This window comes from Palaemon carinicauda, unplaced genomic scaffold (genome assembly GCF_036898095.1).
Source record: "Palaemon carinicauda isolate YSFRI2023 unplaced genomic scaffold, ASM3689809v2 scaffold437, whole genome shotgun sequence".
Taxonomy (NCBI): Eukaryota; Metazoa; Arthropoda; class Malacostraca; order Decapoda; family Palaemonidae; genus Palaemon; species Palaemon carinicauda.
The window spans coordinates 66,152-138,240 of NW_027171692.1; the positions used below are offsets into that span (position 1 = coordinate 66,152).

The window sequence follows — 72,089 nt, forward strand, 5'->3', positions numbered from 1 at the left end:
TTTGTTCTCGACTCGAAACGAGCTAAGAGAGATCATTCTTCCTCGTCTTCTTCCTGTAATGGTAAGAAGAGTAAGCTCTTTCCTGCGTCAAAAGATATCCCCCATCCTGGTCCTTCATGTCTTGAGCCTTCTGAAATTCCATTTAAGGAGGACGATGGCCATAATTATAATTTGATTATTGATTATTTTTATATTTATGCACTGACCAACTTTAAATTTTGAGACATGTTGTACAGCAGTGCGTAGAATATAGAAATCCCCTTTTGATGACATTTGTGGACTATAAGCCTTTGATAATGTGCACCGGCCAATCTTGTAGAGATTCCTGTGTTATTATGGAATATCTCTTAAATATGTAAATTTGATTCTGTTCATGAGCCTAGCAAGTGCAAAGTTACTGTTAATGGAGTCTTATCAAATCAATTTCCTGTAACCAGCCGAGTACTCTAAGGGAATTTGTTGGTATCTATGTTTTTTATTCTCCATATGGATTTTGTAATGCGTAGAACAGTCGGAGATGGTGGAGAAGGATTGGACTGGATCGGTGATAGGATTTTAGACCTAGAGTATGCTGATAATGCTGTCCTTGTTAGCAGAACACCACAGGATTTGCAATGCTTGCTTACTTGAATGCATGAAATATTACATGAAGTTGGGCTGAAGATGAAAAACAGAGATGATGTGAAGGGAATATGCAATGGAAGAAGAAAGGATTGATGAGGTAGAATCATCTAATTATTTATGAACTATGATCTCCAATACAGGATCTTTAGAATTAGAGTTTAGTGAAAGATTGGAAAGAGCAAATAGGACAATGGCTAGGTTAAGTAAAATTTGGAAATCAAATTGCCTGAAATTACATATAAAAGTCAAACTATATATCAGTTTAGCGAGATTGGTGTTGCTGTATGGAGTCAGGGTATGACAACGAAACAATCTCCAATAGATTTTGTAGGTTTGAGAACAAAGCCCTCAGTGGGATATTGGGAATTAAATGGCAGGACAAGATTAGAAATGAAACTATAAGAGACTACTAGAGTGCCATGTGTGGATGGGATCATGATGAGTTGTAGATGGAAATGGTTTGAGCATGCTCTTTGCATTCCCCAAGAGAGATTAGCTTACCAAATGTTGAAGTGGGCTCCACAAGGGACTAGAAGAGTTGGAAGACCCAGGCCTACCTGGCTGAGGACTATGAAATGCGAAGTAGGAGATGATGAATAGAGAAGTATTGAATTAAAAGCTCAAGCTAGAGACGACTGGCAAAATCTAACTTAGGCCCTTTGCGTCAATAGGCGTTGGAGGAGATGATGATGATGAATATTGATCACGCAATTAGTGATCCTGAGTCGATACTTATGACAGATACCATATCTATGGCCTCTGCGCTTCCTGAGCCGGATCCAGTTCCAGTATCCTTGGCCATTGATTATTCAAAAATGCATAGATCTCCCTCGCCTCCCACTAATGTATTGAGTGGTGAGCCCTAAATGACTAATATTATCCGGGGATGACTTTGATTTTGAAGGTATATCCCATCATGGCTTTGAAAGTCCCTCTTGTTCCTGTACATAGAACCTTAGTCGATACTGCTATTTCCAACCTTTCCTGTAAGGAGGCATCCCTCGGGCTTGCCCCGAACCCTGCGGAGTCATTGGCCTGACCACTGAAATTACCAAACAATTCTTCTTTGGTCAAGGGGTTAACTACTACACAGTAATTGTTCAGTGGCTACTTTCCACTTGGTAAGGGTAGAAGAAACTCTTTAGGTATGGTAAGCAGCTCTTCTAGGAGGACTCTCCAAAATCAAACCATTGTTCTCTAGTCTTGAGTAGTCCATAGCCTCTGTACCATGGTCTTCCACCGTTTTGGGGTAGAGTTCTCTTGCTTGAGGGTACATTTGGGCACTTGCTTCTATCTTATTTCTCTTACTCTAGTTTTTTTAAAGTTTTTATAATTTATATATGAAAGATTTTTTTTATGTTACTGTTCTTAAAATATTTTATTTTAATTGTTCAGTACTTCTCTTTAGTTTAATTATTTCCTTGTTTCTTTCCCCTGCTGGACTATTTTTCCCTGTTAAAGCCCTTGGCCTTATAAGTATCTTCCTTTTTCAACTAGGGTTATATCTTAGCTAGTAATAAGATACTTTTTCTTTTGATTTTTATTGTGTTAGTGTATTCATTGTGTATTAGTGTTTGCTTATATTAACTACTGTACAGTACTGTATACAGAATACTGTACTTTACAGTAGTTATGTAGATGTAGGCTACCTATACGGTGAGTTTTAGTGCAAGTTAACCTGCTGAAAATAGAGATCACGAGTGTCACCTTGAGTAGTTAAGCTGTAGTGTAATGAGAGTAAAGTAAATATACTATAGTAATATACACTACAGTATTATTAGATAGCAAAAACAGTATTTTGTTGTTACAGTATTTACGTGTTGTGTAGTCTTACCATGCAAGTACACTTGTGTACAGTTAGTGAAATGTATGCATATAGTAATACAATAGTTATATTGTAATGGAATTCACGTAAAAATAATATAAGGCAGTACAGTGGGTTACTCGGTGTTAGTTGACTATGCATAGGCAATGGGCAGCGACTTGATTGGTTGAGTTGACCGACCCCAAAGCAGCATTCATTCGCAGATTATTGTTTGTTGTACTTGTCTGTTACCTAACCCCAGAGAATAAGGATGGCCGACTGTATGCATCCTTCAGATTTACCGAAAGCATAAAGTCTCCCTCTCCAATGGAAGACAATCAGACTGCATTGCTTCCACCCTGAACTTCATTTGATGCACAAACTTGTTCAAAGGAGAGAGGACAATGACCGGTCTCAAGTACCCCATCGCCACCACCAGGAAAAGGTAACTGTAGAATCCCGGAGATCAGTCTTGAACTACTTAGTGTGTTCTTGTCCAATATCGCATCCACCTCAGCCTGCAATGCCAGGGCTTCGCTGATTTTAAGTAATCGGACAGGAACTCGATCATAACAAGAGATAAGGTGGGGCCAGTGGTCCAGAAAGAGAAACTTCACTCGCTAACCAAGACTTGGACCCGTGTCTGCCACATTGCCCAGTGGTGAGACAAACAACTCCTATTCTTGGCAGCGGGAAAGGGGGAATGCTGGTCGTGGCATTTCCTTTTCCCTCCTGTCTTCAGACTAGTGCTAGGCCCTTGCTCTATCCCGAACAAGTGTTTCTGGGCGAACCCGAGGTTTTGGCTGCTGTTCCCTTTGAAGAACTGAGCAAGAGCCCTTGAAGGGAACCGCCTGGCTGATCAGGAAGTCCTGCAAAGCTGTCCTCCAAGATTCCATGCTGCCTGTACATGACTCTCCGGAAGCTGACACATGACTTGACGAGTTCCTTAACGCTAAAGCAACCTCGTAGCTAACCTATTTTGAGAAGCAAGAAACAAGTGTCTCTCCTCCTCAAAACCCAGTTAGCCAATAGGTTTGCTTTTGTATTTCTCCAAAGACTCCGGGTTTGAAAACATTGGCTCTGCAAAGTACGTCACTGCTCCTGACCACATTGCAAATCAGGACGCGGCATGAAGAGAGGCCAAGGCTCAATGTCCACCGCCTCAAAGACTGAGAAGGAAGTGTCTTCTGCCTCGAGTCTCTCCATCAGAGTGCAAACTGATGGGTCCACCTGTAGAGCCTCCATTGCCGAGAGAGCTGAAGAGGCAAGATCTAGTTCAACTTGCCTGAATGATACACATACTCAGATCACCCACTTGGTCCAGGGCTAAATCTACAAGATCCAAACATGACAACTCTGGTTGCTTCAATCCTTGAGGGGCACCAAAATGCCAATCAATTATTAAAGTCTTCTATAAAGGTGGAGCCACAGCTGCCTCTCCCAAACCATTGCAATTATGAATGATCTTAAGGACTTCACAAAGAAACTTCCTGACTCGGGTAGTCACCCTTCGATAGATTTTGACTGCAGTCCAGATCCCAGAGATATCTGCCCCTAGGTGAGGGTGAGGCAACATGCTCTGGAGACTGCTAACCCCACTACGAGTATAACCAGTCCATCCTCAGGACATAACCGCACTCTTAATCAGGGAGAAAGGAAGGCGCGGAAAAGCCTACAGTCACAGAAAGATACCTCCTGGTTAGTGACCCTGTGGCACTCAGTGAGTCACATTGTGCCTCTGGTGCCATGGGCTTTGGCAGAGGGTTGGAAGAAAGCATTTTAGTATGGCGTCGAATGGTACTACTATATCTTGTCTTCCACAAACAACTTGGCGAAAGACCGAGACAGCAGGCTTCCAATGTCTAGGAAGGAAGGGAGATGAAGGTTGCTAAATCTCTTCCATCAACCTTAGAACAGACTACGAAAACCCCGTCTGTCCCAAATGGATAGGCAGGGTAACTGGAGCTGCAAGGCCGGCTGTGGCTACCGGGATGACCAGGATAGCAAGGTGAACCATGTGGGACCAGAATGCAAGGTCCCAGCCCCAGGGGACTGTCACTCTGGACCATCCACCCCTACTGAAAGAGAAATGGTGTTGCAGTAAGCCCTTTCTCTGTGTATACGGCTGGTCTTTCGGGACTCCTTCAGCCAAGATGTCTGAGGATGAAGAGGAGGATAAGGAGAAAGAAAAACATGCACGCTTCTTCCTCTTAGACCACGAGAGTTGCTCTAGCAGGAGCCACAACACTGGGGCACACTGTCAAAGGAGAATGGGAAGGAAACTTGCAAGGAACCACAACCCATTAACAATTGGGGGCCAAAGACAACCACTGACACGGAAGGCAGAGAGAGAACCCTAGACAAGGATTCGGGCGACGGGTACAGTAAACACACCTCCCGAGGAGACAGCAATGGTGGCAGCCTTCACTGGTGTCTTCTTGGGCGTTGCTAAGTTTGATTCCGATGAACGCCTGACTTTCTTCTTCCCCCTAAAAGGCATTCACCTGCCACTGTGCTGGAGGCCACGATCAACCCTCAACACAAGGGGATGCCTACATTCAGACATGCACCAAGACAAAGCATAAAGGGAATGCAGATCTACATCCGTCTTCACCGGGAAGTGGTCGCCGCGTTCACCCTTCCCCAGGTAAACACGAATTTCCCTTTTCCATTCCATTACAGCAAAACAGTAAGAAAAAGAATCCAGTTAGAAGAGTGCTGTAAGTACATCTGTACAGAATGGCGGTAGAAGCAAAACTGAATAGAGAACTGGCTGAGAGCGGGCCCGCTTTTCCCCACACCCATTCCAACCGGATAACTGCTCGTTATCCAATGTAAGGACAGATTCCAGCTCGCACGAAAGTAATCTCTCTAATTAAAGAGATTCTATTTGTGTTCGATCTACATGAATCCAGACATTGATGATTTTATCTTTGATTCTCTTCTCACCATTATGGCTAAGATACAAGATAATGATAGGAAGTCCTTCTTTGTTTTTGTTAGTGATTTAACCCTGGATAGGTACGATGGGTCGTTTGCGACCCCGAGCGTCAAAAAAAAACAGGTTTTTCTCACGTGACTCACCCCCGTGACTGAATTTGTGGGTGATCGACCTGCAGGAGGTGTCTCCCCTACACGCTCTAGTAGTGTCCAGATGTGCATTGCTGTAGCTGTACTCCTTCCCCGATTTCTGAGACGCGTCGGGGTCGTTCGCGACCGAGTTTACCCTTCTAAGGTAGTTTGCATAATTATCAAAGTTATTACGTATTATGAAATTGTCTTAGAATGGTGCAACTTGTATAGGTTATCAGTTGTGGAAAGTCTTGGTGGATTGTTTGGCTACCATGTGCATGATTTTTTTTTTAGTTAAAATGTCGTTCATCACCACGAGGACCATTTTACCGCGAGTGCCCCTTTTTCATTTTTTTTCATTTTTTTGCCAAGTCATTTTTCCGTAAGATATTGCCAAATAGTGTCGTAAAACTTTTGCTTGTTTAGTGTTGGAAAGTGTGTCTAGATGATCTGGCTACCCATGCATGACTTTGTTTTTGTCAGATACGACGTAGTTTTTGGTATATTGGGTATTTAACTGCGGTTACCAATTTCTGTTTTTTTTCAATATTTGTAAAAATTACTACGTAGTAAGGAATTGCCGTATATTATTCATTTTTTTTTCATGTTTGTGTTAGAAATTGTGCCTTGATGGTTGGGCTAACACGTGCATGTCTTTTTTTTTATCTGAGATGCCGTATATTAGAATGTCGGGCATTTTACCGCGAGTGTCCCTTTTTCATTTTTTTTCATTTTTTTGCCAAGTCATTTTTCCGTAAGATATTGCGAAATAGTATCGTAAAACTTTTGCTTTTTTAGTGTTGGAAAGTGTGTCTAGATGATCTGGCTACCCATGCGTGATTTTGTTTTTGTCAGATACGACGTAGTTATTGGTATATTGGGTATTTAACTGCGGTTGCCAATTTCTGTTTTTTTTCAATATTTGTAAAAATTTACTACGTAGTAAGGAATTGCCGTATATTATTGATTTTTTTTTCATGTTTGTGTTAGAAAGTGTGCCTTGATGGTTGGGCTAACACGTGCATGTCTTTTTTTTATCTGAGATGCCGTATATTAGAATGTTGGGCATTTTTCCGCGAGTGCCCCTTTTTATTTGTTTTGCATTTTTTTGCTTAGTCATGTTACCGTAAGGAATTGGCAAGTAGTGTCGCAAAACTTATATTTTTATAGTGTTGGAAAGTGTTTCTAGATGATCTGGCTACCCATGCCTATTTTTTTTTTAGCCAGATATGGCGTATATATAAGTATGTGTTCGATTTTCCTGTGATTGCCATTTTTTCGTTTTTTCCCATTTCTTTCAAAATTACTACGTACTAAGGAACTATCACAGAGTAATATTTCATTTATATGTTTATTTGTCGGAAAATGTGCCTTGATGGTTTGCCTAGCACGTGGCTGAAATTTTTTTTCTTCTGAAATGCCGTATATTAGAATGGCCATTTTTCCACGATTGCCCCTTTTTATTTGTTTGGCATTTTTTTGCTTAGTCATGTTACCATAAGGAATTGGCAAGTAGTGTCGCAAAACTTATACTTTTATAGTGTTGGAAAGTGTTTCTAGATGATCTGGCTACCCATGCCTATCTTCTTTTTTTAGCCAGATATGGCGTATATATAGGTATGTGTTCGATTTTCCTGTGATTGCCATTTTTTCGTTTTTTCCCATTTCTTTCAAAATTACTACGTACTAAGGAACTATCACAGAGTAATTATTCATTTGGATGATTATTTGTCGGAAAATCTGCCTTGATGGTTTGCCTAGCACGTGGCTGAATTTTTTTTTTCTGAAATGCCGTATATTAGAATGTTAGCCATTTTTCCGCGAGTGCCCCTTTTTATTTGTTTTGCATTTTTTTGCTTAGTCATGTTACCATAAGGAATTGGCAAGTAGTGTCGCAAAACTTATACTTTTATAGTGTTGGAAAGTGTTTCTAGATGATCTGGCTACCCATGCCTATCTTTTTTTTAGCCAGATATGGCGTATATATAGGTATGTGTTCGATTTTCCGGTGATTGCCATTTTTTCGTTTTTTCCCAATTCTTTCAAAATTACTACGTACTAAGGAACTATCACAGAGTAATGATTCCTCTAGATGTTTATTTGTCGGAAAATTTTGTTTACTTTTTTTTTGATTGAATATCATCAAATTTTTTTAGCTAAAATATTATATTGTTTTACATTTTTTTTTTTTTTCGATTTTATTTCCCTTCAAAAAAATTTTTTTGGGTCAGAATTTTAATTTCATAGTCGTAAAATAATCGACAATTATCCAGCAACCCACCATACAATTTTTATGCATATCCAATAATAATTAGATTAGTAAATAACACCTTGAAATTGACATACCCTTCCTACATTTCAAGTGGCAGATTAGGGAGTCTGAGTCAGTGTGGTTGGCGGCCATTTTGTGGACATATCCGAAGCGTAAGCTGCCCTATCTATATATATTCTTGTTCCCTATAGAATTTGTGATATTTTGGTATATTTTTACCTGCATAAATATCATATATATTAAATATATGTATTTTTTTACGAAATTTCTAAGTACTCAAAAAATTACCTTTAGATATGGCCCCTGATATAAATGTAATTTACAAAATAATGAAGATTTTTTTACATATTTCTATTTTAGGATAACATATGTTTATTCCCTAAAAAAATTAGCCACTTCCTATTTCATTTGGGTACCCAAAAAAATTCATGAAATTTGGACAAATTTTTTTGGCCAAAAAAAGTTACCCTTTTTTTCTCATTTCAGATCTTCACCTCCATGGGTCTGACTTCATCCAAAATACATCAAGATGTGTCCTAAACATTCAAGAATCAATTCCTAAAAGGATTTGTGTATATATGTATAAACTGTTTTTTTATGAATTTTTATGTCAGGTCTTTTTTTTTTCTACTTAATTTTTTAAAATATTTATAATAAATAGTTTTTCTGCAGATGAGTAGTATTTATCTTTACAGTTGTTTTAAGCATTCATTGAAGTTTTTTTTGGCAAAAGAAAAAAGGAGGTTACTGCAAAAACTGATTTTTCAAGAATTTTTTTTGGCGTCGGGGTCGTTCGCGTCCGAGTATACCCTTAAAGGGGTGTCCGAGGAGCGTACCTATCCAGGGTTAAATGTTCACCATAGGGAGTGGTTAAATTCTTTCTCCTACTGTATGCCATGTCTTAAGAGCTTTAAACTTGTCTCTGAATAAAGCTGTGTGCAAATCATAAGTGAAGCTACTCATGGGTCTGGTAACTGCTTGGACCTCATATTCACAGAATCCCCTAGCACTATTACAAGTAAAACCGCGTCCACGCTGTCAAACTCTGTCTGCAGACACAAAGACCTTCTATGTAAATGGGGAGTGTAAGTGGACAAAATCACGAAGTGTCAGTGTTGGCTGGTAAAGAGGACACAGACAATGCCCCTGTTCCGACTTAGAATATGAAACGACGACATGGCCAGACACAATATCATTGCTCAATATGGTTCTATAGTTAAGGAGGCATTTTTATTTTATCTGATTTATTACAGTACATCATGTCCAACTCACACGTAATGGTCTCGGGATGACATTACTGAATTTGGTTGAATTATTGCACGAACATTGTTTGTGGAAAGTAAGAAGTGTTTATTATAGGGATAGACACCAGAGATAACTGATAAGATTACCTGTAAAAGCTTCAAAATTTTGGTATGTGACAAATGAAAATGTCAAAAAAATCTGGAAATGGAACAGATGGTATATACAGTATATGCCAAAGTTATGTTGTTTTAATTCTCTATCTGTTAAAAATGATTACGATACCACAGGACAGTCTGTGTTGAATATGCCAAGCAGCAATATCCAATCTTCTGATCATTCTCCAATGGTGTACAGAAATCCCTTGATTGTGATCAGGAAGTTTGAATGATTGGCCTTGATTTTAGTCAGGAAGTTTGTAAGATTGGCCTTGATTTTAGTCAGGAAGTTTGTATGATTGGCCTTGATTTTAGTCAGGAAGTTTATAAGATTGGCCTTGATTTTAGTCAGGAAGTTTGTAAGATTGGCCTTGATTTTAGTCAGGAAGTTTGTATGATTGGCCTTGATTTTAGTCAGGAAGGTTGTATGATTGGCCTTGATTTTAGTCAGGAAGTTTGTATGATTGGCCTTGATTCTAGTCAGAAAGTTTGTATGATTGGCCTTGATTTTAGTCAGGAAGATTGTATGATTGGCCTTGATTTTAGTCAGGAAGTTCGTATGATTGCCTTAATTTTAGTTGGGTAGTTCGTATAATTGGCCTTGATTTTAGTACTGCCTTTGACCTTGTTAATCATGAGGCCCTTTGATTCCTACATTAAACTGCAAATGTTTCTCTGCTCTTCTTCTGAAAGCTAAGTTGTATTAAACCTAGGTATTCTAGTCATCTTTTTCTTGGGTGCTTTCAGTTTTAATTTCAGTGTGGCAATGAGGAGCTGGTGATCACTACCAATATCTGTACCTCTATAGCTTCTTACATTTCTCAAAGTCGTCGTACTCTGTTTAGTAATTGCCACGTGGCAAAGTCCATATATACTTGTGGATGTTCTCGTGTTGAAAAAGAGTACCTCTAATGACAAGATTGTTTGCTGAACAGAAACTTATGAAATGTGCTCCATTTTCATCTGCAACTTCGCCAAGACCCTTGACACCCATCACATTCTCTATCCCTTGATTATTTCTTCCAACTTTAGCATTGAAGTCTCCAATCATAATTTTCATTTCTCTTGAGGATCTCATCTATTACCCTCTGCAGTTCTTCATCATTTGACGGGGCATAGCAAACTACAACACTCATATTGCACTGCTTTGAATTGAACTTTGCTATTAATAATCTACTCTTTACAGCTCTCCATTCAGATAATGCCTTTTCTGCTCTTGGTGTCATCATCATTCCTACCCCTTCTCTTCCAACTCCATCTGATGTTCCTGAGTAGATATATATATTGCCTTGGTCTAAAATTTCCTTACCAATCCCCTTATGTGTTTCACATAGAGCCAAGATATCCAAACTATATTTCATAAATTAACTCTCCACTTGCTGTAAGTTCCCAATCTGATTCATGGTTCCAACATACCAACAACCTATTTACAATTTTTCTTTAGTATTTATAAACCGGGAGATTCTTAGCACCCCGCTATGTCCAGGACTGGGGGCCGTTCTGTCATCTTCTCTTTCCATGACTGACTAAATCCATGGAGGATTCATTGGCTAGATACTTTAAGGAAAAATCTATTTTTGGGGGAGACAGCCATGTCGTCTCTATGGATGTTACTTTTCATCCCCTCCCAATTCTCAGTGTGAAGCATCACATCATGCGATGGCTGCTGCCGGAATGGTGAACCAGTGAACATGTTTTCAGTCCACTGGGATCAGATTTGTAACGGCTCTCTCTCCCACATATCCAATCCTATCCCATGTCCTTCAAGACAAAGTTAACTCTATTTGGGGAAGGATAGCCGTGGTTTGTTTTAAACATGTCCCTGTTTCATACACAATATCTCTCGGGATATTCGCTCCAGGGGAGAGAACCCTGTGATACCTCTACATCCAAAATTCTCTGGTATATCACTCGCAGAAATATCCCAAGTAGAAAGCTGCCTTTGAGGAACTTCCATCAGGATGACATGGCTCTCTCACCCAAAAATAGATTTCTCCTATGTCAAAATTCGTTTCTTGGGCTCGAGCCATGTCGTCTTGATGAAAGTTCCTCATTGGCAGCTTCTACTTGGGATATTTCTGCGAGTGATATATCAGAGAAATTTTACCTTGGAGGTATCAACGAAGTTCTAACCTCTTGAGCGAGTATCCTGAGAGATATAGTGTATATAACAAGCCATGGTTATCCTTCCCCAAACAGAGTTAACCTTGTCTCGAAGGAAAGATGAGGGTAGGATATGTAGGCAAGAGAGACATTACAACTCCCGATCTCAATGTGCTACAACTAACACATTTCCTGTTGAAATATTCGTGGAGTTTTTGCCTGTTTTTTTTTTTTAGTGTTTTAAGTGATTTTTTATCATGGATGCTTCGGCTTCTTCATCGATTAAGTTCAGTACCCCTTTTTTTTTTGTTGGAGAATTTTGAACCTCCATCAATTATTTTTGTTTTGCATGCTTTTATTGTTCTGAGGCCGGAATGTGGTTGGCGCCATTGTATCATATTTCCAAATCGCTCGGAAACACTTAGTTATTTAGTCATATTATTGTAGTTGTGGTATGTTGATGGTATCCCCCCATCCTTCCTTGGTGTTTCTTGTGTGTTTTTTATCCGTATTGATTTAGGCTAGCCAACCTTTGCTGGCTGCCATGCCTGGTAAATTTTCACTATGCACCTTACCCTTCTTTCACCTAGCCTTACTGGTTGGGTGAGGATGTCTATCCTCCCATGCTGTCGATTCATCACGGCGGGGAGCTGCGGTCTTGAAGGTCCCTCTGGGATTTGGATAGTGTTCTCAGTTGTCCTAGGGTGACTGTTTTCGCTTTCCACTTAGCCTATGTGTTTTGCGAGGTGGCACAGGTCTTGGGATCCTGTTCCCAGTATCTACTTATGTTTACCCCTTGAAACATCTTACCCCTTGTTCTGATGCTGACTAGTAGACCTCCTTGTGTTGTCTTAACCATTATTAGGCTTCTCTTAGTCTTTGGTAGCCTTTGCCTGGTTGTGAGGACTTTTCCTCTGTGCCCTATCATGGCAGACCCTTTGGAACACTATTGCTGTACTAATGTTGCTGTTGGGCCTTCCTGTCATGCCACCTCACCCTTTTCAGTCTCTCTCATCACCACCCTCTTCTTCCTCTTTCCTTGTGCCTGTCATTGTGCCTTCTTGTAGGCTATCTCTACTGGCCTAGGTAGGCGAGATTTTCTCCTCCCCTGGTTAAAATCTCTCTGCCACCTTAGAGACCACCCTTGGGTGTTTCTCTGCCCCTTCCCCTTCCTAGTTAGGCCATAACCTGACTGTATTGGGACCTATGTTCCTCTTGTCATCTCACCCTTACTTTTGGGCTTTCCCTCAAAAGGTAGGCTAGGCTTGCCTACACACTTCTTCCTATGGCCTAACCCTATCCAAGCACATAGTTGGTATTCCTTTGGGGTCCTCTGCTGCCTTGGCAGTGCTTGTTCTGTCTACAGCCTCACTTCCTGTGCTATATCCCTCTTGCTAGGGAGTCTTCACTCCCTTGCCAGGGTAGCCTATCTAGACAGAGGTGGTGCCTTTTGTCTCTGCTTCCTGTCTTGTCAGATTGAGTTTTTTTAACACTGGCTGTGTTGGCTATGGGTCATCTCCTCTGCCACCTTAGACTAGTCATCTGCTCTTTCCCATCCCACGTCTGAGGATCATTTTCCTCTAGAGTTAGTAGATTGGATCCTGCCTGGTTGTCAGGACATCCTTTGAATTTATAGTTCTTAGCGTCCTGGCCGTCTTGTAAGCCTCTCATTATCTTAGAGGCTGCACCCCCACTTTTCATAAGTTAATGATAATGAACAGGTCTTGGCAGGTTCACTTATTCGCTGTCTTTCATTCCTGTATTTCACCTGAGAGAGAACCCTTCCCTATGGGATTGTTCACTTTGCCCTGTTGACTTTACAATGCGTCTGCCGCCTTGTGTCAACATACCTAGGGTATTGACAGGTCAGTCTTTTACTGGCTACTAGAAATATTCGCTGCCTCGGGGGCAGTTGATGCTGGTCTAGGCAGTACGATGAGTGAACTTGCCTTCTTAAGCTGTTCTGATAGACCTACTTTGGAGGTTCTGGTGTTCCTTTGAGGTGATCCTCTCCTCCACATTCCTACCACACCTTTAGTATCTTTTGCTTCATAAATTGCTACAGATTTCTGAGCTGTTTGGGATGTGTTCTTATTATGTTGAAGCTTAAGCTATTCCTTAGGGGTAGGTTTATTTAGGTTATAACGTGTTCTGTTTAACTTATTTTAGGAAGATATAATTTTTAATGATATGCACACAATGAATGTCTTATCTTTACAAGTCGCTGATGACATGGAGTTTTCAACGGTCACCTTTACCAGGTGGGTCAAGTTACCCTGTGGCCACAAGACCTGCCGGAAACATGCCGATTGTCATGTTTCCTAGGGATCCGTTGCAATCTGGGAACGTACCAACTGCCATGTTTGCACGGATCTCCTTCAAACCGGCTTCTATGACACAGACGTCTCCTTAGACGTTCGAGATTGACGTCGGAAGACGCTCTGACACTGGGAAAGAGGCTTCCAGAAGAGCTCTCAACAAGGTGCCCTTTATTATAGCTTTAAAACCGGGAAGTGTCGCCCTACTAGCTAAATAATATACGAATGTAACTGGCGACAGCAGCTGTAAAATGGCTGCCTCCGTTCTCGGCAACGCTCACCAAAAAAAAAAAAACTCTTAAATTATTGGAATTTAACTGTAAAAAAGGAGACTAAAATTACACCCAGGAAAGAATTAATACTCAACTTTCCAGATGACGAAGATGCTGGAGATTGCATGATGAAATTCCAAAAATAGTAAAAAACACCGGGCTAACGGGGAGCACAACATGCTTAGCAGGCTACTAGAAAAGGAATGCGTCGCGGTAGTAGTAGGGAAGGAGGTCCACCGGGTACCTAGAACGGCACCCCCTTCTTTTGCCAGTCTTCCCCCTTACATCAAAGAGTTTAAATCTATTCGGGGTAAAGATTGCCATGTGTTGTATCTAGAATACGTCCCCTGATATTATGCGATATCCTTTATTGGATACTCGCGCCAGGAGTTAGAATCCTGGAGACCTTCGGTTTAATTCTCTGGGAGTATCACTAGCAAATATCCCTTAGAAGGCTACCTAAAGGAACCCTTCCATCAGGACGACATGGCCCGAGCCCAAAAATCTCGTATAGAGCTCCAGTAGCGAATCCACAGCAGTGTAGCAAAATGGTTAAGAAACACACGCTCACTTCGATTACAATGGACTTCTGTTTATCATTCTTTATCACACTACATGAACAGGTTCTGGCCTCCACAACTATTTACCTATGTAAATAGACCCTAACCAGACATATCTCTTATGCTCTCGATATAGAACTCGACAGTGAACTGTTCAATACGATCCCGAAAGTTTGTGCTAAATTGAATTCAAATGCTCCCCCAAAAACCTCATTCTTGCACTTAGTCTCCTCAATAGATAACTATTCTGCTTCTTTGAGGGATCTTACTCAAACATCTATCTTTTTACTAGCTATGGCTTCTGGTGCTAGAGTCAGCCAGATTCAAGTACTAACTTTTCTAGGTATAATATAAAAAAAATTCTGGAGAATAAAAACTAAATACAGTAACAAACTTTATTTCATAGACATTAATTATTTCAAACCACAAACATTGCTTTTTACCTTTTATGATTTCATTTTCTTAATTTTGCTGGGAATCCTTCTAATTTTCCATCTACTCTGCTTAATTCTTTTCTTTTCTCCCAAGATTCTTCGCTTCTTCATGTTTAGGTCTAATTCATACTCGCTCTTTACTTTTTTTATGGTATCAGCATGTTTCACTTTAATTGGCCGATCTCCCATTTTTGTTCTGTTCATCTTCAGTGCCTTCTGAAATAGTAAGAAAAGGGCTAAGTAATGTTACGTAAGGCATTAATCAAACGGGTATTAGACGCCACAATCTTATAATGTTTACCTCAATGTTACATTGCAATAAAATTTTAAGTTTCATTTCTAACATAGACTGGACAGCAATGATGCAGATCACTATAGTTCAACATATCTAAACAGATAGTTTTCCCCTTGGAGAAAAACCCTGTTGTCAGTAATCCCTAACCCTTTAAATCATTTCTTCTTAAGTCTTTTCCTGGTGATGCAATACAGTATTTGGGAGGGTACTCCATTAAACTGACTGTATAAATCCTAATATGTAAACTCATTCCCCTTCTCCGTAACTAATAACAGTTATTCTTTTTGGTGCCTAGGTTTTTAGCTAGATTGAATGGTAGCATAAGAGATGAACACTTTGAACTACATGATTTAATAGCTTGGCCCACCTGCAAATCGCCTGTAAAAGATAACACACAAAGTGGTAGCATCTTCCGAAACGATTGTCATGTTCATAAATGCGATTTTTCATTTTATTTACAAATGTGAATGCTTACGTTAAATATTAAGATTTAAATTACCCATTTATTAATTCATGCCTTATACAGTAATGTATTTAAAACTGGATACTGGTAGATGTGGTAACAGGTTTCTTACCCAAAGACAAAATATCTGTTTAGATCTGTTATACTAAACCAACAGGAAAATTTTGTTAATCATCCGGTTTAGAGATTATGAAATGTGAAAATTCTCTGTGAATTTCATGAACCTTTCTGTACAAAAAAAATAAAGTACAATAAATTCTTTAGAAGTATATCCGACAAAATGCCATAAATAGCAAAACTTCTAGGATGGAAATAAGCATAATCCTTCATGGTATCCCAATTGAGCCTCTGTTTCTCCCGATGGTTGAACAGTAAAGCGCACTATTTTGGTGGCATAATTTTTACAACGCTCTTCAATAACATCATTAGGAAATTTTTATTAGGCCACAGAATGTAGTATGAATAATTTCATCTCCAAGCTCCAAAAGAAAAGCTTCAAAAACTGAAATGCAAAGTTTCAAAAAGATTAAAATTTGTCATTTATCAATGTTTCCTCAAAGTAATTTGTAATTTTCCTAAAAATACAAATCTTGACCTCTTCACAATGGATATATATTTCGTTGAAAGCTGAAACTACCGACAAAACTTTTAGCGCAGTATAACCGCCTACCGCTTTCTCACACACACACATTCCAGTAATATGAAGTCGCTTTTGATTGTAGGCACGACTAACCGTGGAACAGGTAACGGCTGATCACGTATGAGAAGAGCTCAAGGTTTGTATAGTTAGGAAAAATACCAATTTTTTTTTTTTTGCAAATTGTCATTTGTTCCAACACCTATTACATAACCTTTTGCTGGTATAATGGCCCGGCAGTTGACTTTCACATGAGGTTAGAAGAGGTACCCTGACGCCTCGCTAACTCTCGATAATGTGCGAAAGCTGGCGGGCTGGGCAATCCATGTGATTGCGTGAGAACTAAGCATTGTGATTTAACTAGGTAAGAATTCTTGGAGTGGTAAACTCCACTAACTTCACCTAGACATTGGCCAACTTCCCTCACAAAGAAGGCGGGAACATATCAAATATATTTTATATACTGTTAGACCTCGGTTATCGCAGTTTCCTGCTTCGCGGTTTCGGTTTCTTGCTCAAAAGGACAATGCAATACCTATCAAAAAATGTCTTTTATTCGCGATAAAATTTCACTCCGCAGAGATTTCAAATAGCCCGCGCTCCTCTACACTGGGTATGCTTCGCACTCCTCCCGCTTTCTTCGCCCAGCACAACGGAGCTCCCGCATCTTAGTCTGCCTCGCTCTTCTCTCAGCCACCTCGCGTGTAGTACGAAGGGCTGAAGTACACTGCCATTGGGAGAGACTTCGGTGCTAACGAGAGTACAGTGAGGTACATTAATAAAAACGAAGCCAATATATGAGCTGCAGTAGCTTCTAGTGTGTCTCAAAGTTCCAAGACTGCCTTAGGGGCGAGAGAAAAGGGCACCCTAAAAATGGAAAATGCCCTTTTCATAGGGATCCAAGACCAACACCATAAGGGAGTAGCTGTTGACTCGCTTGCCATCCGGGAGAAAGCCAAGTCTCTTTACTGCCATTTCTCGAAGGATGACTCCCCCAGCCATCAACCAGCCAAGATACCATAATCCTACAGACGCCTTTCCAAGCCAGCAGGGGCTGGGTTGAGAAGTTCAAAAGGCATTTGTCTGAAAAATGTGAAAATGACCAGGGGAATCAGCCTATGCGGAGACCACGTGGCAGCGGAAAGGTTCCCGGGTGAGCTAAGAAGCTCATTGATAAGGGATACGCTACAGAGCAGTTCTGGAATATGGATGAAACTGGTAAGTTTATGGACATTTTATATTTAAAATCAACTTTATGTAGTAAATTTTTTAAAATTTTGTTTCATATAGTGTCTTAGCGTTGACAAGTGTTTGCAGTAGGTGTAATTTACGATCCTGTATATACTGTATTTTTGCTAAGTTAGATTTATTTTTCGGTGACCTTCATTTATTGTACAAAACTGTACTGTACAGCATTTGGCTTATTGTTTAAATCTGTATTTTGAGTGTGCGTGGTTGTTCAAATCTTGTTTTAATTTCTTTAATGTAGACATGTGATCATTTACCCAAGCGACTACCATAACGTACTGTGGATGCATTCAGTACTGTTTTACATATGATCTGATTTGGCTAGTTTGCTTGCTTGCCTGCTTGTAAGATTGCTTGCTTCCCTGCTTGTAAGATTGCCCAGCCTTATGCTGGACATGGGATTGGATTTTTTTTTTTTTTTTTTTTTTTTGTGTGATTTCAATTGATAAACGGTTCAGTATTGTACCGTGTTTAATTTATCATTAAAATCATTGACTTGAGTGTGCATGAATTTTCAAATCTCATTTAAATTCCCCAACGTACAGACACGTGTCTGGCATTGGTGCGTTCAATAAGGTCATACAATCTACCATAATTTGTTCATTTTGAATGATTTTTTTGGTGCTTTCAGTTACCAAACAGTACAGTTTTTTATTTATTATTAAAATCCTTGCATTTTGAATGTGCGTGAATGTTGTAATCTTGTTTAATTTCCTTAACATAGACATGTGCCTACCGTAGGTACGTTCATTAAGGTTTTACGTACGATCAAATTTTGCCATTTTGATTTTTTTTTTTTTGGGTGCTTTAAATTACTGAACAGAACAGTTTTTGATTTATTAAAATCTTTGCATTTTGAATGAGTGTGAATGTTGAAATCTCGTTTAACTGCCTTGATGTAGACATACGTGGCTGCCATACATGCGTTCAGTACGGTGTTATGTATAATTGGCCATTTCAAATAATTTTTTTTTGCACAGTACATTGTACTGTACAGTATTTGATTTATTATTACTGTACAGTACAGTACAGTAGTCTTCGCATTTTGAGTGTGCGTGAATGTTCAAATCTTGTTTAAATAATTTCCCTAATGTAGAATAACAGGCTTGTTTTGGAAGAAGATGCCTCAAAGGACATTGATAGCCAAGGAAGAATGCCGTGCACCTGGGTTTACGGCAACAAAGGTCAGGTAGGATAATGATGTTATTTTTTCTCTTTTTTTTTTTTTTTCTTCTACTGCCCTACATTGTTTATACTGTTACATAAATTTAAATGATTTGTGAGAAATCAATTTTTACAAGTATTTGTACTTTAAGTTTAAGTTCTTAATCACTATAGTGTATTGTACTTGGTTTAATGAACTGTAATTCTAATGTGGCCCTTTCTGTCTTCCCCAGGTGTACGTTGATGATATGCACTAACGCCACCGGTCACCTTATCCAGCCTGGCTTCATTTACAAGTCAGCAAGGCCCTTTGCACTTCAACGTATCAACCTATATTTGCTGCCTGTGCATTGGGCGCACAATAAGAAGGCATGGACGATCCAGGAACTCTTCCAAAACTGGTTCCAATTCTGCTTCTTGCTGGAGGTCAAGAACTACCTTGAGAAGAAGGCCCTGGAGTTCAAGGTTCTCCTCACCCTCGAACACTCCCGGACATCCATCCAGCATTGGTGTAACGGAGCCTAATGATCAGGTGGTGTTCTTTCCTCTGAACACCACTTACCTGATCCAGCCTATGGACCAGGGGATAATAAAGAACTTCAAGGCCTACTACAGCCAGCGTGTGATGGCTTGACTCCAAAATGCCACAGACAATGACGACCTCAATGTGATGGAGTACTGGAGGAAATTCACGATAGCAGACCGTCTGTTTGTTGTCCAGGGTGCGTTCAGGACTTCGGAGGCTTCACTCCTAACGAAGCCTTCAACCAGATGCTGAAGAAGATCGTCACTTAGGCAAAGTTCCATGATGTATCCGAAGACAACATTTTCGAGTAGTTGGAAGGCCATGACCAGGAGTTGTCTGCGGAGGACCTTGTGGATCTAGTCCTGTCAGCGAGTGAGAAAGAGGAAGCACCCAGTGATGTCGGTAAGGAGGAAGAAGGCATCACCCCCCGAAGTTGGCGGAGATGTCAAGGATACTCAACGACTTGAAACAGAGGGCGTACAGCATGGACCATTCCTTGGTGCAGTCTCAAATTCATGCGTGTGATGGATGAGGGTTTCGCCGGCTAAAAGAGAATGCTGGACAACCTGAGAAGGTTGGTGAAGCAGCTACCCATCACAATGTTTTTCCCCCGTCAACCAAAACCGCCTCCGCCAACCCACGAGTCGACCATCGACACCACCTCCAATGGCGGCATCTCCTGCCCCTAACACCCCTCCTCTGGCAACCCCACCTCCAGAGTCAACCAGTGACAGTGATGACGTAGATGACCTAGTTCCCTTTGAATGGCAAAATATTTCTTTAATCATTTCATTTGACATTTCATCCATACTGCACTGTATAAGATATTTAATTTTTATTTTCATTTACAGTACAATAAATTTCATATACTGTAAGAAATATTTTCATTTAAATACGTACTATACTGTGACAGTACATTTCCTTTAGGTATTAATTAACTTGGAAATTAAGGTTAATGTACAGTATTACATTTGAATTTTATTCTTAATTACTTTGTACTATACACAAATCAATTTTAAATCTATCCTTACAGCAGTGATGACTCTTCCACGTAGATGTGTCATGCGCAGTTGATCCCTTAACCGTTCACATCATTCATTAATTGCACGGCATTTGGATCCCCCTCACCCACTGGTGTTTTGGCCGAATATTTTTCGGTAAGTACATGTACCATGCTGTACTGTGTGTACTGGTAAAGTACTGTAATGTATGTAGTTACTGTGTACATGCACTGCTCTTTACATACGGTAATTATATTGCTTTCCAAAAGTATGGTACAGTAGGTGGGGTACGGAACTCTATGTTGTACCGTAACACAATTAATAATGAATACTATTTATTTTTTTCACAGCTACTGTAAGTACTGAATGTAAATTCTGTCAAGTAAGCTGTTTACTAAGACGATGCAAGTTGCTTCAATATTCCTGTGCAGAACTTTGTGGTGAGAATACGCTACAGTTACAGTAGTCCTTGTATTAAATTTACTCTACCGTATACTATCATGAAGTATTTTTTTTTTCTTAAATTTCACTTTAATTATATGTTCTATTTTACTTTATATTTTTTCACAATGTAAATATTGCAAATATACTTAGAGAGTATGTATTGACTATTTTTTTTCCACAGATTTACTACAGAAAATTTCCATCGAATGCATACCTAGATGTGTACGTACTGCCCAGCCAATGGAATTACCAACAGTAACCCAACGGAGGTACCAACAGTAACAGTATGTATACTGCGCAAGAAACTCTTTACAGCACAGTATACAAGAACTTCGTAACTGTGGTTAGTGGCACTCGACACTTCTACAACTACAGTGCTGTATTATACTTATCGTACAGTACTGTACAGAATGAAAGTAAATGTAAGTTTTAAAATAGTAAAAAAGGATTTTTATTAACTTACATTACTTACAGTATGAATTCATGCATTGTACTATAAATGTTACCTGTAGCCTACGTGTGTGCTTAGTTGTCATTTGTACACGAGTGTAAATGTACTGTACACTGTACATATGAATATGAACTGTTGTAGAAACCAAATAAAAACAATATTAGGATGTATTTACTGTGTTAGTCATCAGCTTGGGCACCTGCTTGTGGCAAGGGGCAGTGACTCTTTAGTTTGGGAGCTAGCCCACCCAAGTATAACATTTATTTGCTATTTTTCGCTTATCACGACCGTGTATGTAATGTAACCCATGGGATAACCGAGGTCCAACTGTATTAGGTTACTCAAGGGATATGTTTTACACCTGCAGATGGAGGAGGACAGCTTGCAGAGTTCCATAGATGCTGTATCCCAAGAGATGGGAAGATAAAGAACAAGGAAGCCAGTCACTTGATTATTCTTCCCAGAATAATTCTTGGGTAATGTCTGCCTTTGACCGATTGTCTTAAACCACATGTACAGCCACTACAGGATCTATAGAGAAAGTATCCAGATTCTTGTGGATTACATCATGCAGGTGATGGGCTGTGAAGGTCGTCTGACGCTTCCAAACGCCCGCTTAAAGTAATTGCATCACAGAGTACAGTAGATTTTTACAGCTCGGTATGTATTACTGGTCCTAACATTATGAGCTCTGGGTCAACGACCTTGAGGAGTCTAGTCAAAATTCGAGGCCTAATTGATGACCTAATGACCTATCGAATCCAGGAAGATAAAGTATTCTTGGCGACTCTCCTCTTCACCCTGCCTGCACTCACAAACAACTTGATGTGTGAGCAAGCTAAAACTCCTTAGAACCCTCACAGGACACAATAACAATTAGCCTGGATCACAGGTTTCAGTACGGAGACAGTTAATCCGAAAAGGATTGAGGTTTCAGTACGGAGACAGTTAATCCGAAAAGGATTGATTCAGGGACAAAGTTAAGTGTTGCCTGTCCGTATCCCCCTTAAATGAGCAACATTGTACGTAAAACCATGCAACTTGCCAATTCCCTTCGAAGAAGCTATTGCGAGGAGGAAAAGGGTCTTGAGCATCAAGTCGCAGTTGATGACTGACTCAACGGCAGGGTTCGTAGTAAGCGAAATACATTTCAAGGAGGTGGTCTGACCTTCGGCTGAGAGCAGGTATACTTAAAAAACCATGTGAGGAGGAAATGTTGACTCTTCTTAACCTCTTAATGTAAAGGCGGAGCGTAAGGCTGAGCAGTAACCTTACACTGGCGACACTGAGTAGTGTCTTTCCTCCCAAAGGTATAACAAGAAGCCCACTATCACTGGGATAGTGGCACAGAGAGGAGCAATACTCGTTCCACAACACCAACCACAAGAGTTTGACCACTTCACCTGATAGATGGCAGATGACTCCCAGAGGTACCCCGACATCCTTTTCGCCACTGCCTGCAAATAGAGATGCTGGATAACCTCCAGGCTTGAAGATGTAGCCAAGCCACTGCCTTGTGGTATATCTGGAAGTGGAGGAAGCAGCCTTGGCTCCTATGTGATAGAAGGCCTAAAAAAGCAATCTGCGTGATGCCACATCGGAGCTATGAGGGTCATCAGCAGATCTTATCCCTTACTTTCTTTAGAAGCCTTAATAGGCAGAAGGGGGGGGGGGGCAGATACATAAACATTTACATTGTCCCACTGATGTTGGATGGCATCTTGCCAAAATGCCTAGGGATCTTGTACTGGCAGAAGCTTCCGGTTGAGGGATGTTGCAAACAGGTATAATGTCTGCGAACCTACAAAGTCAAGACTTCGTTGGCTATCTGATGACTCAAGACCACTCGAAGCCAACAATTCCAGTCTTCCTGGTCGGTTTGTCCCCCAGGACATTTTTCTTGCCCAGGATGAAACGGCCTCATACGGCAACTTATTTATCTTTCATCCATATTAGAATTTCTACAACTAGATGGTATAGTTGCTGTGAAAAGGTATCTCCTTGCTTGTTTATGTATGCCACTACCATGGTGTTCTTGCTCATCAGCGCCACAGTGTCCTGAAAGGAGGAGCTGTTGGAATTGTTTAAGATCCAGAAAGGCTGCTCCCATTTCCAGGTTTATGGGGAACTGCTCCTCAGACTCTGACCACAGTCTGGAGGCAGTGTGTTGCAACAGATGAGGGTTATGCCCTTTTTTTGATGCATCTGTGAAGAGCATCAAATCAAGGGGAGGAGAGAGGTGTACTTCCTTGAGGAGATTGGTGTCCAGCACCCAACTAAGGTCTCTCTTTTGCTCTGGCACCACTGGAACCTGAAGGTTAGGAAGGTTGCTGTGCGGACACTAGGTCTTCAGCTGCCCCTGAAGAGAATGGACGTGAAGTTGGCTGTGGGGAACCAGATGCTACAGGGAAGGCAAGTGCCCCATCAGAAAATGGAGTGGTACCTGTTTTAGCCCCTCTATTCTGCTTTCTGACAGAAAAACTTTGCCCAGTTGGGTGTCTACAGTATTTGCATTTAGAGATATACCAGTTTCTGAGATGGTTGCAGAGAGGACTTCTCGTGATTTACGACTATCCCAGATCAAAGCAACACTGTCTCGATGTAGGAGAGGGACCTCCACTGAGACTGCTAGAATCAGTCTGTCGTCTAGGTAAAGTAATAGCTGGATGTTGTTCTTCGTGAGCCCAGGCTAATCAAGGGAAAAGATCCTTGTGAACACCTGGGGGCGGAGGGGGCTGTGGACTGGTCAAAGCACAGCACTTTAAACTGGTATATTTTCTTGGTCAGCTGTTACTTATGAGAACCTCAGACCCCCACCGAAGGGAAAAGAGACTCCCCTAAGGAAGAGAGCTTTGTCACTTCGCTAAGGAAAATGACAAAGTCCTCTGGCCCTAAGTGTTGTCTGGGGGTCAAATGACCACCACTCTTACTCGATCATCCTCAAGAGACTAACGGAGCAGTAAATAGAGAGGGAAAGAGACGCTGGAGTAAGAATTCGGGACTTCTTTATCGTTGAAGATCCCTAAGGCGAAGAATCCCTTTTGAACTTTTGTCGCTTACCGAACCGCACCCAGTGAGAGGATGGTCACTCCCAATATTCGTTACAAGGAGACTCCCGTGAGCAAGAATGGCCTCTGCAAGCAGGACAAAGGGCATGAGGATCAATCTCCACGGCCGACATGAAGGTGCCCCAAAGGGTAACCTTCCACTCTATGATAAATCTGCATCATAGGGATCCTCACAAATTATACACACACCTGAAAAATTAAGAGAATTAAAGAAACAGCCAGTTTGTATTCCATAATATGATATTTTAATTATAAAATAAATTTTTGAATATACTTACCCGGTGAATATATAATAGCTGCTGCTCCAGCGGCTCGACAGAAAACACACACAAAAACTCGCGAGCGATCGCTATGAAGGTTGCGGGTGTGCCCACCAGCGCCAACTATCGGCCAGATACCGAATATACATGTAAACAGACCAAATTTTTCTCATCCCGCTGGGTCTCTATCGGGGAGGAAGGGGGGGCCTTTAATTTATATATTCACCGGGTAAGTATATTCAAAAATTTATTTTATAATTAAAATATCATTTTTAAATATTTAACTTAGCCGGTGAATATATAATAGCTGATTCACACCCATGGTGGTGGGTAGAGACCAGAGTTAATTAAGTTTACAGCGTATATGCTTAGAGTTTTTGACAGTTATATCATAACAAAACCCAAATATATAAAGGTACCTGGTAAGGAAGTTGACTTAGACGATTACTCTGCCTTATTAGTCTGTCTTCCTCACGAAGCCCAGCGATCCTCTTAGGATGCTGAAAGACTCCCAGGAGCTGAAGTATTAAGGGCTGCAACCCATACAACAGGACCTCATCAAAACCCTAATCTGGGCGCTCTCAAGAAATGACTTTGACCACCCGCCAAATCAACCAGGATGCGAAAGGCTTCTTAGCCTTCCGTACAACCCAAAAAACAATATTAAAAAACATTTCAAGAGGCAGATTAAAAAGGATATTGGAATTAGGGTAATGTAGTGGTAGAACCCTCACCCACTACTGCACTCGCTGCAACGAATGGACCCAGTGTGTAGCAGTCCTCGTAAAGAGTCTGGACATCTTTTAAGTAAAATGACGCGAACACTGACTTGCTTCTCCAAAAAGTCGCGTCCATAATACTTTGCAGAGATTTATTTTGCTTGAAGGCCACGGAGGTTGCTATAGCTCTAACTTCGTGCATCTTAACCTTAAGCAAACATCGGTCTTTCTCATTCAAGTGAGAATGAGCTTCTCGTATTAAAAAATCTGATAAAATATGACAAAGCATTCTTTGACATAGGCAATGATGGTTTCTTAACTGAGCACCATAATGCCTCAGATTTACCTCGTAATGACTTAGTACGAGCTAAATAGAACTTAAGAGCTCTAACAGGACATAATACTCTTTCCAGTTCGTTGCCTACGATCTCTGATAAGCAAGGAATATCAAAAGATTTAGGCCAAGGACGAGAAGGCAGTTCATTTTTGGCCAGGAAACCAAGTTGAAGTGAACAAGTGGCTTTTTCTGTAGAAAAAACCAATGTTCTTACTGAAGGCATGAAGTTCACTGACCCTTTTAGCCGAAGCCAAGCACACTAGGAAAAGTGTCTTGAGGGTGAGATCCTTCAGGGAGGCTGAATGTAATGGCTCAAACCTGTCTGACATGAGGAACCTTATGACCACGTCTAAGTTCCATCCAGGAGTTGCCAAACGACGTTCCTTAGAGGTCTCGAAAGACTTAAGGAGATCTTGGAGATCTTTATTGTTGGAAAGATCTAAGCCTCTATGTCGAAAGACCGAAGCCAACATGCTCCTGTAGCCCTTAATCGTGGGAGCTGAAAGGGAGCGAACCTTTCTCAGATGTAAAAGAAAATCTGCGATTTGGGCTACAGAGGTACTGGACGAGGACACAGATGCTGACTTGCACCAGTCTCGAAAGACTTCCCACTTCGACTGGTATACTCTAATGGTAGAAGCTCTCCTCGCTCTTGCAATCGCACTGGCTGCCTCCTTCGAAAAGCCTCGAGCTCTTGAGAGTCTTTCGATAGTCTGAAGGAAGTCAGACGAAGAGCGGGGAGGCTTTGATGGACATTCTTTACGTGGGGCTGACGTAACAGATCTACCCTTAGAGGAAGACTTCTTGGAAAGTCTACCAGCCATTGAAGTACCTCGGTGAACCACTCTCTCGCGGGCCAGAGGGTAGCAACCAACGTCAACCTTGTCCCTTCGTGAGAGGCGAACTTCTGCAGTACCTTGTTGACTATCTTGAATGGTGGGAATGCATATAAGTCCAGAAGAGACCAATCCAGTAGAAACGCATCTATGTGGATTGCTTCTGTATCTAGGACTGGAGAGCAATAGATTGGTAACCTTTTGGTCAACGAGGAGGCAAAGAGGTCTATGGTGGGTTGACCCCAAGTAGCCCAAAGACTCTTGCCCACGTCCTTGTGGAGGGTCCATTCCGTGGGTATCACCTGACCCCTCCGACTGAGACAGTCTGCCAAGACGTTCAAGTCCCCCTGGATGAATCTCGTCAACAGGGAGATGCCTCGATTTCTCGACCATAAGAGAAGGTCCCTTGCGATCTCGAGCAGCGTGAAGGAGTGTGTGCCTCCTTGCTTGGAGATGTACGCCAAAGTAGTGGTGTTGTCTGAGTTGACCTCTACCACTTAGTTTCGAAGAAGCTTTCGAATATCATCAAGGCCAAGTGGACTGCTAATAGCTCCTTGCCGTTGATGTGCATGCTCTTCTGACTTGAGGTCCACAGACCCGAGCATTCCCGACCGTCCAGGGTCGCACCCCAACCCAAATCCGACGCGTCTGAGAACAACACGTGGTTTGGGTTCTTGACTGCTAGGGATAGTCCCTCTCTGACTGATATTGCTGTCCCACCATTTCAGGCATGCCTTTACTGGTTCGGAGGCTGGGAATGATACCGTCTCTAACGTCTTGTCCTAGTTCCAGTGAGAGGCTAGATGGAACCGGAGAGGCAGAAGGTGTAGTCTCCCTAGTGAGACAAACTGCTCCAGGGATGAGAGAGTCCCTACGAGACTGTTCCAACTCCTGACTGAACAAACGTTTTCTTTTCAGCATTAGTTGGACTTCGAGCAGGGCTTGTTCTATTCGGTGGCAGACGGAAAAGCCCGAAAAAAAAAAAACTGGACTGCGAATCTCCATCCCCAAATATAGAATAATCTGGGATGGGATCAGTTGGGGCTTTTAGGTTGACCAAAAGTCCCAACTCCCTAGCCAGACTCAACGTCCAATGTAGATCCTGCAGACAGCGAAGACTGGACGATGCTCTGAGAAGCCAGTCGTCCAAGTACAGGGAGGCTCGGATCCCCGATAGATGGAGGGATTTTGCCACATTCCTCATGAGCCTCGTAAACACGAGAGGAGCAGGACTGAGGCCAAAGCACAGGGCTCGAAACTGGTACCCCACATTCCTGTAAACAAACCTCAGAAACGGTTGGGAATCCGGGTGTATAGGAATGTGGAAGTATGCCTCCTGAAGGTCGAGAGAGACCATCCAGTCGCCTTCCATTAATGCTGTCAAGACAGCCTGGTAGACTTCATCGTGAAGTTTGTCTTGACAATGAACACATTGAGCGCACTTGCCTCTTACCTACTCCTGCAGTGAACATGGCTGCCAGATCATTAGAGCCATCCCTGAGGGACTTGTTCCTGCAGAGAACGTGGCTGTCAGATCATTGGAGCCATCCCTGAAAGCCTTGTTTATGCATGACATAATTGTGCAGCAAAACTTAAAACGCTCGAAAATAGCTCTGAAGTCGACCATAAAATCTTGGAGCGTCTCATGGCCAGGCGCCAGGGAGAGTCTATGAGGTTTGAGAAGTCTATCTGGGCAGAGGCAGGAACTCCCAAGCCGAGAACTTCTCTCGTGTCATATCAGACTCTCGCTCTATAAGCTAGCTTAAAAGTAGGGAAAGCAAAGGCTGTCTCCCCCAAACTCCTCCTGGTGATAAACCAGTCGCCTAGCAAACGTAAAGCTCTCTTAGAAGAGCGAGAGAGCACTAGCTTATAAAACAACGGCTTCGAAGTAGCTAGGCCTAGTGTAAACTCTGACGTTTAGGCGAACGAGGAGCAGCAGTTACAAAAAGATCCGGACAAAGATCCTTAAAAATCAGCATGATTTATTTAAAGTCCATAGAGGGCTAAGCAGCTTTAGGCTCCTCTCCGTCTGACAGAGTCCTCAAGGGAATATCAGTAAGAGGGGGAACAGCAACTTCCTCATCTGAAGGAACCTTGTCCGACAATAGCCGAGTCTCAAGCAAGGGAGAGACCTACCGTGGTGGCAATGCTTTACAAGCAGAGTCCACACGCACTGGTGCATTAGTAGCGGACCAGGACGCAACGTCATGTAACTGCTTAACAGTCTGTGAACTGTCAACAACAACAGGTGCGGGAGGACGCTCGGCGTCAACTCGAGACTGTTTTGACTGCCTATAGTCTGAGCAGTCAAAACAACTCTAGACTGCGGTAGTTCTGAACGTCAACAGGAGCATTAGGAAGCTGCCTAACGTCCAAATGCGGCTGAAAGTCAACACGTGACCGCATCGAGTGAGGCTCTACATATCGTGACTGACGTGACTTAGCTACGCCAACGTCAACAGGACGCACAAAGGTTCGTTTGGGCGGCTGAAGGCCAGGATCTCGATGAGATAAACGGCTAGGATCAACGTGAACCTTATCGGCAGAATAGTCTTCCATAAGAGAGGCAAGCTTATTCTGCATGTCTTGCCGTACAACCCATTTAGGATCAACGGGAATGGTTGCGGTAAGAGACGAGGGTAACGTCTGTGACTGCAAAACCTTGCCTACAAAAAGACTCTCGGAGCCTGTGTTACGTTTTTGTTTAGGCGGCGAGCAGTCTTCCGATGACTGCATATGGTCAGAGCTGTCCTAATAGTTAGAACCAGGACGCTGGACCTGTCCTGAAAGGACTGACTTTCGCTTAAAGGGCCTCGAAACCTTGTTCCACGGTTTCTTATGCGAAAAGCCTTCGGATGACGAGGAGAAAATCGTCTCTCTCGTCTTATGGTAGGGGCGATCTTGGTGAGATACGCCTGATACCATAGAGGGAACGTCTGTTCGCTGATCAAGGCCTCTCGAACCCATAAGTCGTACGACATTACTTCTCCCCTGGGCTTGGGAGCTTGCAAGAGGTCTCGGACTAGGCGAACGACAGGCACGAACAGACGAACCCTCGGTCGCAACACTGATAACACTTTGCGCAATATCACTTTATCACTACGATTTTCTGTTTTGCACTTATTTCACTGAAATCGAATTTTTTAACAATTCACATTAGGTATGAATAAAACTGATTTCTACCTGAAGCACGCAATTCTACCCTCATCAAAAGGTTATAATTGCGAAATCAGTCGTATAATGTAAGCACATTAATACAAGCAAAAAACAGTAAACATATTTTAAGATAAAAAGATCAGTGGCTGGGAAGGAGACTAAACACTAGTTCATTCAAAACTACGTTTTCAATCTCTCACCGTACAGTGCCTTGGGACGAGAATAAAAACTAAAAACGTTTTATCCTTTCTCCCCGTACAGAGACTAGGGACGAGAGTAAAAAGCTGACTCGAGAACAACGTTACTCGCTTGGGACGAGAATAAAGATCGGAACGTTCTCTCTCCTCTCTCTCTCTCCGTCTCTACCTCTCTCTCTCTCTCTCTCTCTTGATTTCGCACCGAAGAGAAGAGCCCACTTACCTTTCGTCAATAAACAGGTTATTTGACCAAAGGAAAAAACTGAAAGGTTTTTCAATTAAAAAGTTCCTTTAAAATAGTATTTAAAAAATTTAAGCTTTGAAAGAAGAATGAACAAAACGTCAGAATCGATTTACTCTTTCTGCAAAGTGAAACCGTGATACTCTCTCTCTCTATCGTAACGATAGAGCGCAAACTGCGTAGCATAAATAAACTAAACGTTAGTTCATCTTTGAAACAGTACGAAGATTATTCAAAGAAAATCTTTCATAAAATATCTACTAAAAAAATATTCATTTAATAAGTTTTAAATCATTTGCTCTGTAAAAGTTATTTACGATTGAAAGGGCTCAACGTTGTTTAACTTCGGTTTCCAAGTTAGGACCGCCTACTCTCAGGAAAGGTTGATATAAACAAATCATAAAAATTTATCTTGATGTTTATTATAAATGGAAAGCTAATCGAAGAGGCCTAATAAAGGCGGTTGAGATATAAAATATATAGAGGAAAATCTATAATTAATTTATAACGTGATAAGATAATTGCTAAAAGCCTAAAACACACTTCCGTATTAAGGGAAGGGTCGGCCATTTAAAAGTCAAAGAAAGTCCAAAAAAAAAACAATCCAAAGTCATCAAAAATTAAATCTATCCAAAAACGAGTTCAAGATTTAAGTTGAAGATAAAACACCTGCACTGCGAAAGCTCAAACCAAAAGGAAGTACTTCACCAAATATGTTGAGAAAACTCCAGGTTATACAGCGAGTATTGATACGTCTTGTCGTTAAGGCCGACAGAGAAAAAATTGGGTCTGTTTACATGTATATTCGGTATCTGGCCGATAGTTGGCGCTGGTGGGCACACCCGCAACCTTCATAGCGATCGCTCGCGAGTTTTTGTCTGTGTTTTCTGTCGAGCCGCTGGAGCAGCAGCTATTATATATTCACCGGCTAAGTTAAATATTTAAAAAAAAGGGTTAACAGGAGAGAAAGAGATGGCTCATCTGCTCTCTCTCGAACCAAAACAAAAAGTGACATATCCCCGCTAACTAGCGGAGGGTGGTTATACCTCGCTAAAAGTTTTATGGTTAGTTTCAGTGTTTGCCGAAATATATATATAGTAAAGAACAAAAGAGTTTGTATTAGGTGTTGGAACAAATTAAAATTATAATTTTGACCAAGGGAAAAACTTATTTTTGGAGAAGTGCTTTGTGGTCTCCTAAGGCTTTTCTGTTAAAAGGAATCCAATACAACATACAGTAGATACTAAAGAAATATTGTCTCTAGTGCTCTAGGTTCAGTAAATCAACATCCAAGGCACAGACTCAGTGTGTACAGGGGAGATGTCACAAGTTAAGCCTAATTTGAACTTGACACAGCACTTCAGAAGCTGAAAGTTGTCTGCTATGGGTGACATTACGCACAGCGTCCTAGTAAGAAACCATAGCTCCAGTCCTCCTAGTAAGAAACCATAGCTCCAGTCCTCCTAGTAAGAAACCATAGCTTCAGTCCTCCTAGTAAGAAACCATAGCTACAGTCCTCCTAGTAAGAAACCATAGCTCAAGTCCTCACTAGCATACCTACGTCAACACAAACCCTCGATCACCATTCAAGGTCAAAGGTTTAAGAAAAGTCTCCACTCTCCTGCTCGAGGCTGAGGAGGAGGAGGAGGGTTTTGTAGACCACACAGCACCTCCCACCCAAAAAAGTTTTTCCTTTGTTAAAACTGTTTTTGGGGCTAAAGGGCTTAGTATCACAGAAGAAGGGAACCAGATTCCACTTTCCTGAAAGTCCTTTGCTGCATTAGGAAAGTGAACGGCTTGGAGAGGCAGTAAATTTTAATGCCTCTCCAAGCCATTTACTTTCATAATGCAGCAAAGGACTTTCAGGAAATTGGAATCTGGTTCCCTCCTTCTGCCTCAGAAGGACCTGGAACCACTGGCTGAGGAAGGGCTCCTTGAGGACCTTTCGACTGTAACTCGAAGTCAACTTCTTCGGGTCGTTGTCTCTAGATTGATGTAAAGGTCCAGATGAAGTCTCTTGCTCTGGAATCTTCCCGATTAGCAGTAGACGGGAAAGTCTCGGATCCTGTCTTTGCTCTCTCTCTTTTTTACGGGTGCCTGCTGAAAAAGAGAGAGAAGTTGCTAGCAGATGTCTTTGGGTCTACTAGTGCCCTGTTGTCTACAGAGTGGCTGATGGGTCGAAGATCAGTCTTCTTCCTCTTTGATGGAGGCAAATTTTTTTAGAGAACTCAATTAGCAAGAGCTGATAGTTCTCTAAAAACAAAAAGATATCTCTCAGAGACAGCAAATCTCTGTGGGTTCTAACCTCAGTGTCCCCTCTGGTGGGAATAACAGGAATTCTGCCCATTACGTCTTTTAGCATTCAATTCAACGCGGACAATGCTGGCAATCAGAAGGTTGGGGAGGCGATGGCAAGCATCTTAAAATATGTCTATGAGAAAATTGCTTATGCGAGCGTGGCGAGAGGTAACAGCTCCCTGGGAAAGAACGTCCAAGGAAGCAAGAATGCGACGTTCTATGCTTGCAAGGCGTGAGAGGCAGGAACCTAGACTGCAAGAGAAGACACAGGTGAAGTTCGTATTGTGGAGGATTAATTTTATTTTAATTTATTTTTTTTGTTTGCCAAATCAAGAGAGAGAGAGAGAGAGAGAGAGAGAGAGAGAGAGAGAGAGAGAGAGAGAGAGAGGAGAGAGAGAGAGAGAGAGAGAGAGAGAGAGAGAGAGTGTGAGTGTGTTTATTTAAGTTTTGAGAGAGAGAGAGAGAGAGAGAGAGAGAGAGAGAGAGAGAGAGAGAGAGAGAGAGAGAGAGAGAGAGAGAGAGAGAGAGAGTGTTTACAGTATTGGCTTTAGTTTTGTCACACAGAGAGAGAGAGAGAGAGAGAGAGTGAGTTGTTTTAGTATTGTTAAATAGAGACATTTTATTTGCTTTAGCTTTGTCATTAGAGAGAGAGAGAGAGAGTGAGTGAGTGAGTGTTTATTTACTTAAGTTTTGTCAAACCGCAAGAGAAAGTGTTTATTTGCTTAGTTTTGTGAGAGAGAGAGAGAGAGAAAGAAAGTGTTTATTTGCTTTAGTTTTGTCAGAGAGAGAGAGAGAGAGAGAGAGAGAGAGAGAGAGAGAGAGAGAGAGAGAGAGAGAGAGAGAGAGAGAGAATTTCATTTGCTTTAATTTTGTTAGATCGCGCGTGCGCGAGAGTATGTGTGTATGTGCGTTTGTGTGTGCGTGTTTTGTGTGTCCGCGGTGCGCGCCGAAGAAAAAGGGTAATTAGCGAATGATTGTTTGAAGTTGGAAAGATTGTTGGTATATTTGAGGTTGTTTGTTTACATTTTTAGCTAGGATAGGGTGGTGATGAATGTCTTGGGCGAAAGCATTGGATCTCGAACGATAGAAGGAGTCGGTTCTGCATTTTTTTTGTTCTTCGGAAGCCGGCTGTTTAGTGTTTTTATGTTCTGAGTAAGTACTGCTTTTATTTATTTTTGTTAGGCGCGTTCATGAGTGATAGGAAGTTTATTGTTTATCTTTGATTATAGTGCAATAGTTAAGTTAGTTAGGAGTGTTCATAAGTGTTTTTATTTTTTATTTTGGCAGGCCGCGATTCCTCCTTTGGAGAGTTATTTTTGAATGCCGATCTTTAGTTGACGACCTGGCCTGTATTAGATTGTTTTAAGACTGCTCTTGGATTACGCAACCGTTGATGACCTGGACTACGATTAGGATTACGATTTGATTGCACTGAACGATTCCCTTGATTTTGATGCCATAATGACCCTGCCCGTTTGAAGGATTTTCCGTTTGGATTACTGTTTATAAAGATTGTGTATGATGACGATGATGATGATGATGATACTGACACCTGTGACTCGGAGTTGAGGCCGTTATGGCAAATTAAGAACTCTTCGGTTACCATAAACTGTAGTGGTAGTTTGCCGTGAAAGGACAGTTCGGCTTTTGTGTGGCGACAGTGTTGGTGTCGTAATATATATAAACACATATTTAGAGCTGGTGTGCGGTTTAGTATTAAGTTTGTTAGGGTTTTTTTATTTGAATGGTGATACGGTTTTTTTTTGGTATATTTATGAATTTAATGATTTGTTTTACGTGTAATTATTTTGGTTGTTGGTGGTTTATATGTTAAGCTTATTTTGAATGCAGAATTTTTGCTTTTGGTTGCGGTGAATATAATTTTAAGGCTATGTTTTGTTTTCATTTTCCTTCTGTCCAAGAGTCCAGTTTGAAGTAGAGTCAGGGGAAAGTTTGTATTGTGGGATATTTTGGAAGAAGAGTGATCAAAGGTGTGGGGTTTGTTTTTGTTGACATCCCGCTACATAAATTTGGCGCCCGAACAGGGACGACTGTTGAAGGTGGGATTGAAACTGGACTTTTGGACAAGGGTAAATAGGTTTGAAAAATACTTAAAATATTAAAGGTATTGAAATGGAGTTAATGGAAGAACAGTTGCATATTTTAAAGGAGGAATTGCGGTTGTCTAATGAGCGAGAGGAGAGGTTGTTGTTGGAGAATGCGAGGTTAAGTAGTGAGAATGAGGAGATGCAAAGGAAACTTAGGGAACTTCAGGGAACTGTAGAGAGAGTGGAAGAGGGTGTTGAGATGAGGATGCGAGAAAATGAGAAACGAATGGAAGCTATGATAGGGCAAGTAATGGGGATGATGAAAACTGTCATAGGTGAAGGTGCAGTCGGAGGAGTAGCTTCTGCTTCTGGTAACGGGTTGATTGTGGAAGAGGATAGGGTAAGTGATAATGGGGAAGGTAGTGATAGTGATATTGGAAGTAAAGGGCCTAGACATAGTAAGATTGGAACGAAGGGTGATAGGAAGAAGGAGAAGAAAGGTAAAGATAATGTGAAGAAAGAAAAGAAGAAAGGTCAGGGTGTGAGTGAGGATGATCATGATTGGGTGAAGGTGGTAAGTAAGAAAAAGGGTAAGAAGGGAATAGTTAAAGATAGGACTTTGAGTGTAGAATTAGATTCATTGTATTCAAATGAAGAAGAAGGCAACAAGAAGGGAATAGACAGTGAAGATAGTAGTGAGAATGAAGTAGAGGAAGTTTGTAAGACAGTGTTTATGAGAGAGGTACCTAGGTGTGAAAGGTTTAATGAACATAGCAGTAGGGATGTATATGACTTCTTTAGGGAATATGAAAAGTTTTGTCAGGCTAAGTATGGGGATAGTAAGAGAGTTTGGGCTAGGGAGTTGGGAGAATTTTTGTCAGGATATTTGTTGACGATGTATGGGGTGATAATGAGTGTAGGAGAGGTTGAGTATGAAAGTGTAAAGAATAGGATAATTGAACAGGTAAAACGTATGAAAGGTAGTGTTAGGTATAAGCGAAAAAATGATTTTGATGAAGCACGAATGAAGGTGGGTGAAGCAATCTCGATGTATGTATGTCGGTTAGAAACATTGGCTAGAAAGAAGTATGGGGACGAAGGAATAAATGAAAATAAGGAACTAATGAAGAAGTTTTTGGGTACAGTACCAGAGAGTGTGTGTGAGTTTATTAATTTGAAACGGAAGGAGAAAATGAGGTGGACTAGAGAGAGATTGACTTGGGATGATATTTTAGAGATAGTTGAGGATTACGAGTTGGATAGGTGTATGAAAGAAAGTAAATCTGTGAGTGTAAGAACTGGAATGGAGGAATATGTGCCAGAATTTGGTAGTTTTAGAGATGCTGTTATGAGAGGGCCAATGAGGGTAGCTGATAGTGTAATAGATAGAAGTGTTAGGGTGAGTAATGTAGGAATACCTATGCCGAGAAATGACGGGCTTAGACAGGGAAATCAAGTTTGGAGAGATAGAAGTGCTAGTACGCAGCAAGTTAGGTTAGGTAGTGGTATCCGTGAAGAGAGGTGTTATAGGTGTGGGAAGGTAGGACATAAAAAGAACGAGTGTAGATGGGCATTAGGAGCATGTTTCGGGTGTGGAGAGATAGGGCATCGTATTAGCGACTGTAAGAAAGAGAAAGTGGTTAAGTGTTATCGGTGTGGTATGACTGGACACATAGCGAGTGGATGCCGTAATAATCGTATGAATGTAATTTGTGGTAATTGTGGTAAGGATGGTCATTATGCTAGAATGTGCAAGGAGCCGCGGGGTAAGTGTACTGAATGTGGTGCAGATGGGCATGTAGCTAGGGTTTGTAGGAATAAGGGGTCAAGTCAGCCAGGATGTTCGGGAAACTAATTAATCAGAGGGTTCAGCTGGGTGAGTCCTCGTGTGTGTGGGGAGTGAATGTGATGCATGTTCGTGAGGGTTTATTGCATGAAGATGTGATGGGAGAAAGAGCACATGATTGCATGAGTGTGAAAATGATTTTTAATGGTGTAGAGTTGGTTGGTTTGATTGATACTGGTTGTGGTGTCAATTTAATGTTTAGGAATGCATATGATAAGGTAAAAGAGGTTTGTGAATTTAAGGGATGTAAGGGTGAAGTAAAAGGTATTGGTAATTTGCGTATGCCTGTGCAAGGAAAGTTGCGGGAAAATGTTATGATTGGGGGGCTGATGATGGAAGATAATGATTTTTACGTGGTCGAGGAAGCGAATGAGAAATATGACGTACTGCTTGGGTATAAATTTCTGAAAAAATGTGGTATGATTGTACATCCAAGTGTGAATATGATTGAAATAAAGGTTAAAGGTAATATTTGTGGGGAATTTTATTTAAAGGAAGACGGCAGAGTAAGTACGAAGGTGTGGAAGGGAGTGCCATTGGTAGCAAGGGAAAGTGTAAAGTTATCGGGTAAGAAAGGTGAGGTTATTAGTGTAAAAGTTGCATGGCCGAGCAGTCTGGGAATTTCAAATAGTGACGAGGATGAATATGTAGTGGAAGGTATGGAAGCAGGTAATTTGGTGAAAACGAGTGCGTATGTATATGATGGTGTTATGAATATGCAGGAACCCCAGGTGTATGTAAGGTTGTTGCCGAGTGTTAGGAGGAAGAGAGTACGTGGAATACGTGAGGGCGATTGCATGGGATGTATGTATACACTGATTAATATAGAGGATGGAAGATATGTTAAGGCGAGACAGGTAATGGCTGGTAAGGTAAAGAACGATGACGATTGGGATTACGATACATTGAAAGGAAGAATTAAGTTAGATGAGAGTATTTATTTTAATATAGTTACTATTCCTAAAATGTTCTATTTTCCTTATTTCCTTATTTCCTTTCCTCACTGGGCTATTTTCCCTGTTGGGGCCCCTGGGCTTATAGCATCCTGCTTTTCCAACTAGGGTTGTAGCTTAGCATTTAATAATAATAATAATAATAATAATAAGTGAGGTCGAAAGGGAACGATTGCTTAAGATGTTATGGGATAAGCGGAGAGTTGTGAGTCTCGGTGACGATGATTGTGGGGGGTCAGACCTGCCAGAATTTAAAATAGTTCTCAGTGATGATACCCCCATATATCAGCGTCCCAGGCATTTTTCTCCGCCTATTGCCAAGGAGATAGAGGAGCAGTGTCAGGAATTAGAGCGTATGGGTGTAATAGAAAGGAGTGAGAGTGCCTGGAATAGCCCTATTGTCCCTGTACGAAAGCCTGATGGAAGTTTACGCATGTGTATTGATTATAGGAAGGTGAATGAGGTGACTGTTAAAGAACGTTTTCCAATGAATGTGGTGTCTGATTGTGTTTATAAGATGCATGGAATGAAAGTTTTTACTAAATTAGATTTGGTGCGGGGCTATTATCAGATGCCTCTAGCAGAGGGGAGCAGGCCCATTACCGCATTTTCAAGTACAAATTGTCACTACCAATTTAAAAGGTTGAGTTTTGGTCTTGCTAATGCGCCTGCTGCCTTCCAAAGAGCGATGAATGTTGTATTGGCTGGTTTCGATCGACAGAAGGTGACTGTTTTTATAGATGATATTCTGATTGCGAGCGAGACTGTTGAGGAACATATGCGGTTGCTTGAGGCAGTGTTGAGGCGGTTAATTGAAGTTGGTGTGAAAATTAAGCTTGAGAAGTGTACGTGGTTGTCCAGGGAGGTGGAATTTCTTGGGCATGTAGAGGGTGAATCTGGTATAAGGAAGAGTGACAAGTTTGTGAATAAGGTGCGAGAATTTCCACGTCCCCGGACTGTGCGTGAGTTGCGAGGTTTTCTTGGTTTGGTTGAGTTTGGGCGCAAGTTTGTTAGAGATTGTTCAGGTATAGGGAAGCTGTTCAGGTATAGGGAAGCCTTTGAATGAATGGACGGGTAAAAGGAATAGTACAAAATTAAAATTTGATGATCGGATGATAGAAGCGTTTGAAAGGTTGAAGGAAGAGGCCGCAAAAGACGTCACTTTGGCATTTCCGGACTACAGTGAAAATGCGAATATGCTAGAGTTGTATACGGATGCGAGTGGGGTTAGTATGGGTGGTTGTTTGGTTCAAATGCAGAGAGTAAATGGAGAAGAGCAATTGAGAGTAATAGCGTATGTTAGTAAAGCATTTAATAAAGCTGAGCGTAAGTATTCGACGATTGACAGGGAATTGGCTGCAATACGATTTTGTGTGAAAGCATTGAAAGTATTTTTGTATGGTGTAAAATTCATTGTGCGTACTGACCATCAGCCCCTAGTGTACATGATAAGGAAAGTGTGTGAATGCAAGGGTTGCTAGGACCATAGAGGATTTGAATGAATCTGATTTTAGGTTAGAATATGTACCGGGAAATAAGAATGTGATAGCAGATGCGATGTCGAGGATGCATGGGAGGATGGAAGATAAAGAGAGTAATCAGAATTCTGAAAGGTTGCCTGAAGGTTTAGTTGTGGAGCAGAGTTGTGAAGGGCAAGATATGGTATATAAGTGTATCCTAATGGGTTTAAGTAAGTTGGTACAAGAGGGGTTAAATACGGAAATACCAGGTAGTGTAACTGAGCTTAAAAGAAGGGTGATGAATGAAGTGTCAAAAGAAATGGTGTATGAGGAGGAGAGTAGTGTACTAGAAGGGGAAGTATTATCTAAGATATTAATGGTGGTAAGTATGTTGTATGGTGTAACTGTGTATTTGTATTTTGGATGGAATCGACCGATGGAATATAGGGCATGTAAGGAGAATGATAGGGAATATATCTTGAGGATGCAATGTAATGAGGAACGTTGCAAATTGTTGAGTGAGAAGGATAATGGTGCAAGTGACCTTAATCTAAGATATGGGGGTATAGAGGACAGTGAACATGATGATGAACATATTGGTGAAGTGAGTGACAGAATTGAAAGGAGAGTAAATGTATGTATGCATGGTGTAAAAGGAAGGATGATGACATATGTGAATATAAATGAGAATGAATATTGTAGTTTAATTGATACGGGTGCTCAAGTGTCATTAGTAAATGAGTCGGTTATCAGGGAAATTGAGAGGTACAATTGGGAAGTGAAAAGACAGTGTACGAGTGTGAGAATTCATGGAATAGGTCAGGAAAGTTTACTTGTTTGGGAAGAAGTGAGGTTGAAGGTGAAACTAGGGAGTATGGAAGTTGAACATAATTTTATTGTAATGGGAGAGAATGAAATGCCTAGTTGTTTTTTGATGGGAATAGATTTTTTGAGGTTGCACCATGTGTCAGTTGATGTTGGTAAGGGTTTGCTTTCAAAGAATGGCTGTAAGGTAATAGTAATTGAGGATAATAGTGTATTCATGGCGAATTTTGTTGGCATGATTGATATTGCAAAGAGTGAAGATGATTTGTTAAGCAAAGAAGAGGTGGAAGAAATGCAAGGTGAATGTTTCGAAATAAATAGGTTACGTGAATGTATTTTAAATGGTATTAGGGTGGAAGAATGGCCGTGTGATTTGGAAGCGTATAAGAAAGTTGTTAAAAGATTTATTGTTTGTAAGAATATTGTGTATTTTTTGCATAGGGGAATGGATGAAGATATATATGTTCCTGTATTTCCAATGCATGCAGCTGTAAGTATGTGTATGGTAGTGCATGACAGGTATGGGCATATGGGGAAGAATAAATTGTGGGAATGCATGCGAGAGAGGTTGTTTACGCCTGGGTTGAGTCAAATTTGTAGGGATGTAGCGACTACTTGTGAGGATTGTCAGAAGGGGAAGTATCAGAGCATGCATGCAAGTCCGCCTGTTCTGAGATTACGTATGAAAGAGCCATTTGAGATGTTTGTGATTGATTGTGTTTCGTTGCCTGTGACTGCGAGAAGACATGTGGGAATGATTGTCATGGTCGATCATATGAGTAAGTTTGCGTATGCCGTACCCATCAAGAATAAAAGAAGTGAGACTGTAGCGAGAATGGTAAGTCAAGTGATGTTGCCGATGAGTGTGTGTAAGCCTGCAAAAATGTTAAGTGACAATGGTCCGGAGTTTGTTGGATGGGAGTTTGAGCAGATGTTGAGAGAATGGGGCATTGAACATGTGTATTCGACTCCGTATATGCCAAGTGCGAATGGTTTGGCTGAAAGGACGGTAAGAACCTTGACAGAAATTTTGCGGATGATGAGTACATGTGATAATGATTGGGATTTATATGTTGGGCGTGCGTTGTGGGCGTATAATGCGACGGTGCACAAGAGTACTGGTATGTCTCCGTGTAAGTTTGTGTTGAATTTTGAAAAGATAGTAAGACCGAGATTGAGTGTGTCCGAGAATGATAGAGATGTTTGGAAGAAAGCAAATGAGAGATTTGAAAGCTACAAAGTGGGAGAGAAAGTGTTAAAAGAAGTAATTGAAAAGGGAAGAATGAATGTCAATAAGGTACGTAATAAGTTTGAAGGTCCATATGAGGTGTTAGATGTTGGTTCTAGTGGGTTGAGTTATGTTTTAGGTAAAGTAAGTGTGGATGGTAGTGTGGAAAAGGTTAGGGCACACCACAATCAGTTGCGGAAATGGAAGGAGGTACCAAGATATATTCAGGAGAATGGTATGACTAAATGGCTAAAAACGAACAAGTATGAACCGAGTATGTGTGAGGCATTAGGTTTAGAAGATAAGCAATTGGTGTTAGTAGAGTATGGAAGGAAAAAGAAGTCTGAGAATTTTACTGGGGATAAAAGGCGGGAAAATTTTGTAGTTGTAGGCAGGAATCAGAATAAGCAGGACAAGGTTGTAAATGTACAGGTGAGTATGGAAGATAAATGTATTAATACAGATGAAACTTGGATGAGTATGAATGATACTTATAGTGTGTGTGGTTTTTCGTTAGATGAGGCAAGAGAACGTATGACGGACACGAGAATGGAAGATAGGAGAATGATAAGCAGTATGAATGATTCTTTTGTTAAAGTAGAAAATGGTTTAGATATAATGGATGAATTGTTGACAGAAATTAGTGGGATTTTCGGGCCAGATGAAACTGAGGTAGATGAAATAGTGAATGATATCTTAGACGAGCAGAACATAGACGGGAATAGTAATAGTACGTTGAATGAAAACGACATGGAAGAAGTGAATGAGAGAGTGCAGGTATATGAAGGCCCAGTTACCCGAAACCGTGGCCCTGTTCCTGATTGCGACTGGGTAATGAGAAAATAGGTAAGTGTTGTGTGAGGATTTGGCAAAGTAAGGGGGGAGGAATGTGGAGGATTAATTTTATTTTAATTTATTTTTTTTATTTGCCAAATCAAGAGAGAGAGAGAGAGAGAGAGAGAGAGAGTGTGAGTGTGTTTATTTAAGTTTTGTCAGAGAGAGAGAGAGAGAGAGAGAGAGAGAGAGAGAGAGAGAGAGAGAGAGAGAGAGAGAGAGAGAGAGAGAGAATTTCAATTGCTTTAATTTTGTTAGATCGCGCGTGCGCGAGAGAGTATGTGTGTATGTGCGTTTGTGTGTGCGTGTTTTGTGTGTCCGCGGTGCGCGCCGAAGAAAAAGGGTAATTAGCGAATGATTGTTTGAAGTTGGAAAGATTGTTGGTATATTTGAGGTTGTTTGTTTACATTTTTAGCTAGGATAGGGTGGTGATGAATGTCTTGGGCGAAAGCATTGGATCTCGAACGATAGAAGGAGTCGGTTCTGCATTTTTTTTGTTCTTCGGAAGCCGGCTGTTTAGTGTTTTTATGTTCTGAGTAAGTACTGCTTTTATTTATTTTTGTTAGGCGCGTTCATGAGTGATAGGAAGTTTATTGTTTATCTTTGATTATAGTGCAATAGTTAAGTTAGTTAGGAGTGTTCATAAGTGTTTTTATTTTTTATTTTGGCAGGCCGCAATTCCTCCTTTGGAGAGTTATTTTTGAATGCCGATCTTTAGTTGACGACCTGGCCTGTATTAGATTGTTTTAAGACTGCTCTTGGATTACGCAACCGTTGATGACCTGGACTACGATTAGGATTACGATTTGATTGCACTGAACGATTCCCTTGATTTTGATGCCATAATGACCCAGCCCGTTTGAAGGATTTTCCGTTTGGATTACTGTTTATAAAGATTGTGTATGATGACGATGATGATGATGATGATACTGACACCTGTGACTCAAGGAGTTGAGGCCGTTATGGCAAATTAAGAACTCTTCGGTTACCATAAACTGTAGTGGTAGTTTGCCGTGAAAGGACAGTTCGGCTTTTGTGTGGCGACAGTGTTGGTGTCGTAATATATATAAACACATATTTAGAGCTGGTGTGCGGTTTAGTATTAAGTTTGTTAGGGTTTTTTTATTTGAATGGTGATACGGTTTTTTTTTGGTATATTTATGAATTTAATGATTTGTTTTACGTGTAATTATTTTGGTTGTTGGTGGTTTATATGTTAAGCTTATTTTGAATGCAGAATTTTTGCTTTTGGTTGCGGTGAATATAATTTTAAGGCTATGTTTTGTTTTCATTTTCCTTCTGTCCAAGAGTCCAGTTTGAAGTAGAGTCAGGGGAAAGTTTGTATTGTGGGATATTTTGGAAGAAGAGTGATCAAAGGTGTGGGGTTTGTTTTTGTTGACATCCCGCTACAGTATGGATGCATATCTTTAAATGCAAGGTGAAGGTCTAAAATTAGACTGATGATACTTTGAAGCACTCATTTCACAGTATCATCTAGAAGAGTGCAAAGGCAAGAGTCTGGAAGTTGGAGTCCTTGGAGAAGGTCATCTGGGTGACGAATCATTCTTGGAGGATGAGACCTGCTCTGAAGGGCTGGTCTAGGATCCTACTCTAGAGAGGAAGGATCGCGCTGAGGTTGCGCAGCAATCCAGTAGGCAGGGTTGGAAAAGCAATGTTCAGGAGGTGAGCTCCTTGAAGTTTGAGGGTAATCCACTCGCTGAAGCAGTGACATGTCCAGAGAAGAAGAGAGCAGATGATCCAGAGAGGCAGAACCAAACTCATCCAGTGCAGACACTGGGGCGACAACCAGTGGCTCTTGGACAGAGTCTGGAACCAAGAAACAACTGCAGCTTACCCTCCAAAGGGAAACCTTGGATATAAAGGAGGGCCACAGAAAACGTAGAGGGTCAGCCCTTGAAAAGTGGGCTCCCCCGAGAAAGTGGTCCTAAAATTTCACTAAGAGATACGTACGGACCTTCCTGCCCCAGGACTGGGCCTCAGGTTAAAGGACCATCATTCTTACTTGATTGGATCCCAGAGGAAGCCAACGGAGAAGAGTCAGACAGAAGAATGGTAAGTTCAGGTGGCTTGCGATCACTGGGACACATGGCCCATTCCTGTGGATTGTCTGATGGCTCTTTTCTGTTCCCTTGTGGGAGAGCGTATTTGGGGATTGTTTGTGGAACTGCAGATACAGCGATTAAAGTAGTACTAATACTTGGTAGGTAGGACCAAACATGCTATTATTTTGGAACAAATGTTTTCTTAGAGGACCTGAAAAACACTACTTTTTTTATGAGAAGATTTTCTTGAATAATACTGTAATGCATGACTCTTTCCCTCTGAAAGGAGAAGTTTATCTGTAAGGCCACATGGGGTAACAGGAAGATGACTTAATATATGGTCTGGATGGCGAAAAATATGATTCCTCCAGAATCCTGGGAGATGTATACGGGGGTGTACGGCATACCGTCGTAGTACAATTTGGTATATGCTGTCAAGACGCTTGTAAAAATTTAACAGGGGAAACTCCATTGATCATAGAAGAGAAATTTCCTTGATCACCTAAATCTAAAATAAAAAGTTGATCACACGGTCTCAATAAACTAGTTTGATGAGATGGAAATCCACTAGGAATCCCAGACTCCAGTGAAGTGAGTAGAACCTGTATTGTAGCATTATTTGCTGCCTAGTTAAATGAAGATTCCAAAGGGTTCTGATCATTATTGGTGTTTTCATCTTCACTAAGAAGTAAAGGATATAAACCACCAATGAATTTCATATTGGAACATGTGGTCGCCATCTTTCGTTATCGGCGTCTCTGGAAACTCCGATAACAAAGGATCAGACAGTGGAAGTTCTGGAATAAAAAAGGTTTCCACTTCTTGCTTCTCTTCAAGGAAGAAACAAAAGGTGAATGATCTTTTTTGGCCATCTTCTTTCAGCAACCATTGTACTTCTCCCATTGGGAGGGACACACACCCTGCAAAAATCCCAAGTGGAGCTCATTTTACATTTCTCTCTTCTGTATCCAGGACCAACGATATTTCTTCAATTTGGTCGTAACAAAATAATGACAAACTTATTTTCGGAGAGGTCCTGTGTGATCTCCGTCGCCATCCTCAATAACATCATCCAGGAGTGTAGAGCATTATTTGTATGCCCTTGATCGCAAATGGTGGTTGAGTGTTGGTTGTGACGTAAATACACTGACAATCGTTGTGCATGATGTCACTCATAGCACACAAGTATTCAGCTACCGAGGAGCTGTAGCAAGTTCAAATATTTCTGTGCTTCGTATGTTGATACACTGGCCCTTGAACAGGGGATTAATACTTCTTTGGTAATCATCAAAGTCCTTGGAGACCACACAGCACCTCCCAACAACAATGTTTTTCCTCAGCAAAATTACTTTCTTTATCAAAGATAAGAAAATAAGAAAAATGTTATTTTTATTAGTAAAATAAATTTTTGAATATACTTACCCGATAATCATGTAGCTGTCAACTCCGTTGCCCGACAGAATTCTATGGAGGGATACGCCAGCTATCACAATACTAGAAGGGGGTGTACTTACCAGCGCCACCTGTGGCCAGGTACTCAAGTACTTCTTGTTGACACCTCCTCAATTATTCCTCGGTCCACTGGTTCTCTATGGGGAGGAAGGGAGGGTCGATTAAATCATGATTATCGGGTAAGTATATTCAAAAATTTATTTTACTAATAAAAATAACATTTTTCAATATTAAACTTACCCGATAATCATGTAGCTGATTCACACCCAGGGGGGTGGGTGAAAACCAGTGTACAAGATTAAAGGATAGCTAAGTATCCCATATTTCATATAACAGTTATCTCAAATAACAATGAAATAATAAGTACCTGGTAAGGAAGTCGAATTGAACCGTTACTCTGCCTCTTTTTTAAGTTCGTCTTCCTTACTGAGCGCAGCGTTCCTCTTGGAGGCTGAATCAACCCAAAGCTGCCAAAGTATATGGGGTTGCAACCCCTACTAAAGGACCTCTACAAAACCTTTAACCCAGGCGCTTCTCAAGAATGAATTGACCACCCGCCAAATCAAAAGGATGCGGAAGGCTTCTTAGCCTACCGTAACAACCATAAAAACAACAATAAAAGCATTCAAGAGAAAGGTTAAAAAAGGTTATGGGATTAAGGGAATGTAGTGGCTGAGCCCTCACCTACTACTGCACTCGCTGCTACGAATGGTCCCAGGGTGTAGCAGTTCTCGTAAAGAGACTGGACATCTTTAAGATAAAATGATGCAAACACTGACTTGCTCCTCCAATAGGTTGCATCCATTATGCTCTGCAGAGAACGGTTTTTATTAAAGGCCATCGAAGTAGCTACGGCTCTTACTTCGTGGGTCCTTACCTTCAGCAATGCAAGGTCTTCCTCCTTTAAGTGAGAGTGGGCTTCTCTAATCAGAAGCCTTATATAATACGAAACCCCATTCTTGGACATGGGCCTCGAAGGTTTCTTGATGGCACACCATAAGGCTTCTGACTGTCCTCAAATAGGTTTAGACCTCTTAAGATAATATTTGAGAGCTCTGACAGGGCAAAGAACTCTCTCTAGTTCGTTACCTACCATGTTGGAGAGGCTAGGTATTTCAAACGATCTAGGCCAAGGACGTGAAGGAAGTTCGTTCTTTGCTAGGAATCCGAGCTGAAAAGAACATGTTGCAGATTCGGTCGTGAAACCAATGTTCTTGCTGAAGGCATGAACCTCACTGACTCTCTTAGCTGTTGCAAGGCAGACGAGAAAAAGAGTCTTGAGGGTAAGGTCCTTGAAGGAAGCTGACTGGAGAGGTTCGAACCTAGATGACATAAGGAACCTTAAGACTACGTCTAGATTCCAGCCTGGAGTGGATAGACGACGCTCTTTAGACGTCTCAAAAGACTTAAGAATGTCTTGAAGGTCCTTGTTGGAAGACAGGTCCAAACCTCTGTGGCGGAGAACTGAAGCCAACATACTCCTATACCCTTTAATCGTAGGGGCTGAAAGGGATCTCTCATTCCTAAGATGTAGAAGGAAGTCAGCTATTTGGGTCACAGAGGTATTGGTAGAGGATATTGAATTGGCTCTACACCAGCTTCGGAAGACCTCCCACTTAGACTGGTAGACTCTACGAGTGGAAACCCTTCTTGCTCTGGCAATCGCACTGGCTGCCTCCTTCGAAAAGCCTCTAGCTCTAGCGAATCTTTCGACAGTCTGAAGGCAGTCAGCCGAAGAGCGTGGAGGTTTGGGTGCAACCTGTCTACGTGAGGTTGACGTAGAAGGTCCACTCTTAGAGGTAGAGTCCTGGGGATGTCGACTAGCCATTGAAGTACCTCTGTGAACCATTCTCTTGCAGGCCAAAGGGGAGCAACCAGCGTCAGCCGTGTCCCTTCGTGCGAGATGAATTTCTGCAGAACTTTGTTTATTATCTTGAACGGTGGGAATGCGTACAGGTCGAGATGGGACCAGTTCAGTAGAAAAGCATCCACATGAACTGCTGCAGGGTCTGGAACAGGGGAACAGTACAGCGGAAGTCTCTTGGTTATGGAGGTGGCAAACAGATCTATGGTAGGTTGACCCCACAAGGTCCAAAGTCTGTTGCACACACTCTTGTGGAGGGTCCATTCCGTGGGAATGACCTGATTCCTTCTGCTTAGGCGATCTGCTGAGACGTTCATATCGCCCTGAATGAACCTCGTGACCAGAGTGAGGTTTAGACCTCTTGACCAAATGAGGAGGTCCCTTGCGATCTCGTATAGGCTCCTCGAATGGGTCCCTCCTTGCTTGGAGATGTAAGCCAAGGCTGTGGTATTGTCTGAGTTCACCTCCACCACTTTGCCTAGCAGGAGGGACTTGAAGTTCAACAGGGCTAAATGAACTGCTAGTAGCTCCTTGCAGTTGATGTGGAGTAATCCCTGTTCCTCGTTCCACGTTCCCGAGCATTCCCGTCCGTTCAAGGTCGCACCCCAGCCCGAGTCCGATGCATCTGAGAAGAGATGAAGATTGGGGGTCTGAATGGCCAACGATAGACCCTCCCTGAGAAGGAGGTTGTGCTTCCACCACAGGAGAGTGGTCTTCATCTCTTGGGTGATTGGGATAGAGACTGCTTCGAGAGTCGAACCCTTGTCCCAATGAGCTGCAAGATGGAATTGAAGAGGGCGGAGGTGGAGTCTCCCTAGCTCGACGAACAGGGCCAGTGATGAAAGGGTCCCTGTGAGACTCATCCACTGTCTCACCGAGCAACTGCTCCTCTTCAGCATGCTCATGATGCACTCTAGGGCTTGGCTTATCCTGGGGGCCGATGGAAAAGCCCGAAAATCCTGACTCCGAATCTCCATTCCCAGGTACACAATGGATTGGGAGGGAATGAGTTGAGACTTTTCTATGTTGACTAATAGACCCAGCTCTCTGATTAAGTCTAAAGTCCAATTGAGATTCTCCAGACAGCGACGACTCGTGGAGGCTCTCAACAGCCAGTCGTCTAAGTAGAGGGAGGCTCTGATGTCCGATAAGTGTAGGAATTTTGCTATATTCCTCATCAGATGAGTAAAGACCATAGGAGCTGTGCTTAGGCCAAAACACAGGGCTTGGAATTGGTAGACAACCTTTCCAAAAACGAATCTCAGGAAAGGTTGGGAGTCTGGATGAATAGGAACGTGAAAGTAGGCATCTTTCAAGTCCAACGAGACCATCCAGTCCTCCTGCCTGACCGCTGCTAAGACCGACTTCGTCGTCTCCATCGTGAACGTCTGCTTGGTGACATACGCGTTGAGAGCGCTGACGTCCAGCACCGGTCTCCAACCTCCTGTCTTCTTGGCCACAAGAAAGAGACGGTTGTAGAAGCCCGGGGATTGATGGTCCCGGACTATAACCACTGCCTTCTTCTGCACAAGTAGCGACACCTCCTGGTGCAATGCTAGCCTCTTGTCCTCTTCTTTGTAGTTGGGAGAGAGGTTGATGGGCGATGTGGTCAGAGGTGGTTTGAGGCAGAATGGAATCCTGTAACCGTTCCTCAGCCAACTGACAGACTGGGCGTCTGCACCTCTCTTCTCCCAGGCTTGCCAGAAGATCTTGAGTCTGGCTCCTACTGCTGTCTGGAGATGCGGAGAGTCAGTTTTTTCCTTTAGATGTCCTGGATCCTTTCCTAGACTTGCTCCTGTGAGAGTCTGGACGGGAGCTTCCTCGGCTGGGGGCTCTACCACGAAAGGGCGGTATGAACCTCGTAGCAGGGGTATCAGCCACTGGGGAGCGATAAGTCTTGGGGACTGAGGTAGCAACCTTAGACTTACGAGCCGATGAGGCTACAAGATCGTGTGTGTCCTTTTGTATCAGGGCAGCAGACAAGTCCTTAACCAGCTCTTCGGGGAAGAGGAACTTCGAGAGCGGAGCAAAAAGGAGTTGTGACCTTTGGCAAGGTGTAATGCTGGCGGAAAGGAAGGTACACAGTTGTTCCCTTTTCTTCAAAACCCCTGATACAAACATCGACGCAAGCTCACCAGATCCATCCCTAATGGCCTTATCCATGCAGGACATTAATAGCATGGCAGAATCCTTGTCCGCAGGAGAGGTCTTCTTGCTGAGGGCCCCCAGGCACCAGTCTAGAAAGTTGAACATTTCAAATGCTCTAAACACTCCTTTCAGTAAGTGATCCAGGTCTGAGAAGGTCCAGCAAACCTTAGAGCGCCTCATTGCAGTTCTCCCGAGGCGAGTCTACCAGACTTGAGAAGTCAGCCTGGGCAGAGGCAGGTACTCCCAAGCCTGGTGCTTCTCCTGTGGCATACCAAACGCTCGCTTTCGAAGTGAGCTTAGTTGTCGGGAACATGAAAGAAGTCTTGCCAAGGTGTTGCTTAGTCTGCAGCCACTCCCCTAAGATCCTTAACGCTCTCTTAGAGGACCTTGCTAGGACTAGCTTAGTATAGGTGGACTTAGCTTGTTGAATGCCCAGCGAAAACTCAGATGGCGGAGAGCGGGGAATAGCAGAGACAAAGTGGTCTGGGTAAACCTCCCTAAGCAGAGCCAAGACCTTACGAAAGTCAATAGACTGTGGAGAAGGCTTGGATTCATCCACGTCTGACGAGGGATCCAGGTGTGCCTCCTCATCATCAGACGCCTCATCACCAGAGTGTAGCGAAGAGATCGGACAAGAATGCTGAACAGCAGAGTCAGAACGAGTAGGAACAATATTAGTGGTTTCCTCTTCAAGTAACTGTTGAGGGAGAACCTGAGGCTCAGACTGCAAAGGCTGAATAAAAGACGAAGCAGAAGGAAGGCGCATGGGTGGAGGAGGCTGACTCCTAGCATGAGTGCTTGAACCCAAGGGTTGCGCTTGCTGAGCGGTTGGTGGAAGCGGAGTAGCAAGTTCCTGTTCCTGTGGTGTGAGCGGAGCGTGATGAGGTTGAGGCTGCGCAGAACAAGGTAAATGTCTCGCAAGCTGAGGCTCCTGAGGCGCAAGGCCAAGGTGTAGAGGTGCTTGCCTTGTGGAGGGTTGAGCTCGCTGCAGCGAGAGCTGAGGAGACTGACTCATGGACGGGAGAGGTTGTTGTACCTCAACCGAGAGTTGCACCACTGGTGGAGCAGCAAGGGGAGGCGGAGGAAGAGAGGTATAATCCTCCTGATCCCATAGTAAAGGTTGCCTTAAAGAAGGCGGAGGCTGAACACCACTGGGAACAGCAAACTCAGAACGTGGCTCAACATCGTACGCCTGGCAGGTGGAACTGCGATCAGGCGGAGCAAGCGCAGGCGGAGCGAGCGCAGGCGGAGCGAGAGCAGGCGGAGGGAGTGTAGGCGGAGGCGGAGGCGCAACACTCTCAGCCCGACACTCACGCATCAAGTCCGAAAGCTGAGCTTGCATGGACTGAAGTAGATTCCACTTGGGGTCGGCAGAAACTACAGTAGGCTGAGGTAAAGCCTTAACAGTCGAGCTCTGTTGTGGCAGAACCTTACTCCTCTTGGGCGGAGTGCAGTCGACCGATGACTGCGGCGAGTCAGAGCTGAGCCAATGACTGCAACCTGGCTGAGCACTCGCGGACTGGACTCTGCGTTTAAGCGGTCTCGAGACCTGAGACCAACGTTTCTTCCCTGACAGTTGATCAGCGGACGAGAAAAAGACGGGCTCAATCGTCTGCAGGTGGGAGTGACGGTCTTTGGAAGACACGCCCGCAACCACCGAGGATACTTCTGTGCGCCTAACAAGGCCTGCCGAACCCTTATGCCCTTCGACATTGCTTCTCCCCTGGGCTTGGGAGCTTGCAAGAGGTCCCGGACTGGGAGGACGACTGGCTCGCACAGAAGTATCCTCACGCACCACACTGGCACTGACACTAGCACTTGGCACTGCACTGACACTAGCACTCGTCACAGCACTGGCACTAATTCCACCCACTGCACTCTTGACCTTAAGTTCCTTGACTTCGGCCATCAGAGACTTATGATCACTTACCACTGACTCTACTTTATCGCCTAAGGCCTGAATAGCACGCAAAACAACAGACATATCAGGCGGAGGGCAAACAGTAGGTTCGGGGGTAGCCACTACAGGGGTAGGAAAAGGTAGGGGATCATGAGGTGAGGAAAAAAGTGAAGAGTGAGAAGAACTCCTCCTAACTCTACCTCTCTCTAACTTAGTTGAATATTTCAAAAGACGGACAAATTCCAGTTCCGAAAGTCCGGCGCATTCCTCACATCGATTTTCTAACTGACAGGGCCTGTCCCTACAGTCAGAACAAGCGGTGTGAGGATCTACAGAGGCCTTCGGAATACGCCTATTGCAAGACCTACATCGTCTATGGGAGGGGGCTTGCGAAATGTCAGACATCTTGAATCCAAAGAGTTAGCCAAAAGGGGGTTCCAAAATCAAGCAAAAGATCGTTAACCGTTAATCAGGACTATATAAAAGCTATCTAGCTAATATAAGAAGGTTTCCAGTAATGCGACAGCCGAAATCTGAGAGAATACTTCACCAATTAGCCGTGAAAAAACTCGAAGATCATAAGCGTATCCCAGAACGTCTTGCCGGAAGCACGACAGAGGAATAATTGAGGAGGTGTCAACAAGAAGTACTTGAGTACCTGGCCACAGGTGGCGCTGGTAAGTACACCCCCTTCTAGTATTGTGATAGCTGGCGTATCCCTCCATAGAATTCTGTCGGGCAACGGAGTTGACAGCTACATGATTATCGGGTAAGTTTAATATTGAAAATTAAAGGGTAAAGGCCAAATAAACCTTGCTTCTGAAAGAGAAATATTATGAACATCGGGGAAATTCATAGTAACAGTTATATACTGAACTTTACGATGAGGTATAACCCTCTTCCATACTTTCTTGACCAAAGTTATCATCAAATTTGATTATCCAAATCAACAGTAATTATTTTTAATCTATTTGGCCTAACATGTTTGGAAAATAGCTCAGCATTCTACCCTTAAAGAAAGTTAAAATTTTTTCTCCTAAATTCTAATCATTTGCTGTCATTCACATGTCCACATAAAATCCATACTCAATTTCTTATAGCTGAAAATTATAAAAAAAAACCATTCAGAACAAAAAAAATGTTTGGAGAAAATATAATAATTCAAAACAAATTAGAAAGAGATTGACTGGCAATGTAACACGTGTGTAAAACGTAAAATGCTTGAGGAATAACTTGAAAACTGTGGGTAACCTCGTAACTTGTACATTACATGGTTCACCCAAACTCTAATAATTGATGTCTTCTCATTTTAACAACCTTATTTCTTAAGTGGTCTAACTTTTTGCTGGCATTTCATTATTTACATTACTCGTGTTTGTTTAGCATATTACAAGACCACAATCTCCTTAGTATGGAAAAGAAATATTATCAAAAACATGACAAATTTGGAAGTAATTTGTATTTTTTCTAACGATAAAAACCTGTAGCTATTTATATGGATTATCTTTTGGCAAACCTGGAAGACTAGCCAAAAAGACTTTTAAGCGAGGTGGAACGACCACTAGTTAGCGAGGGCATAGGCGGGGTAGTTTGGGTAGTCAGCCACTACGCTCACACGCACTTTTTATTGCAGGCAGGACTTCTTGGGGGACAGGTGATGGCGGGCCAATTTGTATAAATAGCTACTAGTTTGTTTTGTTAGGAAAAATACAAAATACTTTCAATTTGTCATTGGTTTCGACACTAAATACAATCCATCGCTATTTATAGGAACTGACTCACTCCTTAGGAGGGTGGAAGTCCGGACTAACACGCTGGTCTTCGACCAGGGGTTATCACGTACGTGCTCCACGCGTAACGGGAAAACCTTGAAACCTCGCAAAACAATTCGTGCATAGCACAATTAGCAGCCTGAGAAATCTGTGTGAATGTGATACTAGCAGTGACTAGTCTAGGTAAGAATTCTCAGAAACTTAGGAATCTTTGAATCAAACATAGACGTTACCCAATGCCACCTCGCTAGGGGGTATGGAGACTTATAGTATATCTCTCTACCAAGTCACTTAAGGGAAATGGTTACATCTGCAGACAATGGAGGAAAGCTTTGCAAAATACCGTAGGTGCCGTTACCCTGCCGGGGGTTAGATGAAAGAAAGACAGACCCAGTCATTCTTTGTCATTGATCCCAGACTTAATCATGGTTAAACTCTGTCCTCCCCCATCTGCTACTTGAGCATCAAGGATACTCGAGGTGTTTCAAACCATTTATTGTGTAGCCACCACAGGGACAATGGAAAACGTCTCCATGTTCTAGTGGGTCACGTCTTACAGGAAGTGGGCGGTGAAGGTCATAAGACACTTTCACACACCCGCTGACACGACCTGCGTCACAGAGTAATCTTCATAAATGCTAGAGCCATACTCTTGCTCCTAACATTATGAGGTCTAGGTCTCCCCTATGAAGAAAGGGATCCAGATTTAATGCTTGGTCCATGACCATGCGAATACAACCAAAGAATGTGTTCTTGGTGATCCTTTTCTTGACCTTCCCCAGGCCAACAAAGATTTCTGACATACAGGAGTAAGCTCCTGTAGTTTCCTTGAGGCAGTATCCCAAGTTCTTTCCTGGCATAATGGCTGTTGATCTGGATCATAGGCCATTCTATAAAGGACTCTAAATCTGATGAACTCGAACCTGGGGTCCGAGCTGCCAGGAACGAAGTCGACGATTATCTGGCCCATCACCATGAATGAAAGATGTTGAAGGAGGCCAATGGGGTACGATCACTCGCCGGGCCAAGACCAACACAAATGGGAGATTTATACTCGAGGTCAGGTGAAGATCTGCTGGTTGGAGTCCCAAGTCGTCGAAAGAACCTCGGGGACCGATGGAAGCAAACCATGCCCCGAGGAAGGCTTCTTTTCCAACTAAGGGCAGGTAGGTTTGAAAGTCCTTATGAAGAGAGACGATGTCGACGTAGAGGAAATGTTAATTCCTTTTGGTCTGAAGGCAAGGCTCAAATACGAGCGATAGCCTTTTCTCACCGAGACTGAGAGAAGCTTTCCTCTTGAAGGTAAACGAGAAACTCCACTATTACTGGAATAGTGGCATCGAGGAGAAAGATAATCTTTCCATGATCCTAACCGTAGAAGACATTCCACTTGGCCTGGGAGACTGAACCCAAAATTTTTTTGCGGTTATCGGGCCATCCTCTTTGCAACTTGTTGCGAATACGGGACTCTGGGAGGAGAGCTGGATAGTCTCAAGGCGTAAAAATGCAGTGAAGCTACAGCTTTGTGAAAGTTCATCTCATGTGGCTCTTAGGTTAGAACATGTCCTGGAGGGAGTTCTCTTAGGATCTGTCGAGAGTTCCACACACATCAGCTGTGTGCTGGGGAGACTGCTGCTCCGAAGAGTGATAGCAGGAAAAGCACGAGACCAATTCCTCTTCTAAGGATATCCTCAGGTGAAGGAAATTTTTCCCACAGGCGGGAAAAGAAACCAAAGTCTGTTGCTGCTGTCGGGGATTCTTCACGCAAGTGGGAGCATTGCTGAACAAGGGCTGGAGGGTGAGCCTTCTTCGGAAGGGGAGCGGACAAATCCAATTCCTGCCAGAGGAATCCCCCAAAGGGGAGGCCAAACAGGTGGAGGAAGTCATTCCCTCGGACGGGAAAAGCGATCATCAGTTAAAAATTGCATCTCCAGGAGATTTAAATGATGGTACCATTTAGGCTCTGACTGGAACCTTGAGGACGAGTGGTACAGCATGTGGCCCTCTCATCCTTCTTTGATGCATCTGAATTGAGCGTCAAAACCGGGGAAGGGAAATGAGGAGATTGACTCCTCGGATGAGATTCTCATCTGTCAACATTCTTCTCAGGCCTGTCTCCTGCCAATTTCTCGTAGGGAACCAGAGAAAAGGAAGTTCCTCGTGCTGATACACCTGGGATCTGGCTTTTGTTGAATAGGTTTGATTCAATGGAGACCAATGTGGGCTTGACAGACCACAATGAAACGGTGGCATATGAGACATATACCAATATACATATACCAAGATACATATATAAATATAACAAAAATGTTAAAAGTATATATAAAGACAAGTAAAAAGAAAAAACAAAAGAAAAGTCAAAGGCCAGTAAAACAGTTGGGGAGAGAGAGAGAGACAAACGTCCACCTTCTCCGAGCCAAAAGAAAAAGTGATGAAACAACACAGGTGGATGTATGCGCGGGGTGGCTGACTACCTCGCCAACTCCCCCGCTATCTAGCGGTAGGGTAGTTCCCTCACAGTTAAAAGTCTTTATGGCTAGTCTTCCAGCTTTGCCTTAAGATAATCCCTATAAATGGTGAGGTGTTTTATTTAATGTCAGAACAAATTAAATTTAGCTTACCTCATAAGCATCTTTCTTATTAAACTCAAGGGTGCAACAGCCTTTCGATGTTCCTCTTGCAAATGTAAAAATGTTAACCTTAAGGATATCATCATTGATTATCTTGAAGTGTTCTCTGATGTCTTCTTCTTTGGCCCTGTTGATGTAAATTAATAAACTTCAGTTCCTTCATATAATTACAAAAAGGTTTAAACAAATATTTTCCAAGACTGGGCAAATGGTAAATGCTTCATCAGGTATTGAATTAAAGTATAAAGAATTCAGTACCTATACAGTTCCATAACATAATTTAGAATATTTGATGCAATTTCTGCCATTAAATTTAAATCTAAAGTACTTTCATTTCCAATAAATCACACTCACATATACTGTACTGTATATGCAATAATATCTTGACATACTATCATAATTCACTCCACGACCGAGCTCGTATGTCAAACTGCTCATATCTCAAGTAAATATTTCCTATATGAAATACAGTAAATGAAAAAAATTTAATCTGTTCCTGCCCTCTAAAAATCACCCAAATCAATATAACAATGGAAAAACATGTTTTTAATTTCTATAATATACAGTATAAACAGTTTAGACACTCATAAAATAATATAAATGATTACCGTGACCTGCAATAAAATGTGGTTTTATTATGGAGTTCTTACCTGCAAGACAAACGATAGCAGCTAACGGCAGTTTGTGTGGAGGAGGAGGTGGAGGAGGAGGAGGAGGAGGAAAGATAACTGTACGGTACCGTATTTAATGTTTCTTACACAGAATAACACAAACTTAAAAAAATCACGGAAATAACGCAAAACAACACGGTAGATGTATACTAAAACTGATGGTAATGTGAAATAAACAAGTGATGTGGGCTTGAAGCACTCCCAGGTGCTCAGACACCTAATGTCAACATATGTAAGTGTGCTCAAGTTTGTGCTCCTATTTCAATGCAAAAATCTGCTCTGTGGTTTGCTCGTATCTCGGAATACTCGTACGTTGGAGGACTCACGTGTCAAGGTGTTACTGTATAAGAATGTCCTAAACTTACAAAAGTAATAGGTTCCAAGAAGCTGTTTGTAAGTTGAATTACTTGTAAATCAAATTTTGTTAATTTTGGGCTAAGGTAGTCTTTACCTAACTCACATGCCTACGATTTTCAGCTGCAAGGGTCTGCAAATACAGTAGTGTGTTTCATATTGCAAATGTAGCTTTGCATACATTAAAATGACTAATTTAAAAATAATTTGTATTTTTCCTAACGATAGAAACCTTGAGCTCTTTATTAGGGAATATACTTTCAATGAAGGTGGAGGACTAGCCATAAGACTTTGAGCAAGGTGTAACTACCCCACTGCTAGTTAGTAGGGGGGTAGGGTTAGTACTAGCTACCCAACTCACACACACCCATGTTGTCTTGTCACTTTTCATTGCAGGCTGGACTTGCAGGGGGATAGGTGATGGAGAGCCAAATTTGTATAGAGAGCTCAAGGTTGGTGATGTTAGGACAAATACAAATTATTCTTAAATGTCATTTGTTCCATCATTAATACAGTACAAAACAATTTCGCTCTTTATTAGGGAAGACTTGCACTAAGGTGGGTGCAAGTCCTAATCACTGGTTGGTTTTTGACCAGGGGGATTTCCTCCGTGCTATGCACTCATAAAGAGGAGTAACCCTGACACCTTGCTAAAACCTTGTCCAATAGCACGCTTTAGTGGCCTTAGCAATCAATGTGATTGGGTGATACTAGCAATGTGACTTGCCTAGGTAAGAATTCTCCGAGATCATAGGATTCTTTGAACCAAGCAAAAACGTTAACCAATTCTCACCTCGCATATAGGAAAGGGGATGTAACAAGCATATAATTCTATACCAGGTTACACAAAGAAAATGGTTATTAAATGCTGACAAAGAAAGCCAGCTTGCAGAGTGCCGTAGGTGCTGTTCCCCAAGAGAGGGGAAGATGAAAGAAAGTCAGAGCCTGTCATTCTTGTCATTCACCCGACTAAATCCCGGGTAACCTCTCCCCACTACCATGTGCTACTTGTCCATCAAGGAGCTTGAGGTGATTAAACAACTTCTTGTGCAGCCACCACAGGACCGATGGAGAACGTCTCCATGTTCCAGTGGGAGTCTTGAGTGGGCAGTGAAAGTCATTTGATGGTTTCCCGCACCAGCTTGAAGGACCTGTGTCGCAGAGAAGTTTTTCTTTAACGCTAGGGACATACCAATAACCCCCTAATGTCGTGAGTTCCAGGTTTCCCCATTTGTGGAGAAAAATTGAGATTCAGGGCTCGTTCTAGTACTATGCTGAAATTGTGTTTTTAGTGATTCTTCTCTTAACCTTCCCCATGCTAACGAAGAGACCTTTAACTTGGGGGTGAGCTCCTGCAGTTCTTTTGAGGTAAAACCTCAAAGCCCTCACTGGGGCAGTAGATCTGAGTCATCGGTTACATTATGGAGACTCTCGATTAGGAAGGGCCGGAATCTAGGATCCGCTACTCCCGGATTTTGAGTCTTGGTGATAAACTCAGGGACGATCCCGAGCATTACCTGTCCCCTTCCTCTTGAATGGGAAATGTCGTAGGATAGATCATGGAGTTCATTTACTCTCTTGGCTGATGCCAAAGCAAGCAGGAAGACAGTTTTCAGAGTCAGGTGTAGATCTGATGCCTGAAGTACCAGTTCAGAGGAAGCTCCTTTCAATGATCGAGGGACACGAACGACGTTCCATGGAGGTGGTACAACTTCCGACTGAGGAGAGGTAAGCTCAAAACTCCATACATGGAGAGGCAATTCCAACAATGAGGAAATCTTAACTCCTTTCAGCCTAAAGGTGAGGCCGCCAAGACTGAGAGAAGTTTTTCCTCACAAACACACACAAGAATATCCACTATCGCTGGAATAGTGTCATCGAGGGGAGAGATACCCCTTCCACGATACCAACCACAGAAGATTGACCACTTTGCCTGGTATTATCATAATTAGCTAATCTACAACCCTAGTTGAATAAACACTATGCTATACGACCAAGGGATCCAACAAGGAAAAATTGCCCAGTGAAGAAAGGAAATAAATGAACTACAGTAGGGTCCTGAATTAAGCGAGAACTTGGCTATCAATTGCCCCTCATAAATGGCAAATCGCATACAGTATTTCAAAACATAACAGGAATAATTCCATTAGGGCCATGGCAAACAGAAAGTTACCTATTCAGACATTTTTCTTACCCATTTTCAACACTTTCTATGTACTATGTATACTGGCATGTTTTTAATATTAAATTGTACATATGAAGAAATAGTTATAACTTGAAAAAGGTTAAAATTACAACCCTCTAAAACAAGACTTAAAATCAAAACAAATTTCAATGAATTTTAGTCCTATCTGTTGTACAAGATGACTGGTGAATAGCAAAATCATCACTGTAAAGACTAGCTTTTGTTGCATCATTGAAAATCCAAAATCAACGAAATAAAGATTTTATTTTGTATCCTAAATACGCCAAAAAGGACACCATTGTTTTGTTTACGTTCATCTCTCATCATAACGAACAGACGAACAAATTTATATATCTGTGTTTAATTTTTGCAGCAACAGCTATCTTACCAATAACTAGTATTGATTATAAAATGATCTTGAGAGAGAGAGAGAGAGAGAGAGAGAGAGAGAGAGAGAGAGAGAGAGAGAGAGAGAGAGAGAGAGAGAGAGAGAGAGAGAGAGATATCAGCTGTTGTAATCAAATGCTGGAGAGAGGGAGAATGAATCTGTTGTTGTAATCGAATGCTGTGTTTTAGTTTGTTTCTTGTACCAGCTAAAGCGAGAAATTCCTCTCTACAACTAGCCTAACAATAAAGTCTTGTTAATTTCATTCTTAAACTCAGGTTGCCAAAACTGAATTAACAGTTCATAGGAAGCTCCTTTCAAGGATTGAGGGACACGAACGATGTTCCATGGAGGTGTTATAACTTCTGACTGAGGATAGGTAAGCTCAAAACTCCATACGAGGAGAGGCAAATCCAACGATGAGGAAATGTTAACTCCTTTCAGCCTAAAGGTGAGGGTCCAGGCTGAGCGATAACCTTTCGCCGCCAGGAGATGGCCTGACTATTAGAATTAACTGCATACAGTCAGCCCTCCTTCTACGCAGTAGTTAGGTTACAGACAGCTGCAAAAAGGGAATTTTCACGAATATATGCTGCACTATGGTGGGCTAACTTCTAACCTAAAAAGTCACTGCCTCTTGCCACGAGCAGATGCCCGAGCTGATGGTTTCTACGACAGTTTGTAATCATATGAACATTGTAAAGTACATTTGCACACATTATTATTATTATTATTATTATTACTTGCCAAGCTACAACACTAGTTGGAAAAGCAGGATGCTATACGCCCAGGGGCTCCAACAGGGAAATAACCCAGTGAGGAAAGGAAATAAGGAAAAATATGTTATTTTCATTAGTAAAATAAATTTTTGAATATACTTACCCGATAATCATGTAGCTGTCAACTCCGTTGCCCGACAGAATTCTACGGAAGGGATACGCCACCTATCACTATACTAGAAGGGGGTGTACTCACCAGCGCCACCTGTGGCCAGGTACTCAAGTACTTCTTGTTGACACCACCTCAATTTTTCCTCGGTCCACTGGTTCTCTATGGGGAGGAAGGGTGGGTCAATTAAATCATGATTATCGGGTAAGTATATTCAAAAATTTATTTTACTAATGAAAATAACATTTTTCAATATTAAACTTACCCGATAATCATGTAGCTGATTCACACCCAGGGGGGTGGGTGAAAACCAGTGTACATGACTATAAGATAGCTAAGTATCCCGTATTTCATATAATCAGTTATTCAAAATAACAATGAAATAATAAGTACCTGGTAAGGAAGTCGACTTGAACCATTACTCTGCCTTTAATAAGTTCGTCTTCCTTACTGAGCGCAGCGTTCCTCTTAGGAGGCTGAATCAACTCTAAGGTGCTAAAGTATACAGGGCTGCAACCCATACTAAAGGACCTCTACACAACCTCTAACCCAGGCGCTTCTCAAGAATGAATTGACCACCCGCCAAATCAAAAAAGGATGCGGAAGGCTTCTTAGCCTACCGTAACAACCCAAAAAACAACAATAAAAGCATTCAAGAGAAAGGTTAAAAAAGGTTATGGGATTAAGGGAATGTAGTGGCTGAGCCCTCACCTACTACTGCACTCGCTGCTACGAATGGTCCCAGGGTGTAGCAGTTCTCGTAAAGAGACTGGACATCTTTAAGATAAAATGATGCAAACACTGACTTGCTCCTCCAATAAGTTGCATCCATAATGCTCTGCAGAGAACGGTTCTGATTAAAGGCCATCGAAGTGGCTACAGCTCTCACTTCGTGGGTCCTTACCTTCAGCAAAGCAAGGTCTTCATCCTTCATGTGAGAATGGGCTTCTCTAATCAGAAGCCTTATATAATACGAAACTCCGTTTTTGGACATAGGCATCGAAGGTTTCTTGATTGCACACCATAAGGCTTCTGACTGTCCTCGTATAGGTTTTGACCTATTAAGATAATATTTCAGAGCTCTGACAGGGCAAAGAACTCTTTCTAGCTCGTTACCCACCATGTTGGAAAGGCTAGGAATTTCAAACGATCTAGGCCAAGGACGTGAAGGAAGTTCATTCTTAGCTAAAAATCCGAGCTGTAAAGAACATGTTGCAGATTCGGATGTGAACCCAATGTTCTTGCTGAAGGCGTGAACCTCACTAACTCTTTTAGCTGTTGCAAGGCAGACGAGGAAAAGAGTCTTGAGGGTAAGGTCTTTGAAGGAAGCTGACTGGAGAGGTTCGAACCTAGGAGACATAAGGAACCTTAAGACTACGTCTAGATTCCAGCCTGGAGTGGATAAACGACGTTCTTTAGAAGTCTCGAAAGATTTAAGGATGTCTTGAAGGTCCTTGTTGGAAGAAAGGTCCAAACCTCTGTGGCGGAGAACTGAAGCCAACATACTTCTGTACCCCTTGATCGTAGGAGCCGAAAGGGATCTCTCATTCCTTAGATGTAATAGGAAGTCAGCTACTTGGGTTACAGAGGTATTGGTAGAGGAAACTGCATTGGCTCTACACCAGCTTCGGAAGACTTCCCACTTGGATTGGTAGACTCTACGAGTGGATACCCTCCTTGCTCTGGCAATCGCTCTGGCTGCCTCCTTCGAAAAGCCTCTAGCTCTAGCGAATCTTTCGACAGTCTGAAGGCAGTCAGACGAAGAGCGTGGAGGTTTGGGTGTACCTTGTCTACGTGAGGTTGATGTAGAAGGTCCACTCTTAGAGGGAGAGTCCTGGGAACGTCGACCAGCCATTGTAGTACCTCTGTGAACCATTCTCTTGCAGGCCAAAGGGGACCAACCAGCGTCAGCCGTGTCCCTTCGTGCGAGACGAACTTCTGAATGACTCTGTTGATGATCTTGAACGGTGGGAATGCGTAAAGGTCGAGATGGGACCAATTCAGCAGAAAAGCATCCACGTGAACTGCTGCTGGGTCTGGAACTGGGGAACAGTACAAAGAAGCCTCTTGGTCATGGAGGTGGCAAACAGATCTATCGTAGGCTGACCCCACAAGGTCCAAAGTCTGTTGCACACGCTCTTGTGAAGGGTCCATTCCGTGGGGATGACTTGATCTTTTCTGCTTAGGCGATCTGCTGAGACGTTCATGTTGCCCTGAATGAACCTCGTTACCAGAGTGAGGTTTTGACTTCTTGACCAAATGAGGAGGTCCCTTGCTATCTCGTACAGGTTCCTCGAATGGGTCCCTCCCTGCTTGGAGATGTAAGCCAAGGCTGTGGTGTTGTCGGAGTTCACCTCCACCACCTTGCCTAGCAGGAGGGACTTGAAGTTCATTAGGGCCATATGAACTGCCAGCAGCTCCTTGCAGTTGATGTGGAGCGTTTCCTGTTCCTTGTTCCATGTTCCCGAGCATTCCTGTCCGTTCAAGGTCGCGCCCCAGCCCGAGTCTGATGCATCCGAGAAGAGATGAAGATTGGGGGTCTGAATCGCTAACGATAGGCCCTCCTTGAGAAGGAGGTTGGTCTTTCACCACAAGAGAGTGGTCTTCATCTCTTTGGTGACAGGAATAGAGACTGCTTCGAGCGTCAAATCCTTGTCCCAATGAGCTGCTAGATGGAATTGGAGAGGGCGGAGGTGGAGTCTCCCTACCTCGACGAACAGGGCTAACGATGACAGGGTCCCTGTTAGACTCATCCACTGTCTCACCGAGCAACTGTTCCTCTTCAGCATGCTCAGGATGCATTCTAGGGCTTGGCTTATCCTTGGGGCCGATGGAAAAGCCCGAAAAGCCTGACTCCGAATCTCCATTCCCAGGTAAACTATGGATTGGGAGGGAGTGAGCTGGGACTTTTCTAAGTTGACTAATAGACCCAGTTCCTTGGTCAAGTCCAAAGTCCAGTTGAGACTCTCCAGACAGCGACGACTCGTGGAGGCTCTTAACAGCCAGTCGTCTAAATAAAGGGAGGCTCTGATGTCCGATAAGTGGAGGAATTTTGCAATATTCCTCATCAGATGTGTAAACACCATAGGAGCTGTGCTTAGGCCAAAACACAGGGCTTGGAATTGGTACACAACCTTTCCAAAAACAAATCTCAGGAAAGGTTGGGAGTCTGGATGAATAGGAACGTGAAAGTAAGCGTCTTTCAGATCCAACGAGACCATCCAGTCCTCCTGCCTGACCGCTGCTAGGACCGACTTCGTCGTCTCCATAGTGAACGTCTGCTTGGTGACATAAGCATTGAGCGCGCTGACGTCCAGCACCGGTCTCCAACCTCCTGCCTTCTTGGCCACCAGAAAGAGACGGTTGTAGAAGCCCGGGGATTGATGGTCCCGGACTATAACCACTGCCTTCTTCTGTAACAGGAGCGACACCTCCTGGTGTAACGCTAGCCTCTTGTCCTTTTCCTTGTAGTTGGGAGAGAGGTTGATGGGAGAAGTGGTCAGAGGGGGTTTGCGGCAGAATGGTATCCTGTAACCCTCCCTTAGCCACTTGACAGACTGGGCGTCTGCACCTCTTCTTTCCCAAGCTTGCCAGAAGGTCTTGAGTCTGGCTCCTACTGCTGTCTGGAGAGGAGGAGAGTCAGTGTTTGCCTTTTGAAGTCTTGGGACCTTTCCTAGACCTGCTCCTGGAAGAGTCTGGACGGGAGCTTCCTCGGCTGGGGGCTCTGCCACGAAAGGGCGGAATAAACCTTGTAGCAGGAGTATCGGCCACTGGGGTGCGGTAAGTTCTGGGAACTGAGGGAGCAACCTTAGCCTTACGAGCTGAAGAGGCCACAAGATCATGAGTGTCCTTCTGAATCAGGGCCGCAGACAAATCCTTGATAAGCTCTTCGGGGAACAAGAACTTAGAAAGCGGAGCAAAAAGGAGTTGAGACCTTTGACAAGGTGTGATGCTAGAAGAAAGAAAAGTGCAAAGTTGCTCCCTTTTCTTAAGAACTCCTGAAACAAACATTGAAGCAAGCTCGCCGGACCCATCCCGAATTGCTTTATCCATGCAGGACATTATAAGCATGGCTGAGTCCTTGTCCGCAGGGGTGGTCTTCTTGCTCAAGGCTCCCAGGCACCAGTCAAGAAAATTGAAAATCTCAAAGGCACGAAATACCCCCTTTAAGAAGTGGTCTAAGTCGGAAAAGGTCCAGCAGACCTTAGAGCGCCTCATCGCTGATCTACGAGGAGAGTCGACCAAACTTGAGAAGTCAGCCTGGGCAGAGGCCGGGACTCCCAAGCCTGGTTCCTCTCCTGTGGCATACCATACGCCCGCCTTAGAAGTCAGCTTAGTAGGTGGGAACATAAAGGAAGTCTTCCCTAGTTGCTGTTTGGACTGCAACCAATCCCCTAATATTCTTAAAGCTCTCTTAGAGGATCTAGCAAAGACGAGCTTAGTATAGGCCGACTTAACAGGTTGCATGCCCAGCGAAAACTCAGATGGAGGAGAGCGGGGGGTAGCAGAAACAAAATGGTCCGGGTATACCTCTCTGAAAAGAGCCAAGACCTTACGAAAGTCAATGGGTAGAGGAGAAGACTTGGGTTCCTCCACGTCCGAAGAGGGATCTAGGTGCGCAGCTTCCTCCTCAGAAACCTCATCACCAGAGTGTAGCGAAGTGAGAGGTAAAGTAACAGCGGTATGCTGAACAGCAGAATCTTGACAAGCGGGTGCATAAACACTTGCGGTTTCATCCTCAAGTCTCTGTTGCTGAATTAAAACCTGAGGTTCAGGCTGCAAAGACTGGTCAAGAAGTGTAGAGGAAGGTAGGTGCATGGGTTGAGGTGGCTGACTCCTAGCATGAGCTTCCTGTCTCAAGTGTTGCGCTTGCTGCAAGGGTTGTGGATGCGCAGTAGCAGGTTCCTGACTCACGAGTTGAGGTTCTTGAGGTGTGAGCTGCGAGAGTTGAGGTAGTGGCTGCGCAGAACTCAGTTCCTGTCTCACGAGTTGAGGTTCCTGAGGTGCTAGCCTCAAGAGTTGAGGCTCTCGCCTTGAGGAAAGTTGAGGTCGCTGCAGCGAGAGCTGAGGTGGATGCCTCATGGATGGAAGAGGTTGTCGTACCTCAAGAGGTTGCTGCCTCGATGGTCTAACCGCAAGAGGAAGAGGAGGAAGTAAGGCATAAGACTCCTGTTCCCATTGTTGAGGTTGTCTTAAGGAAGGTTGAGGTTGCTGCACACCGCTGGTAACTGGCAACTCCGAACGCGGTAAGGTAGCCTGAGGAACCTCAACTTCGTACGCCTGGCAGACTGGACTGCGGTGAGGCGGAGCGCTCGCAGGCGGAGGTGTAACCTTCTCAGCCTGAAACTCACGCATTAAGACCGCAAGCTGTGACTGCATGGACTGCAGCAAAGTCATCTTGGGATCAACAGACGCTAAGGTCTGCTGAGGCAAAGCCTTAACAGAAGATGAGGTCTGCTGAGGCATCGCCTTACCTCTCTTAGGAGGTGTGCAGTCACCTGATGACTGAGGAGAGTCAGAGCTAATCCAATGACTGCATCCGGGTTGTAGAACTCTTGAGGTCTGGACTTTACGTTTAAGAGGTCTTGAGACCTGAGTCCAGCGTTTTCTTCCCGAAAATTCTTCTGCAGACGAGTAAAATACGGGCTCAATCGTCTGCGGGTGGGAGTGACGGTCTCTGTAAGACACGCCCGCAACCACCGAGGATACTTCTGTGCGCCGATCAAGGCCTGCCGAACCCTTTTGCCCTTCGACATTGCTTCTCCCCTGGGCTTGGGAGCTTGCAAGAGGTCCCGGACTGGGAGGACGACTGGCACGCACAGAAGTACCCTCACGCACAACACTGACACTGACACTAGCACTCGGCACTGCACTGACACTAGCACTTGGCACAGCACTGGCACTACCACCTCCCACTGCACTTTTGACCTTAAGCTCTTTGACGTCTGCCAAGAGAGACTTATGGTCACTAACTACCGATTCCACTTTGTCACCTAAAGCCTGAATGGCACGCAAAACATCGGACATATCAGGCTGAGCACAAATAGTAGGTTCGGGGGTAGCCACTACAGGGGGAGGAAAAGGTTGAGGATCATGAGGTGAGGAAAAAAGTGAAGAGCGAGAAGAACTCCTCCTAACTCTCTCTCTCTCTAACTTAGTTGAATATTTAAGGAATCGAACAAACTCAAGTTCCGAAAGTCCGGCGCATTCCTCACATCGATCTTCCAACTGACAGGGTCTTTCCCTACAGTCGGAACAAGCGGTGTGAGGATCAACCGAGGCCTTCGGAATACGCCTATTACAAGACCTACATCGTCTATGGGGTGGGGCTTGTGAAAGGTCGGACATCTTGAATCAAAGAGCTAGTCAAGGGGGATTCCAAATCAAGCAAAAGATCGTTAACCTTTTAATCAAAGCAAAATAAAAGCTATCTAAGCTAATAGAAAAGTTTCCAGTATAGCGAAAGCTGAAATCTTAGAGAAATACTTCACCAAAAACCGTGAACAATACTCCAAAATTATAAGCGTATCCAAGAACGTCTTGCCGGAAGCACGACAGAGGAAAAATTAAGGTGGTGTCAACAAGAAGTACTGCAGTACCTGGCCACAGGTGGCGCTGGTGAGTACACCCCCTTCTAGTATAGTGATAGCTGGCGTATCCCTTCCGTAGAATTCTGTCGGGCAACGGAGTTGACAGCTACATGATTATCGGGTAAGTTTAATATTGAAAAAAAATATTTTACGAACAGTGACATTAAAATAAATATCTCCTTTAAAAAATACAAAAACTTTAACAAAAGGAGAGAAAGAGAAATATAATAGAATAGTGTACCCTCAAGCAAGAGAACTCTAACCCAAGACAGTGGAAGACCATAGTGCAGAGGCTATGGTACTACCCAAGACTAGAGAGCAATGGTTTGATTTTGGTGTGTCCTCCTCCCAGAAGGGCTGCTTACCATAGCTAAAGAGTCTCTTTTACCTTTACCTAGCGGAAAGTGGCCACTGAATAATGATAGTGCAGTAACCCCTTGGGTTAAGAATTGTTTGGTAATCTTAGTGTTGCAGGTGTATGAGGACAGAGGAGAATATGTAAAGAATAGGCCAGACTATTCAGTGCATTAGGCAAGGGGAAAATTAACTGTAACCAGAGAGAAGAATACATTGTAATACTGTCTGGGTAGTCAAATGACTCTATAACTCTCTAGTGGTAGTATCTTAACGAATGGCTGGTGCCCTGGCCAACCTACTACCTATACGTACTGGACACAGTAATGTTACAGTACAGTATTATGCCAAGGTGAAGTTTTAAGGAGTCATCATCATCCCCTTACTGTTCTGTATAACAAATGTTGTTCCTATTTGGTAATACTGTATTGTAACCTAATGATCACTGATACTGTAGTGTATATTAGTGTAATATATATACAGTAATATTACTACAGTACAGCTTAAATATACTTACTTTAAAGGTTCAATGTTTTCATTCAAACGACTCGTAGCCTCCGCGTCTTCTTGAAGCATGACACAACTTATGTGTTGTCTCTTGCACAGTATGTTATATACCTATACTTTCTTAAAGAGAAATACAGCTTATTTTATAAACTTAGAATTAAAACATCTCGATAATAATTGTTTCCTTCAAAATAAACAAACAAAAACAGTGCATTCAATTACTATTCAACAGCTGATCTCTCTCTCTCTCTCTCTCTCTCTCTCTCTCTCTCTCTCTCTCTCTCTCTCTCTCTCTCTCTCTCTCTCGTGCGTAGACTTTAAAGAAATGTACACTGCTAACATGCACCATAATAGTCTATGACTGTTCTGTCAGGAAGAACAGGAAATAGAGAAATTGAAAAATGAAAACAAGAACCAAGAAAGAAATTGAAGAGGTCATGTCAAATCAATATAAGTATTTTAGTGATCAGATCAGCTGCTCTGATCACGGCACCCAAAATACTTAAGATGGATAAAATACACCCAAAATTTAAAACTAAAGTACATAAATATTTTATTAAAGCACAATTAACTATTTAAATAATCATAATGTTCTAGAATGCAATAATGCTTCCAAAATGAAATCAAATAGAGAGAGAGAGAGAGAGAGAGAGAGAGAGAGAGAGAGAGAGAGAGAGAGAGAGAGAGAGAGAGAGAGATATCAGCAGTTGAAAAGTAATTGAAAGCACTGTTTTTGTTTGTTTAAAAGAAACAATTATCATCGAGATATTTAAGGTTTTAGTTCATAAAATAACCTGTATTTCCGTTTAAAAAAGCACAGATATACAGTAACACTGTACAAGAGACCACTGCGTCATGGTCATGCTTCAAAAACGCATAGCGGCGTAGGCTACCAGTCGTCTGAACGAAAACACCGAACACTTACATTAAGTACAGTTAAGCTGTACTATAGTAATATTACTGTACATATATTACAGTAACACACACTAGAGTATCAGTCAGTATTAGGTTACAGTACAGTATTATTAGATAGGAAAAACTTTTGCTATACCGAACAGTAAGGGGATGATGACGACTCAGTAAAACTTTACAGTAGCACAATAATGTACTGTAACCTGTGTCCAGTAAGTAATGTACATGTGTGCAAATGTACTGTACACTGTAAATATGATTATAAAGTATTGAAGAAGCCAAATTAAAACAATATTAAGCAGTATTCACTGTGTTAATCATCAGCTCGGGCACCCGCTCGTGGCAAGGGGCAGTGACTTTTTAGGTTAGGAGTTAACCCACCCTAGTACAGCATTTATTCGCAAAAATTCCCTTTTCCCGCCTGTGTCTGTAACCTAACTATCGCAAAGAGCGAGGCCTGACTGTACTGTTAAAAGTACTGTACGTAGTTACTATAATAGATACTGTATATCCTGTATATGAACTGCTCTTTACATACCGTAATCATATTTCTTTACTTAAGTAGGGTACAGTAGGTGGGGTACGGAGCAACTCCATACCTACAGTACTTTTGTATTTTTTGTTACTGTACATTTAAAAAAAAAAAAAAAAAAAAAAGCCTCCCGTAACAATTAACAATGATTACAGATTATATTTCCCCCGCTACTTTAAGTAAAGTAAATACAACTGTATATACTTGTACATACAAAGAGATGACGCGAGTTGCGCCATGCTTCAATATTCCTGCGTCAAACTTTGTATGAAAATGGTGAGAATATACATAATCTTTATATTAAATTTGCTGTGTCTTATATGTTCATGCAGTATTTCATGTTACCTTTTTTTTTACATTTCGCTACACGTTTATTTGTTCTAATTTACTTTATATATTTCCACAGATGTAAATACTGTACAAACTGTACATTGTGGGGTTAGTATGCTGTACTGAAAAATTTTGGAACTGGGCATTGAGTTGCACCATGCTTCAATGTTGCTGCGGCAGAACTTTTATGAGTTTATGAAATACTGTTGCTGTTCTGAAGAGTATACTTCGTATTATAATCTTAAATTGTAACGCACTTCAATCCATTCTCTTCTAACTTATCTGTATCAATTAACACAATTTTGATTGATCTGAGGTTTTCTGGCATCCTGACATCTAAGGTCATTGATCCTGATATCATTTATTGTAAATAAAAAAAATAAATGAATATTCAATTAGAACCACAATAGTAAAGATGTCATTTTAAAAGTTAAATATCTTCCAGAAGACCTGCTTCTGAAATAAAGCTAAAAATACCACTAGCATGGTAGGACACATCATGTCCAAGAATCTTGGCTACGATGAACCTGCCATCCTCACCTTGAGCCTCAAACATATCTATTTCTCTCACTACTATATGAGGGGCATTCAATCAACAAATGCCTCACTATCAATAGTACCAAACAGTCGTTGCGATACAGTTGGTGTTGACCAGCCAGCTAAAACTCATGTATCATCCAAGTGGGACCAATATGGAGATGACAAAGAGTAGTCTCCCACTTTCGTGGCATCCCGTTAAACCTCTAAGGGGATATAGCCTTACTGATTTCTCTCATTTTATCTTTCAGTGAACTATCCTAATGCTGTTGCCAATTCTTATAAATAAAATTCTTAATTGTAGGTAAAAAAATCTTTACGGGGAATTGGATACCTCCTTGGTAGCAACTCAGCTGCAGCACTATTTGCCAGCGAATCCACCTTCTCATTTCCAGACACACCAACGTGTGCTGGAACCCAGCACAATGGAACTATTATACCTTCATGCCAATAATTATAGGCCACTCTAAAATCTTTAAAACTAAAGGATTATTGGAATTAAAAACTTCTAAAGCTTGAAGGACACTTCTTGCATCGGTAAAATTGGTGAAATTGCGCTTGTCCTTCAACGCTATTTTCTGAATAGCGGTTAGTATGTCATTCAGTTCAGCAGTAAATATAGAAAATGCTAGAAGTGCACCTCTACAATTATAAGCACTACTATATACTCCAAATCCAACGCCAGCATCACATTTGGAGCCATCAGTATAAATAAAAGTTGATTCCCTGTGTTCTTCAACATGTTCCATAAAGAGTAACCTGGCTTCTAAGTCAGTCATGTTCTTTTTTATACCAATAAAATATTCACAAAAAGATATATGCGGTGATTTCCACGGAGGAGTTGATGATATCCTACATGGGAGCACTTTATTTCTACCTATATCTAGACTGTCTAATAATATTTTTACCCAGAGGCTATAAGGTTAAGGAGATTTTGGGTGCAATTCAAAATATCTATATTGTAATGCCTTACAAGGTTTGCAGTCTGACAAGCTAAAGATTCAGGGAGTCTTTGCAACCAAAACCAATACCGAACAATAGAAGACCCAGGTAATGGTCTAAAGGTAATCCTCCGGCGTCAACAAGGAGGCCTAGGATAGGCGAAGTTCTAAAGGCTCCTATGGACAATCTGATACCAGTATGGTGTATAGAATCTACAACTTTTAATCGGCCTGGGGTAGCTGAGGAATATATTTCACACCCATAACTAATTTTTCAAAAAATCAAGGCCTGGTATAATCTTATAAGAGTTTTCCGGTCTGCCCCCGACTACGTATGGGACAAAACTTTTAAAAGACTCAGGGCCTCAAGGCATTTTACTTGGGTCTTTCAAGTGAGGAACCCATGTAAGCCTACAATCAAATATCAACCCTAAAAATCTAGCTTCACTTGCACATGGGATCCATTAAACTTTGATGTATTTATCAGGGTCTGGATGTACTCCCCGAATATGACAGAAATATTGGGAGTTGTACTTTTCTCTCAACCATTGCCACTTTAGCTCTAGCAAATGATATCGAGAGATCATCCACAAATGGTGTTGAGAGAATATCCCGGGGAATGACTGAGGATATCCCATTTATGGCTAATACAAATAGGGTTACACATAGCACACTAACCTGAGGAACTCCCTCTCGGATAAGAGTTTCCTCCAATCTCACTTGAAAAACTCTGTGAAATAAAAATGATTGAATACACAGTGATAGCTATCCTCTTAATCCAAATTCATGAATGGTTTTAAGCATACCATATCTCCATGTAGTATCATATGCCTTTTCAAGGTAAAAAAATACTGTTACATGGTGCTGTTTGGAAGCAAAGAATTCATAAATAGAGGACTTGAGTCATACCAACACATCTGTCGTTGAATGCATTTTCCTAAATCCATACTGGATAGGTGATAAAATACCTTTTTCCTCCAAGTACCACACCAGTCTTGCATTGCCCATTTTCATCTTCTCCATGATCTTACATAAGCAACATGTCAATGCAATAGGTCGGTAGTTTGCTGCTAAGAACTTATCCTTACTGGGTTTTAAAAAGGCTAAAATAATGGATAGTTCCCAAACACTTTAATAACTATGATTATCCCATATTCTGTTAATAATGCTTAAAATAAATACCTTTTTATTAACAGGTAAATATTTAATCATTGCATATGGAATTCCAACGGGTCCAGGGGCTGTATCATTACATGTAGCAAGTGTGGAATCAAATTCTCTTTCAGTAAAAGGAGAATTGTATGACTCTTCCCTTCCTGTTGCAAAATTTAAGATTTTCTTTTCTTCAATGTTCCTATACTGATGACCAGGAGCTTCTTCACACTTGCATGATACATTTGAGAAATGATCAGCCAGGGCATTGCTTATCTCATTTGCTTGTCACATACTGACCATTTTCGTTCAACACTAGTGGTGGGTTGGGGGTGAAGTGGCCTGCTATCTTTTTTACGTTCCTCCACACAGAAGATGGTGGTGTTCTACTGTTAATGGAGTAAATGAAAGATACCCAAGATTGGCGCCTAGCTTATTTCATGGCACAATGGAACTGTGCTCTATATTTCTTGTATATAATTAAATTCTCCTCAGTACGGCATCTGCGCAATCGTGTTAAGAGATCTT

At 42.2% G+C, this 72,089-nt stretch overlaps 1 long non-coding RNA gene across 1 annotated transcript; it reads right to left on the minus strand.

The window, feature by feature from the left end:
* Positions 1 to 14,806: 14,806 nt before the first annotated feature.
* On the minus strand, positions 14,807 to 55,346 carry LOC137636900 (uncharacterized). The gene is made up of 2 exons (XR_011043275.1): positions 55,215 to 55,346; positions 14,807 to 15,075 (listed from the first exon to the last, which is right to left on the minus strand). It is a non-coding gene; the product is annotated as an uncharacterized lncRNA (long non-coding RNA).
* Positions 55,347 to 72,089: the final 16,743 nt, after the last annotated feature.